Source organism: Ctenocephalides felis, unplaced genomic scaffold (assembly GCF_003426905.1).
Source record: "Ctenocephalides felis isolate EL2017-DRISC unplaced genomic scaffold, ASM342690v1 CF-g0.4_SCAFFOLD_03571, whole genome shotgun sequence".
NCBI lineage: Eukaryota > Metazoa > Arthropoda > Insecta > Siphonaptera > Pulicidae > Ctenocephalides > Ctenocephalides felis.
The window spans coordinates 9,945,244-10,006,191 of record NW_020539725.1 but is presented as its reverse complement, the minus strand read 5'-3'; the positions used below and the strand labels follow the sequence as shown (position 1 = coordinate 10,006,191).

Here is a 60,948-nt window from a genome sequence, read left to right as displayed (position 1 = left end):
CCAATTTTCGCATTACTTTAAACATATAGATATTTCCAAATACGAATGGATTAGAAATCCATTTAAGATTGAAAAACATGATGATTTTGGTCATTCAACACGAGAGCAGTAAATGATAATTGATTTATCTAGTGATAGTACATTGAAGCAGATGTTTCAGGACGAAAAAAATAAAGGACGATTTTCCCAACAAATGATGCTTTAGAAATTTTATTACCGTTTGTGACATCTTACTTATGTGAAACAGGTTTTTCTGCAGAAGCAGTATTAAAAACAAAGTGCCGATCTCGCTTATAGTGATCGAAAAGAAACTGAGAACAGCGATTTTTACAATAATGCCGCGGTTTGAGAAAATTTGTGCTAAAAACAAGCTCAACCATTGCATTAAATTTTTTAATGTTGTGTTAATTATTATTCTATGATTTGTTTTGAAATTCTATGATTTGTTTAAATTTGAAAAAAAAAATCTTATAATTAATAGTTATGTTTATATGTATATTTTTATAATACTGTGTATTATTTGGCATAATTTCAGTTAAGTATATTTAAATTAAAGTGTTAGAAAAATTAGGAGGGGCGAGCGCAATATTTTTTTCTTTTGAAAGGGGGGCGCAAAGAAGAAAAGGTTGGAAACCGCTGAACTAGACTAAAACACTCTGCGATGTCCTAATTAATAATTTCTAACAAAAATGTACTAGGTTTTGAATAACTATGTTTGGTTCCCTGAAATAAATATTGGTTGTGATTTGTGAAGAGACAATGTATGATCATATAAATGTAAAAGAACTGCTTTCGTAAATAATTATTTTGAATTAGTATATTGTCTAGGAGTGATACCTAATATTTTTTCTAGTTTTGTTTCGAATGTTGGCACAAAGGTTTTTTGTCTTTTAATGTTGGTAGATTATTTTTATTCTCGGTTTTGTTTCGTATGTTGGTATGACATCCATCTTTTCATCATGTTCGCTCGGTTGGTGCGGATGCACCTTTAGCAGAAATTAGCTCCGTGTTTATTTTGAGTCGCTCGTTTTTAACAATTTGACAGTAAACGGATTTGGCATTCAATAGTAAAACGTTGTTTAATATAGTTGTCATTCTCTTGAGATACGAATAAACAAAAGAAATTTGGAATCCTAATACTAATTAAGTCCAATATGTCAGAAGAAGAATATGATTACATGTCTGATAATATATTAACCCAATGGTAAGGGTATTTTCATTGCAATGCCGATCTTTCGCTATACAAGTATTTCGCAAATTACAGTGTCGAAGATGTTAAACCAGGTCTTATACAAAGTAGAGCTAAACAGAGACTCATTGAAATCACAAGAAAACAAGCCGAAGAAAAACTAAAAAATAAACCTTTAAAAGTCGTTGAAGCAGAACGCAGAAATGAGGGCCTCAACAATGCTCTGGATTCCGCTAACAAAGGCTTCTCTTTGTTACAAAAGATGGGTTACAAGCCGGGTCAAGGAATTGGCAAAGATAAAACAGGACAAGTAGAACCTGTTGAAATTAATTTAAAATCTAATAGAGAAGGATTGGGGCGTAAAAGTTATAATAGACCTCTAAAGAGTTCATCAGAAGTTACTAAATTGTCTCAAGAATCTGTTTTGGATTATCGGCGACAGAAATCTAAAAATGCTGAGAATAAACGAGATTTGATAGATTTATTGAGATGCCAGAAAGCTTGTCATAGCTTAGATAGCTCAAAAGTAAGTATAATTTATTGTAAAAAAGAAATTGCACAAATATTTAGATAATGAGTTTTTATTAGCAATTATTAATCTTTCTATGCTTCAAAATTTGCTTAGTTTTGTGCCTTTAGTTTAAATCTGCATTAATAGAAATTCAAAAAAATAGTTCGTTTTTCATATTTTCAAAAATCTAGATTATTTTCAGAGATACAACTCTTTCACCATTTTATTCCTCTTCTGTTTTCTTCCTTTTGTGAAACTTTGTATGGGTTTTTCTCAAAACTAGCTTTTTTAAATATGATGCCCACAATTTCTTGAGTTTTACTGGACCGATTTACTTGAAATTTTTGGAGAATGTTCTTTATTGACTTATCTATGGCATATACTGGCCTAATCTCCAAATTTTAATTTATACTATTTAAAAAAAAATGAGAAACTCAAAAATCATCAAGGTCACCATTTTGTTAAAAATATATATTTTAACTGTAGTATATACCATAGCGACATCATTCTATATTAATAATCTTTTATTTTTCTTTTCGGATTACTAGGATAATAATTGTGGGCACAGTCACATGTCAGCTTTTTAGGACCCTTCACTTCAATCACTTCTAATTTTTTAAAATTAACTTTTTTTGTTTTAATTTTTTTCTGTACTCTCACAAAATCTTAATCGCTATTGAATGTTTGTTTTTGTACAAGAAGATATCATTCTCTAATACTATTCTTGTAGGTGATATTTCATTTTCTTTAATTTGAGTATAAATCATTCAATATAAATTTTTGAATACTGGATATTCCAGTTTTATGAAAAAAAAATTATATACTTCCAAAGAATAATTCATTTCGAAATCACATGATTAAAGTTTGTTGTTTTTTTTAAACTTATATCCTTGAACAAAATTTACAACTTAAACCATTTTAACTATTTATTATTAAGATTTTTGAAATATTGATAAAATTATAGGATATAGAAATGCCAAAGGAAAAGTGGTATTGGCCACGGGTTGAAATCAAAAGGCTTGAACTGCCTAAGGAAGAATCAGATGATGAAACATCAGGAAGTGACTCTGAAGAAGAACAAGAAAAATTAGAAGCAGAGGTTAGTATCTGAAGTACTTTAAGAATCCATATAATTATAATACTTTTCACAACTATTATATACATTTTTGCCGACATTTTGATGTTAATCTAATACCATCAATTTGAAATCTAGACACCTAATCCATAAAAAGTCCAAAACATACCCACACCATTTTTTAAACCTAAGTAATAGATGCAGCATTCTTGATGGAAGTTAACATTTGCTTTACTTTTATTTAAATATTATTTTTTATAGACTTATTTATCATCATCATATGTTTCCAAAACAATTACATTATGAAAATCAACTCCGGATCTTATGTTAAAACAATTGTTTCTGTCACCTCATATGACATTCTCTTGAATTATTAAAATTTCATTGATATGGACTTGTATAATATATTTATAGAATATACTAAAAATAAATTGGTTTGAGTTTGTTGTGTCATAAGTTTTAAATTATAGGCATCATTGCGTTTAGAAGAGCTGACCAAATACTTGCGAAATACTCATAACTACTGTCATTGGTGTGGAACTAGTTTTGATGATGAGAAAGATTTAAAAGAGTCTTGTCCTGGAGCAACACGTGATGATCATTAAATTTTGAACTAATTTTGGATTGATTAGTTGTCCACTGATTGCCAATTTAGTTGGTATTGTTTTACTTTACTTTTAACAACTTTTTTATTAGTTTCACTGAATCAAATTATAGTAAACAAAAAACATTGTGATTAAGTTGACAAGATAAAATATGAGGGATGAGTGTATTATTTAACTAATAAATGTAATATTTATCAAAGCTCCTTATTTTTGCAGCATATATGGTTTTTAACAAAAGTGTATTACATATTTACAGATTTGTGCTTTATATTAATAATCATGATGCGTAACAAAAGCTTTTAAAAAATACTTAAGTTATACCATTACGAAAACGATCCCAAAACCTATATTACTGATTGCAGCAGAATTGTCAACTATCGAATAACAAAATGAGTTTTACACTTGAATAACGTATGTAATTCTAAAAATTTAGCTTAAGTCATCTATAAATGATAGATGCGCTTATATAGTTTCCAACCTATTTAATGCACGGTAATAAATATTAATGATCAAAGTGCAATAATTTATTTCGATTTTTTACTTTTTCTTTAGTGACTAATTTAAAAAATGCTTTTTACTAAGGTAATTGGCCAATATTAGAACATGTAGAGAAAATTGCTTCGGATGTATTGAAAAGTTACCAAAAAATATTGAATAACAAACAATAAAACACTATTCCATAACAATAAAAACATTAAGTTAATATTCTTCGATTTTTGTAATGAAAATTTGCTTCACCAATTCGATATTGGTGTGATTATCTAAAAAATATAATAAAGCATTGCTTTCAAATTGTTATGGAATATTTTAAGATTGCTGCAAATATCAAACAAGACTATGTTAGAGTGTTATTTTTTAAATGATGTAAAATTATATTTTTTTTTTTATTGATATTTACTGTTTTTGTTACTTAGTAGTCCGGACACCAAGTCAGTAAAATTCAAATTGAAATATAATTTTGATTAAATTAAGTTTTTAATTATTGTCTACTTTTCAAAATGATTATGGGGATTGGGGTATAATATGAAAGACTCTAAAATTTTATTTTTTGCCTCTTAGTAACTTATACAAAACTACTTTGGGGTAATTATTAAAAACAGTTTCCGACAGTTCATATACGTATTATCGTATGTAAAATGCATACATAGATGATTCATGTAAATATATTAACTGATTTTTTTATATGATGCCACCCACGTATATAATTAATTCATAAAACTTTACTCTATTTTAGTCTTAATTTGAATTAATAATATATAACAAATATCACTACTTTAATATTTGTGATCTTAAAAAAAAGTTCAAATGGCGCGCTTTGTGCAGTTTGTTCGTTCTTTAAGTACAAGTAAATTAAATTTTTCGTTTATATATTTTTACAAATTAAGTCGCTTTGTTTTTAAATGCAATGTTTGCATCTATTTCATTTACTTTCATATATTTGGCTGCTGAATAATAAAAAAGGCTAAAATTTGCAATTATATATAAAGATTTAGTGTGGATCAAAACTGGTCGGAAATATAGTTTTATAGAGTCCAAAATTTAAAGCATATATTTTTATGAATCGTTTATTAAATAAAAACATGGCAACACAAATATTTGTCGGAAATATAAATTAATGTAAAGAGATTACTTAAATCAATTTGTTTAAGACATGCTTTTTATGCCTAATACACTTAATTTCCAACATTTAGGAAACGCCAGGCTGTTGCATAAAGCCGCTTTTCCAAAATTACTATTTTGGAATACAAACAAAAAATATGGAAACAGTATCGGGAAAATATTGATTTTTTTGTATGTTTTACCCATTTTTGTATATTATCTTGTAACTCTTTAAAAACATTATATTATCATTTGAGTAATATTTTTTTTCATAAAACAAGGAGCCCCAGTTCGGTGAGGTTGGAAGCCACTGGTTCAGGACACACTTAACGAACAGTTTTAGAATCCTTACGACGAGAGAGGCAAAAAGGATAAAACAGGACGAAAAACGCCGGCTGTATGAAAGTCCCTGTGAGTGTACTGTGGCCTTTATTAGTCGAGCGATTTAAGCGTATGTATAAAACATATTTATTTAATCTTCAAAATATTTCTTGATTGTTCATCAGAACTATTTTTCTATATGATTTAAAACAATGCATCTAATACTTACAAAAATATTTTCTAAGTTTTTATCTTAACTTTTTGGGAATATAATAACACTTGTAAATTTATACTAGAATTTATGTTATATAATTCCAGAAAGTGTTTTGAACAATATATAATTTTGAATTTTTGAATAATCTCTGACATATTATTCTAATATTCAATTACTTTTTATATTTAAACCACTTGTCATAAATTCATAATATTGTAGGATTGTCGTTTATACCATGCACTCCATCACCATACAAAGTTTCATTAATATTGTAAACAAAAAAAATACAGTTAATTACAAAGAAAGGGATTGGCCGATCTTTACTAAAAATTAATCAGAATTATTCCAACAGATTTTTCCGAGGCAGTTTTTAAATTTTCAATATCTGTTCAGGATTTTTGGCTATTAGATTTTTTTTTCGCAAAAAACTAATCGGCGCGAGTACTTATTTAGCTTTATGAATGACTCTTAAAATAAGCACACATACAAAGTGTTTCCAATGTTGGTGGCAAACGATTTTGAATGTTTTGACATATCAAAAAAAATAATAATTAGCAAACCGGATTTTCTGCCCAAATATAAACTGTTAAAAAGGGATATAAAATGTTATAAAAATTTCGTTATAACCATTTAACTCGAATTGACGAAAATACTCGTCATGGAGAAATGGCAGAATTTTGTGTATTGACGAGCATACTCGTATACGATTAGATTGTATTTAAAAAAAAGAAAAACAAAACATATTCTAAAATTTCAAGATATTAAGAGTATTTTCAAGGCATGTCGGTATAAAATAAAACGTTAAAGGCAAAGTGGCATTTTACTTTAAAACAAAATTTTAGCTTGTGTCCGGCGACACAACGCTGTGCGCACCATGGATAAATATACTTTAGAGACCAGTAATTCCAACATTAATTACCTTGCGAGTTGTGTAATTTAATATAATTTCATAATAGTTTATAATATTTATTGACTTTCAAATAAATATATATTTCGTAACAATAATCTAAAACTAAAGTATATTCTTTCAAAAAATGAAATTAAGATGTTTATTTGTTGTTATGAAAAATCAATGATAGTTTTCTAGATCGAGTGGCGAATTTTTTAAACTTCTACAATAACAGCTTTTACAGAAAAAAATCGTCAGGGTGCCAATGATTTCTGGTGATCATAGAAATATTTTGGCTTTTTTATGATAGTAAATTATTTTATGGTTAGTCATTTCAATTATATATGATAGCGCTAATATATCGAAAATTGTTTTAAGGTTCGAAATTTTAACTTTTAAGTGATTGTACAGTTTTCTTTGTTGAGTTCGCGTTTTTCGCTTTTTGTACATTTCCAAAATATTATTTAATTTTATAGCTATAGGTCCAAAGCAAATGCTATGTCTCTTGATTTGAAGCATAAAATTATTGAAAAATATGGGGATGGCGACGGCAAGGATGTTCGATCTTAAAAAACATAGGTCTGTAGTGATGTTTAAATAGAAGAAGTTGATAAAAGGTATAACTTCAGCTAACGACCTTACAATAATTTTTAAATAGTTTTCTGAGATCTAAAAGTTTATGGATAAAAATCACCCCAAAAAAGTTGCCACAGTTCGAGGATCGGAGTTGTTCAACGAAACATGTCTATTCCGCAATATCAAGAATGGACGGGAAAAAACAATAGTTAAATTAACAAATAGTAAATTCATTTTCAATATTCGAAAAACTCAACAAAAACCACAGTGCTGGAACGAATTAATGGCATTTCAATGTATTTACATGGAAAAAATTGCTTTGAGATACGAGCGTAGTTACGAAACAAATTAAGATGTTAGGGGTACTTGGATTTTTAAAAAATCGATTTTTATTTTTTTGCATTTTTATTAAGTGTAATATCTTGACAATGTTGTCTGAAAATTTGAAGTTGATCCGAGTTATTGGACTCTTACCAGCGCGTTGACGTAAGTGAAGAGCTCGATACTTATACTCAAGATTATTCTCCCTCACCTCCTTTTTAACCGATTTAAAGCTTTTAAACCGATTTACGACGATCTCAGCAATTATAATTTATTTTCAAGATGTGTAGTTCAAGATTGAATCCATAATCAGAAGAAATTAAAAGCTTCAACCAACTAGTGTAAAAAATATGCCTAAAAACCGTGAATACTAGTTCTACAATCGTACAAATTGCTGAATACATATACATAATCATTATTATTTATTATGTATACCCTAGGATCTAATTGTTGGGTATAATTCTCATTGGTATGCTGAAAAATTGGATTCTGCACGTGTGAAAGTGGCAGATCAGCGCGCCAACGAAAACACTTCGTAGGCAACAGCAAATGGAAATTTTGGAAACTTGCACAATGACTGATGAACTATTACATGGTCCAGAAATAGATGACTCGGTTTAAGTTATTCAATAATTAGAATTTCTGTACGTAAATCCAATGTGAAACTTTAAACGCGTTTTTCTCAAAACTATGTTTTTTGAACCGGTGACCACTGTAACTCAAAAACCGCTTAGTAAATTTTAATGAAATTTATACAGCTTTTAGAATACATAATAAACTCGGGCCTGATCGAAAGATTTTTATTTTTTCAAAAATTTCAATTTTTTAGGATCAATTAACTGTTGATTTTTTACCCAAAAATCTAGATTTTTTTCTGATGCTGCCATTTTGTTAATTTTTGCAAAAAAAAACCTTCAATCAGGCCCAGGATTATCTATTTATAAAACTATTTTTTTTGTATTTGATTGATTTTAAATGAATCTCTAAGGAGTTATGACGGTCACCGCCAGGACCGTTTTTGAAACAGGGTCAACAAAAACAGCTATAACTTTGGGAATATTAATTTTTTTTTCTGAATTTTTTGTTACTTTAAGTCAAAACATTGTATAATAATGCCGTAATAATATTTTTGTAAAAAAACAAAAAAAAACTAGTTGGTTTGGTATTTAGCCTTGAGGCAAGTTACATGAACTTCCCGATATGTGTAAATAATCGACTTAATCAATAAAAAATAAATTCATTTATGATTGATTAGAAGTATTCCGAGTGGATTTATTACACATAATTGAAAACGAACGAACACTTTGACTCGAATTTTCTGAAAGCAAATTTTCACAAATCAATTATTTCTATAATTGAACCAGTTTCCGTAAGACTTCATGGCTAAGTATGTTCATTAAGACCAAGTACCTACTCTATCGTTATACCAAGTAAATCGTCTAATTTTGATTTTAACATACGTCAGAAAACTACTCATTTTCTCAAACTTTGATTAATTTTTAAAATTAAACTACTTGTCATAAGGCCGTGATATTTCAGTAAGTTTTATAAGACCATGATATATATCACCAAAAAAAGTTCCATAAAAAACCGTATGAATTTTTTTTTCAACAGTTAATTACAAGAGAACGGCTCGGTAGATTTTCACCTAAAACTAATCAGCATTATTCTCAACTAATATTTTTCGAACAGTTTTTGATTTTTTAAAATCGATTCGGTAGTTTGAGCTTAAATGTGGACGTAAAGTTTAACACTTTTTTTCAAATTACAAATAAACGGCTCGGCAGATCGTCTCACAAAACTGACAAATTATAGTCCTCATTGAGATACATTAAATGGCTTTTAAATTTGTGAAATCGGTTCAGGCGTTTTTGAGAAAACGTCGATCAAAGGTTTAATTTTGTTAAATGCCAAAAAAACGATACCATTTTTTTCAAACTTTGACGAATTTTCAAAGTTAGACCAATTGTCGTGGAGCCATAATATTTTAGTATGATCTAGAAGACTATGGTATCTTCCGTCAAAAAAATAATAATAAAAATCGTCGAAAAAATTTTTTTTAACACTTTATTACAAGAAAACGGCCCGGCCGATCACTACCAACAATTCATCAGCACGATTCTCAATCAATATCTTTCGAACGGTTTTTGAATTTTCAAGATCGATTCAGAACTGCGGGCTAAAACGTGGACGAAAATTTTTTCACTTTTTTGCTATTTACAAAGAAACGGCTTGGCTGATCGTCGCGCAAAATTGATAAACGCTAGTCCTCATCGAATGGCTTTTAAATTTTTGAAATCGGTTCAGCTATTTTTGAGAAAACGTCGATTTACGGCAAAAAAAACTGTTCACACACACACACACACACATACTTTTTCCAAATTCGGTCTCATTCGATTCAGAATGGCTTGAAACGTCGAGAAAACATAAAATTAGCGAATCGGATTTTTGATGAAAACATAAACTTCTCCTTCGGGAAGTTAATAATACTGAAAATTCTCATTTGTTTGTGCCTCCAAGTACCCCTAACCCCTTAATCATATATCGGGGGGTACCACTTAATTGAGAAAGTATTTTAACGGAATAAAATAATGCACCCAATATTTTAAAATAAATATGCCATTTCGTTAAATTTCATCCCATAGACAAAAGAAGAGTATATGTTTCATTCATTTTCATCATTCATCGTTAATAAAGTTCCTGAATCGACCCTTTGCGCGACCAGGTCAACAATAGTCGGAGCGGGACGACGCTACAATACCATACAAGACCTTGGGTGCAGCCATAGCGGTTAAAACCGAAAACATAACTATATTCGTTATATATACTTGTGAGAGCGCGCAGCAGTACTTAAAACTATCTTAAAAATACTCGCATTTGGCATTTTAGTTTACTTTAGTTTGCTGGTTAGTGTAGGGTAGTGTCCTGAAAGTGTGTGATTAAAATTCATGTAAACAAAGGATTACGATCAATTCGCTTGTTAAAGGTTAGTGTACACTTTTGTATAGAAAATGGTGGATAATATAGTGTAGAGTAATTACGGGAAGAGCTTTTTTGTTTATGCCATAAGCTCGGCGCGTCTATTACACGATTCTCGTTTCAATCGGGTTAACGATAATGGTAATATTATTTTTGTTACTGAATATTTCTGAAAATTGTTTAAAAATTACTTATTATGTATTAATTTTATTATTTTTAAGTAAACTATCAATATTATTACCTTCTATAAGTGAGCAGCCCTTAAAAATATGATAAATTCATTTTTATTAACTTCTCGTAGGGTAGGTTATTGTAATGGACCGAAAATCGAAATTGAAAATTTTTACATTTCTCGACGTTTTGAAGGTTTCTGAACGTTTTGGCATACCTCAGAAAAAAATTGATGTGCGTGTGTCGGTGTGTATGTATGTATGGATACAAATTTCCAGTCACGTTTTCGGGCGCACGGATCGACCGATTTGAATGATTCAAAAAACATTCGATTCCTATTGATAGGGAGAAGAGCTGATTAATTTTTGGCAAAGGCAGGTCCAGCCGTTTTGAAGATACGGAGCAAAGAGTGCAGAAAATAGAAATCGAGTTTTTGAGAGAACGGAGTATCCGATTTGAATGATCTAAAAAACATTCAATTAGTAATGATTGGGAGAAGTGTTTATTAGTTTTGGCAACGGCAGGCCCAGCCATTTCGAAGATACGGAGCTAAATATGTAAAATTGGCAGTTTTTGAGAGAACTAAGCGTCCGATTTAAATGATTCAAAGAACTTTCTGCTTGTCTTAACAAAATAATTGATTTTGGAAAAAAAATTGTCTCAACATTTTTTTTTCAAAAAAAAAATTTTTTGTATATCGAAAATAATTCAGATTTTATTTTTAATTCTGACTATAGTTCTAATATACTGTAAGCAAATAATTTCAACTTTGCTATTCAGTTTAATATAATACTTATAAATATTAGACAATGTTACAATATTTATAATAATCTATTTGAAAACATTCAGTATTCCTCGAACATTTCGTTACGGTATGGGAAGTTCCAGCAATTTGCCTTAAGGCACGATGCCATACACCCCACTAGTTAGTTTATATAATAAGTTTCGGTTTGAATTATATTTTTCGAACAAGAAACACTATATATTTACAGATAAAAACAAAAAAGTTTTTTAACAGATGCATCCAGTTTTTAAGAGAAAAAACTAAATGTATGTATCTAAAAACAATTTTTTAATGAACATGCATATCTTTGGTTTCTTTGATTCTTCTTCAGTGCAACTAGTAGTGCATGGTATCGTGCCTTAAGGCATTTCGCTGGAACTTCCAGTACCGAAAATTATTTTTTTTTTAAAAAAAAGTTTAACTTTTTGTAAAATCTTTAAAAATCTAGACGATAAACATTGGTACGGAACCCATAGATATATATGTAAGCAAAATTTGTGATTATTATTAAAATCTCTATAAAATATCTGATAATTTGATTTGCATATGTCTAATGATCATTTTTGACCGCCAAATGGCTTTTTTCATTTGATTTCTGAAACCGCTATATCTGCCTTCCCAATCATTTATTAAGTTCTTCATTTCGTCAGTACAAATAAAATGTTTTTTGAATCATTCAAATCAGACGCTCCGTTATCTCAAAACAGAATTACCAATTTTAGCACTTCGAAACGCGAATTGAATGCTTTATGAATTTTTCAAATCGGTTGAACCGTGTTCCTGAAATCGTCGACGAAAATTGGTATCCGCATACACATACATACTTACACTTTTTCTAATTATAAGGTATGCTAAAGTGTTCAGAAACCTCTGAAATATAAATTATATAAAAATTTTCATTATAGATTTTCTTGGGATTACAATAACTTACCCTTCGTTAATTATTTAAAAAAGAAGCATAGAAATCATGAAAAAATAGAAGAACACGCCACATACACTTCCATAACAGTCATATTATTGTAAAAGAATTATATATTTAATTTAAGAAAATTGAATTGAGAATAAAATATAATTAATAACCCTTTTTAGGAAGACAAACGAGAATTTTAAATATTATTTAGAAACATGTTTTTTCCGAATAATCCATCCTTCTGGAACGTCTGTTAAAAAAGTTTTTTTTAAATATATATACCTTTCACCATTCTGAATATATAATATACATATAATAATTTAATAAGTGGAACATATTTTATTATTACTGAATAGCTAACACTGATCATGTATGGAATGATATTTTTCAAAAATTATGAAATTGTAATAATAAAATGAAGAATTGTTTTCAACGGTGAATAACGGTGAATATACTTTATTCCCTTGGTTTTCAAAGTGTGGGGCGCGATGTTATTGCATGCGGGGCGTACCGCTGTTTCCGAAATGATATTTTCAAACATCGACCGAAATGTTGAAAAAAAATTAATGAACTAGTAGCATGATATCGTGCCTTAAGGAAAATTGCTGAAACTTCCCGTACCAAAAATTAAAATTTTCAAAAAACCTTTAAAATTTTTTGAAAACTTTGAAAAAAAAATGATTTTTGGGAATTTTGAAATTTTTGAAACAATTTGACTTCTTTGAAAAATTTGATTTTTTTTATATTTCACAAAATGTTTTACACTTTGAATTTTTCTGAAAACTTTGAATTTTTTATAGCAATAATGCTGCCTGGCTGTTTCAGAAAAGAAATATAGAAGCGCGTTAGCGCCGCATTGCAGTAAAATGAATGGCATTTTTTTTACTTTTTCCATTCGATCTCTGAAACCGCTAGACCTGCCTTTGCAAAATTCAAACGGTACTTCATTTTTTCTACATAAATATAATGTTTTTTGAATTATTCAAATCGGTTACTCCGTTCTCTCAAAAACTGAAATATCATTTTTGGCTCTTTTTGCCCCGTATCTTCGAAGCGGCTATTAGCACATCTCCTCACAAATAGGAATCGAATGTTTTTTGAATCATTCAAATCGGTTGAACGCTATTTCCGAAAAAGTCGAAGAAAATTTATATCCGAACACAAACACGCGCACGCACATACACACATACCTCAATTTTTTTCTAAGGTATGCCAGAATGTTCAGAAACCCCTGAAACGTAAAGATATATGAACATTTTCATTTTCGATTTTTTTGCGATTACTATAACTTACCCTGCGGGAGTTAATAAATAATTAATTTTCATGTATATTCTTACATTGTATGTTAATTTATAGTTTGATAAAGTATAATATCAATTGATTTTGAAACAAGATTTCTAGAAAAATTAAAGTGGGCGCTACAATTTTTTTAACAAGGGAGGCCCGGCACGAAAAGTTTGGAAACCGCTGCTTTATACAGTATTTAAATGAAGAGCTAAAAATAACTGATAATAATAATGAAATTATTAACTAATTATTTTTAGGTAGTAAAAGTTGCTTAAAATACTATATTAATAGTAAAGTAAATGTAGTTTCTAATGTTATTTTGAATGCACCTTTTAGAATAGAAAATACTCAATATATATTTTTTCTGATACCGGATCCCAACTATAGTATATCATTCGTTATTAATAATATATAGTTCAGAGCCTGCATTAAATTATAGTCTGAAATAAAGTCTCAGTGCACGAGTTTGTTTCACTTTTGTCTAGTTTTCTTTTTTCACATTTATGGTTTGCTTTATTTTATTTCTTTTGTTTATTTATTTGCCTCTTAAAAGCTCTTAATGGATTTAAAACTTTTGTTTACTTTATTTACTCTTGAAAGCTCTAAGGCAAACACTCAAATTAGTTAGACAAATATCAGATATTGTCAAAGCAAATACTGATACTGAAGATCATTATAACTAATTTAACTTATATAATAAAACTAATATAATACAATAAACTAATAGCCGTGATAATTATTGATTATTCAAAATATTTAAAGCATGAATATGAACATGTGGGGTTTTGAAACCTCTTGAAACAAAGCTATGATTCACATGAAAATACTATGAATATATCACAATTAATATTACTCTTATGAGAAGCATTTCAGCATTATTAACGGTTCTATCTATCCTGAAACTAATTCAAATTGAATTTTTCATTAAATAAAAGATCTTTAAGATCTCATTTTTGTTTTTTTATTCAAACCGGTTCGAATAATGTAGAAATATAGAGAGCAAGAACATACATCTCATATTTATTTTGGAAGATTTATTACGTATCATCATACATCCATAAAATTCTGTTCTGTATCTGTATGAATATAAATATTGTTTTGTTTATATGAATTGATGACTTCGGAGAAAGTGAATGCACTTTTATCTTGTAGCAAAAGTTATCTTCTTTGTGCGAGATGTGTTTGCGAATTTATAGTTTGATATCATTAAAAACATATTTTAATCTTCGATGAAGCAATAATCGTGCCTAACAATAATATTTAAATTTTTATTATAATTTGATTTTAATATTTTATTTAATATAAATAATATAGTATGATTATATTTAAAATAAACGTTTTTGTGTAAACAAGACATAATAAGTATACTAGAAAGTTTCTCCCAATTATTAATTTACCCATAGGGTAAGTTATAGTATTGGACCGAAAATCGAAAATGAAATTTTTTGCATATCTTCACGTTTCACAGGTTTCTGAACATTTTGGCATACCTCAGAAAAAATGGATTTTTTTTCGGTCGCACAGATCATTCGATTTGAACGGTTCAAAAAACATTCGATTCCTATTGATAGGAAGATGTGCTGATTAGTTTTTGGCAAAGGCAGGTCCAGCCGTTGCAGAGATATGGAGCAAATAAAATGCAGAAAATAGAATACTAGTTTTTGAGAGAACGGAGTATCCGATTTTGACGATCCAAAAAACAATTTGTAATGATAATGAGAAGTGGTGATTAGTTTTTGGCAAAGGCAGGTCCAGCCATTTAAAAAAATGGCAGTTTTTGAGAGAACTAAGCATCCGGTTTAAATGTTTCATAAAACTTTATGCTTGTTTTGACAAAATAATTGCTTTAAAAAATTTTTTTTCTCAAAGGAATTTTTTTTTGTACATTGAAAATAATTCAGATTTTAATTTTAATTCTGGCTAAAGTTTTAAAGCTTACTTATATACTTTAAATAAATAATTTTAACTTTATAATTCAGTTTATATAACTGATAAATATTAGACAATATTATAATAATCTATATGAAAATATTTAATATTTCTCGATCATATTTCGTTACGTACGGGAAGTTCCAACAATTTGTCTTAAGGCACGATGCCATACACAACTAGTTTCTATTATTATGGTATATCCTGATATTTTATTATCGATCCATATCATTCCATTGTTCTCAATTCATATATTAAAATGATTGACAATTTGCCAACGCATTTGGCAACTTTTTCAGATATTTGGCGTTTCCTTTTATATAAACTAGCAAAACATGCAGAACATAATAAATGTTTTGTATGTTAAAAATATTTTATTTTTAAGTTTTTATTAAGACTTCATTTACATTTCTAAAAATGATAGAAATTATAAATTTAAATACATAAATGTATCTATTAAAAAGTATTTTTGTCCATTATGGGTTAAAACAAGAATTATTATAACTATTATCACTAGGGCATGATAAATAAATATTGCTATAACTATTATCATTATATAATTTTCAGGACATAATAAACTTATGGTGCATTGCATTGTGCCTTCAGGCAAATTGCTGGCACTTAATTTTTAATTGATAAAGTACGGTAATCTAAAGCTTATATTATAATATTCCACAAAGTATGTTTTTTTAAATATTGAGAAACAGACTCTTCTTGTAAAATTTGCCGTTTAAAAAAAATCTGTTAAACAGTGTCGAAAATGTCGAGGAAATTTGTTGGAACTATATAAGTTTTGTAGTTCTGAGTCTGTAATAAAGAGAGAAAAGTCTGTAATAAAGTGAAATTCAAACATTATAAATTTTGGCATATAACCCAAAGAATTGGATACAAAATTTGTATTTATTATTGATATCTTTATAAAATAACTGATAATTTGATGGGCGCAGGATGTCTAATCATCATTTTTGATCGGTAAATGAGGTTTTATCTCCGAAATCGTGGACGTATGCCAAAATGTTCAGAAACCTTTGAAACGTAAAATGTTTAGAAACCCCTGAAACGTGAAGATATGAAAAAAATTTCATTTTCGATTTTTGATCGATTACAATAACTTATCCTACGGGAAGTTAAAAATTCCCAAAAGTAATTGTTTCGTCAACACAAGCAAAAAGTTTTTTGAATCATTCAAATCGCATGCTTATTTCTTTCAAAAACTGCCATTCTTAGCACATTTAACTCCGTATCTCCGAAATAGCTGGACTTACCTTTAACTAAAACTAATCTACATTATCCCCTTCCTTATGAATTGATATTTTTTGGATCATTCAAATCGGATGCTCCGATCTCTCAAAAACTCGAGCTCTATTCGCTGCTTTTTTTGCTCCGTATCAGCGTAACGGCTGGACCTGCCTTTGCCAAAAAGTAATCAGCACGTCTCCTTATGAATAGGAGTGGAATGTTTTTTGAACCAGTCAAATCGGTTGATCCGTGCTCCCGAAAACTTGGGCTAAAAATTGTATCCATACATATACACACACACATCCATTTTTTCTAAGGTATGCCAAAATGTTCAGATACGTGAAGATATGCAAAAATTTACAATTCGATTACAATTCGATTACCCCACGGGAAGTTAATAGGAATGCAACTCTAATCAATATTTTATAAAAAGTGTTCTTGACTAATTGGGGCTAAAACAACTTCTTCCACAACTATCAGTACGTTTGCGTTGAATTTGTGGTGAATAAAATATTTAACGGCCTTCTTTAATTAATGCGAGGTAGTTGCCCTACAATATGTTATATGTGATTGTTATGGTCATGTTCGTCGTGGCATGACGATTTGTTGCATATAGAGTTTCTGTTAAAGTACGTACACAATAATCAATTTAACGCACGTCGACTCATATCCTGTTCTCATCTTCTCTCATATAATGCATCAACATTCGAAGCCGATAGTTTTAATTTGTACATACATTACACTAATTTATGAATTTTTATTGAAGTAGATATTGTCTGTGAAAATTAAAAAAATACCTATTATTCGAGGTATCTGAGCAGATTTATGAGATTATATAGGAGATTTGCTATAAGTTGCAACTAGGCAAGATTATATAGGATGTTCCAGAACTCAACGTCAAGCGATACTGGGTGACAGTATTGACTGTTTGATTTTTAACTTTCCGTAGGGTAAGTTATAGTAATCGCAAATAAATCCACTAGTAGGATGCATCGTGCCTTAAGGCAAATTGCTTCCCGTACCGTAATTAAAAATTTTGGTATGGAACCCAAAAAAATTTACACAAAATGTGTTCACATTATTAAAATATCTGATAATTTGATGTACGTATGTCCAATAAACATTTTTAACTTCCCATAGGGCAAGTTATAGTAATCGCAAAAAAATCGAAAATGAAAATTTTTATATATCTTTACGTTTCAGAGGTTTCTGAATATTTTGGCATACCTTAGAAAAAATGGATGTGTGTGTGTGGGTTTGTGTGTGCAGATACAAATTTTCGTCGACGGTTTCGGGAACACGGATGAAGCGATTTGAATAATTCAAAAAACATTCGATTCGTATTGATAAGGAGACGTGCTGATTAGTTTTTGGCAAAGGCAGGTCTAGCCGTTCCGAAGATATGGGGCAAAAAGTGCCAAAAACGGCAAATCAGGTTTTAAGAGAACGGAGCGTCCGATTTGAATAATTTAAAAAAAAACATTTTACTTGTATTAACAAGATGAAGAACTGATCAAATTTTCATGAAGGCAGGTCTAGCGGTTTCGGAGATCTAGTAAAAAAAGTAAAAAAAAAATGACATTTGGCGGTCATAAATGATCATTAGACATCAAATTATCAGATATTTTAACAATAAGTATAAATTTTGTTTACATTCCTATGAGTTCCGCACCAATGTTTATTCGTGAGACGGCGATACGGCGCTTACGCGCTTCGATATTTTGTCTCTATGCAGTTAAAGCAGTACGATCGCTTTGAAAAAAAGTTCAGAATTTCCAAAATATTTCAAAATAAATTTTTCTTCAAAAAGTCTTTTTTTCTTCAAAAAAAGTAAATTTTTGTCAAATTTAGTTTCTCAAAAATCTAATTTTTTCAGAGTAATTTTTTTTCAAAAATGTTAATTTTAATAAAAAAAATGGTACGGTAAGTTCCAGCAATTTGCCTTAAGGCACGATGCCATGTGCCCTACTAGTTACTGAAATTTTTCAAAACCTGATTTTAGAACAACCTGATATCATGCAGTGGTGATTTCAATATACTCTGATCATAAAATCTTGTGCCTCGATTTTCTGAAATTTCTGAAATACATATATTTAGAAATAAATTATATATAAAATAATAAATTTAATTAGTAGTGCGTGGCATCGTTCCTCAAAGCAAATTGCTGAAACTTCCAGATTTAAAATTTTTAATGCTTAGATTTTTTTTTTAAATTTTAATTTTTTTTTCAAAGCAATCGCGCTGCATATCTTTTTAGAGACGGAATATTAAAGCCCGTAAATGCCGCATAAACATTACAAATTTTGGTATGAAAATCATAGAAATGTAAACAAAATTTGTACTTCTTATTAATATATCTATAAAATATCTGATCATTTTTACCCCCCAACGGCATTTTCTAACTTTTTTTATTTGGTGTCCAAAACTGCTGGACCAGTCTTACCAAAAATTTAACCAATTCTTTATTAAAACAATACGAATCATATGTTTTTTTAATTATTCAAATCGGTTGACCCGTGCTCTCGAAATCGTGGACAAAAAATTGTGTCTAAACATATATATTACATACACAAACGCGCGCGCGTATACATTTTTTTTTTCTAAGAGGTATGCGAAAATGTTTAGAAGGGTCTGAATCGTAAAGATAAATAAAAAAAATTAATTTTCGATTTTTTGCTGTGTCATCAGTATTGATAAAGAACATAAATTAGAACATCAATTAGAAATTGAAAATATAATTCTCGTCCCTATATTTTATTGCAGCAGTAATTTTCATCCCTCTATTTCTAGTATTTACAACAAAAAATTGTGTTCAAATATTTGAATAACTGGTTTTCTATAATCTATATTCAATTTATGCAGGTAACTTATACCAACAATAAATTTGAGATATGTATATTATTACAGGTATTTTTCATCCTAAGCAATAACAGCTTAAGGTGTGAAACATATTAAAACAGATTAACCGGTAATATTATACCCGGTAATAACTTTTACCTGTGCACAAATCCATTGAAGATCAAGGGTAAAGATCATGAAAGTTATTCAAATATCTTAATACACAATTTTTCAAATTATTTAATATATAATTAAGGAGTAAAATTGAGTTTATATAATGGAATTTAAACCATTATTTTGTCCACCAATGCTAAAAAATATTGGCTTATTATAGAAAATATATAAAAAAATTAGAATTAGAATAATATACATATTTCCAAAATTTTTTGAACGAGAATTTTGTTCGCCAAAAAATACGATTTGTTATTTTCATGTTTTTTTTGACGTTTCAAGTATTTTGAATCATTTGAGACCAAAATTGGAAAAAGTATAAGTGAGTGTATGCGAGCCAAAATTTTACCTTTTATTGACGTTTTCTCAAAAAAAGGCTGCACCGATTTGAAAAATTTATAAGCCATAGAACTTGAATATTACCAGCATTGATTAGTTTGATCATTTATTTTTTTATCATTAACAGAAATTCGAAAATGCGAATTTTTATATATCTTTACGAGTCAGGGTCAGGACCCTCTGAACATTTTGGAACACATTACAAAAAATGGTGCTAACTTTTTCTTCCGCGTTGGAAAAAAAATCCTGAACTGATTTTAAAAATTCAAATTGTACTTTGCTTTTTGCTTTGGGGCGTCCATTAATCATGTGAGACTTAAAAGAGAGGGGGGGGGGTGAAAAAAAATCACAAAATTTACGTGAGGGGATGAGGTTCTAGTAAGGTGTAAAATTTTTTTTACCTGAATTAAAAAAAATCAAAATTTAACGTTTTTTCTAGGTACTAAAAATACACGTGATGTTGGTGATAATTTTAAATATTATCACGTATTACCAAGTGGGGAGAAGGTGTCCAAAAATCCTTAAAAATCAGTCGCCGTTAATTGTTTGAAAAAAAATCGTAAGGCGATTTGAATACAACTTTGTATGATGATTAAATTCACATTATTAACGAATTTTCCAAAATATTACAGATCTACGAAAAGTGTTGTTTGTTTATACAGGGTGTCCCAGAACTTGAAGTCAAACCGAAACGTGGGTGATAGTTTTGACCTTAACTTTCTTGTTTGGTAAATTGTGAGTTTTTAAGTACGATCTAGAGCTTTCCTAAAATTATGACAATTTTTCGGTTATTTGTGATTAATTTTAATTTAATTAATTAAATCAAGATTAATTTTGTTTATTCAAACTTTCGAACGGTAATCGTGAATAACATTTTCGCAGTCAAAAATAATAACACAATTGTTACAAGATTTCAAAAAGAAAGACTTTTTGTTGAACTATAATTTTATTAATTAATAAAATCGGTCGACTTGGATAGGTCCTAAAAAGACTTTAAAAATGTGCCAAAGTGTGTTGGCATATTTCATTAAAAGTTGGTGCATTTAATCAGGATTATATTTTTTTTTTCTGTTACAATTTATTTTTGTTAATCAAGACTTAGGATTATATTATGATAAAATACTTGATAATTTTATTATTGAAAAATTTAGAGCAAAAAAATGAAAACGTTTCGGTTCGACGTTTTAAGTTCTGGGACAACACCCTATATATTTATTTTATGTATATGGTAGAAAAACAGATTAATATAGAGTTTATATTATTATTAATCTTTTACAATAGTGTTAGAGCTACCAATAATACTGAAAAATTTAGTATTACCATAAAAAAATACCAATAAAACAATGGAACTGAGAAAAGAAGTTTAGCACAAATTAATTATATTACACGATTTCATAATTATAAATATTGCTTTCAACACATCAATACATTTTATTGGTATATATCCAATCTAATTTTAAATAAAATTAGATTTTATGAATATTAAGTTAGTATTTGTCATCAATCCCACTTATGTGTCGTAAACGCTTCAATAGGTATTTTACAGATTTTTTAATTTATTTCTCAGCAAAACTACGATAACTTACAAGGTTTATTTGAACAACTGTTAAATATTTGATATACATTTTGGCGCCCAAATTTAATGCTGGTATTAGCGAATAGTTTTTTTTTAAATGGTTTTATTGCCGATACATGATCTGTTGTTAACAAAAGAAGAGATCGTTTTGTACTGGAAACTGACAGATGTTAAAAGACAGGGGTAATAAACATTTTTGTACTATAACCAAGTTGTCCTGATGCTAATCGTGTATAATAATAGACTATTGTGGAATTATTTCACTATATTTTGTCATGAACTATTGTTTGTATTTTTAGGCACTGTAAATAGTTATATTTTTGGCACTTTTCAGGGAGGACTTTATTATTGTAAGTTACAATAAGTTACAATTTGCCACTTTGGAATTTATTCAAGATATTATTTTTAATCAAATCTATTATAATATCAAATTAAAATTAAAATAAAATATTAATCAATATTATTAACTTCACATAGGGTTAGTTATAGTTATCATCAAAAAGTCGAAAATGATTTAATAAATTTTCGCAGATTTTTACGTTTCAAAGGTTTCTGAACATTTTGGCATACCTTACGAAAATTGATGTGTATGTGAGTCTGTTTTGTGTGGGTACAATTTTCCGTCCACTATTTTGAGCGCGCGGAGCAACCGATTTCAATTTTTAAAAAAACATTCGATTTCTATTGTTGGGCAGACATGCTGTTTAGTTTTTGGCAAAGAAATGTCCAGCCTTTTCGGCAATTGAGTTTTTGAGAGAACGGAGCATCCGATTTGAATGATACAAAAAACATTTCACTTACACTTGTATTGACGTAATGATGAATTGAATAATTTTATGCAAAGGCGGGTCTAGCGGTTTTGAAGATCGAGTAAAAATGTTTTTAAAAACATGCCATTTGGCGGTCAAAATTCGGAAGTTTTCGACAGCATGGATAAACCGACGTGAAAGGGAATAAAAAACTTTCAAAAAATTTCAAAATTTTCAAAATGTTACCAGTATTTTTTTAAAAATATTCTTGATTTTCAAAAGGCATACTTTCAATATTCAAATTTTTCAAATGTTTTCCAAAAGTGTTAGAAAAAATTCAAAAGTCTCAAAAAAATCTTTAAAAAATCTTTAAAAAATTTTAAATTACGGTAGGGAAAGTTCCAGCAATAGTCCTAGACACGATGCCACACACGGCTAGTTTAATAATTTTTCTATCTGATGTATAATTACTACTCTTTTGTTAACAGTGTTGATATTCGATTTTCCAATTTTCTATTAAGGAACTATAGAGCTTATATCAAAAATATGATGGGAAATTCTAAGGCACATGTTTTACTTTTTACAAAAAAAATTCACTCACTAAGGTGTTCCAGCCCTGCTGCCGGTCTAAGCAAAGACACATTATTTATGCCATATGATCCAGGCATTTACAGTCGTTATTTCAAAATGAATGTTGGAACCCCCAACAGTTACACGCGTTCCAATTCTATTTTAAAGAATCCACTTGAAAATGATTTAGATTTAAATAAGAGCAATCACACGTGCTTGCAGTTAAATCGTCTTGCTGAGGTCGTTAAAAATATTATTTTGTTGTTTTAACTATTCGCTTTAGAATTGTTACCACACGTGGTCTCTAATCGTTGTTTTCAGAGCCTCTGAAAATGAATTCGAATTTTTCAGAAACAGCTTTAAGATTTTTTTTAAATACTTTCATTAGTTTGAATTTGTGAAAGAAAGATGTTTTTTATATCTTCAATTTTTTATATCAACGATTGTCGGACAATTTAATGCTAAGTTCTTCAAATACTAATGAATAAATACTGATAATCTGACCATTGCCAGTGATTGCCAGAAACTGGAAATATGATTCCAAAGAGCGCGTTCCAATATATTTTAATTACAAAATCTCTAATACCTGCAGAAAAATGTGACAAAACAATTTAATGTATTTTGTTTGGAACTAGTCTTTTACAGTCTTTATAGCTAAAATTGACGTTAATGCACATAATTCATTAGGCATGGTATTAAGGAATGGTAAAGAATTTGATACAAACCAGTATAGTAGGGCGGGGCTAGTTAAGTAAATTTTTACTTATACGGATGTAGCTCCTTAATGATAATTCTCAATAAATTGTTATGCGGCTTGATGGATTTGTTGTTTATCGCTTGACAAAAGTGTCAATAATATTTTTTGGTAATAAGTAAAATTTAAGAGCTACAGCCGTTTTAATGCAAAAAGTCAAGTATGCTCAATGTACCCCATAGGTGAGGCAAGTTGAGCATTAAGAAAGTATAATGAAACCATAGGTTCTATGTCGATTAGTGATGAAATAAAATAAGTTTTTAATAATCAGTTCTATATTTATAGCCTTTATTGACGGAGAAAACAAAACTTATAGCAATTTTCTTTGAATAATTAACCAAAAGTAGAATCAACAAAGCAATACCGTATTTTAGGAATAATTTTATCATTATATTCATAGACCTAGCTTAAATCTTAAAAATAATAATTAATTTTTGGAACTTAATGGTAATTGTGTTAGTGACATAACTAGTTTAGCAACTATGCTCAACTAACCCCAACTCGGAATTTCAAAATCAAAATGAGTTTATGTGCATATTAAAAGTACAATAATTATGTGGAAGATTAACATTTACTTGATTAAAAACAAATTACATTTGACTAAACCAAACGAAAACTCGTGATGAATGACTTTTTCAGTTTTTGGTCTCAAAATAAATAAAACGCCCGTGAGCCTCACTCATTTGTCCAGCGGCCACTTGCGATCGCGGGATGTTTACTTCTCCCAAACCTCTATTTTTCCGCCATATTATGCCTAAATGGACGGTCAATAGCTTTTGAGATATTTCTCGAAATTGCTCAATTTGCCCTCATGCTCAACAAGCCCCGCTCTACCCTACTAATTATGACCAATTGCATTGTAAGCTCCTAACATGAGTATGAATTGATTATTTGGTGTCCTCATCTTAGCGACAGAGAAGTTTATCGAAATTGTATGAAAAATCTATATTTGAGAACACCCAAAAATTATTCTAAACGTGAAATTCTGTAAAACAACTAATTACTATCAGTACAAGTTCTTTTTCTCATCTTCTTTTATACGTTTTTCTTGTATTTCATTTAATTTAGTGTGTATTATTACCAAGCACTCTTGCTAGAATCTACGTAATAATTTTTTATTTTGTGTGAAAAATTTAGATCAAATATATATCTAAGTCCTTCCAGGCACTCCCGTGCAAAGAACGTTGGCTCGTGATAAAATATTTAAATTTAAAAAGAAACCAATATAATTCAAATAGTACTTTTCTGCAATTAATGTACATTTTACAGTTATAGTTGTCCAAAACAAAGAAAGACACAAAAGAATCTGGATTTTAGCTGATATTGCTTATATTTAAAATATGCACAACTAGTTCTAACTAAAATAAATAGATCGAAAAATTTTATTATAATTTTATTTGACAAAGATGAAAGATTTAAATTGATCGATTTTTTTGCAGGAGCCTGAGCTATCAATATGAGCTCAACATTGGTCGCAGAAGATAAAGACCTCAGCAGTGATAACAAAAGCACCGACAAGAAAGAAATAGAGAACGAAGAACTAGAAAACATGATGAACGCAGAAAACAAAACTCAAGATGCAGGAAACGAAGCCAAAACTGATAAGGCAGAAGATGAGACGCCGGTAACAGTAGCTGCAAAAGCAGCCGCTTTAGTCGAAGAAGGACGTGAAGTTAAACCTAAGAAAATACCAATTGGTGGCATCAAAATGCCTGGATTTTTCACTAGAAGCAAATCCAAGGAGAAATGTAACAAGGTCAGTCGAATAAAAGATATTATAAGTGAAATTGGAATTTTTTGAGAATTACCTTAAGTCAGCGGTTTCTTCCAACCTTTTCTTTCTTGCGCCCCCCTTTCGAATAAAAAAATATTGCGCCCCCCTTCCCTTCTTATTTTTCTAACAATTGAATTTAAATATCCTTAATATAACTGAAATTATGCCAAATAATAAACAGTATTATAAAAAATATACATACAAATATAACTATTTATTATAAGAATTTTCTGTTTCACATAAGTAAGATCTTACAAATGGTAATAAAATTTCTAAAGCATTATTTGCCAAAGTAGGAAAATCGTTCTTTACTGGTAACCAAAACTTAACAATATATTTTCGTCCTGAAACATCTGCTTCAATGTGCTATCACTAGATAATCAATTATCATTTTCTGCTCTGCTGTTGAATGACCAAAATCATCATGTTTCTCAATGACAAATGGATTTCTAGTCAATACATTCGTATTTGGACGTTAATTAGATAAAGTAATCCGAAAATTGGTTTTGTAGACTAGTCATATGACTGGTATAATAATAAGATCTTTACTTACTTCTATTTCATACAAGTAATTTTAAAAGTGGGAAACATGTTATAGTTATAAAGTTATTTGATGCTAGCTAATACACAGTTCTAATTTTTTCATTAAAGCCGTAATTTTCTTTCTGAACAAAAGCACGAATTTGAGATCCTTGCATTGATTTAATTAAATCGCTAAGTCTTTGAAAAATATCAACTAAATACGCAAATTTTGCGAGGAACTTTGTGTCCTAAAACAAGATTGCTCCGTCTTTTTGTTATCAGCAAGAAATATAGCAATTTCTTTTTTGAGCTCAAACACTCTTAGAAGTACTTTAAGTATTTTGCTGATTTGTTTTTGACACTTACTCAGCATTTAAAAATAATATTTTTGAAACAGCTTCGCGCCCCCCCCTGGAACGGTATGGCGCCCCCCAGGTTGGAAATCACTGCCTTAAGTATTATTCAATTTTTGTATTTGCAAATATGTATTATTATTTCACAGGATTCCGAAAACGATGGAGCCGATAATGAATTATTAGAGGTCGTACCGCAAGTCGATGCCAGTTGCACTGAAAAGAATCCTAAAGCTGAGGAAGCACGTAAATCTAACAACAGATTATCATTAAAGATGACCAATCCCTTCACGAAACGGCGATCCCAACCACCAGCTGCTACTGAAGGTGAAGAGCCAAAAGCTCCAACTTCTAATGAAGGTAAAGATGGACAGCCTTCGAAAGGCCGGATATTATTGGCGGCTATTCGTGGTCCTTTAGAAAATGTACTGAAGCGTGGACCAAGGCCATTAGATGCTGAAAAAGGAGCAGCCAGAGCCGGTTTGGCTTCCATGGAGACACTTGATGATTCTAAGGATGGACAGCAACCACTAAGTGATAATAAAGAAGACAATATGGAGACTGTAAAGTTGGATAAGGTATATTTTCATCATTTTATATTGCAATATATCATTTTCCTTTAAATATTTGCAACCTTTTTAACCCAATAGTTAAGACTTGTGTTAATATTATCAAATATATTTAAATTTTAATAATTTTGATAAATTTATTAGTTGTTATGGTTTTTATTATTTTCATTCCTGGTATAAAAAAGATAAAAGATATTGGTTTTTATTTAGAACTTAACATTTTTATTAATGATTTGTAATATAAAAATTGTTTTTCTGAAAATATATAAATGATGATATAATTTTTTTACATTAGATATGGATCAGTGTATTATTTGACTGTTTCCAGGAGAAAGCTGATGAACCAGATTTTGTTCAGTTAACATGGAGAGAGACATTATTAAAATTCAAGTACCCAATTGCTGTAACTCTTTTATTTTTGTTGGTTTTGATAATTATATTATGTTGCTTGCTTGCTGGTGGTCCTGCACCTCCCAGCTCGGCACCAGTGCGCGAAGGAAAATATGTTGAGGCGGTTACTTCTTGTGGAATGGTTGAAGGGTAAGTTATCATATTTTTAATTAGCTTATTTATTGTTTTTGAATCGTATTTTCTTAAAAAAAACTATTTTGTATTCAACCGAATTCGTTATTTTTTACTTTATTAAACTTTATTATTATATTCTTTACTCTTTACGATGCAAAACGTTATGTGACTCCAAACTGATCTACTTTAATTTTGTGTTGTACAATTTGTATAATAATCATATAATTTGTATAAATAAGCATAGTAATAGTAACAATATATAAAAACAATGACAATAGAATTTGTTTCAAACTTGAATTGCATTTAGAATTTACATTTTTATTTCTTTTATTTCATAACTGCATATAATGATACCTAATTTAACTACAAATTTTTAACTATGAACCACTTATCAGAAAATTGTTTTCACTCATAAAATGTTTTTCTGATTTATATATAAATAATTTTTATAAAAAAATCACTATCATTGGCATGTGATTATTTTTAAAATTGTTGCTACGTAATATATTTTGATTGATAATGAAAAGATGCATTGAAAGATTTAAATAATAATTTATTTATTCAGGTTACTTGAAGATAGTGCTTTTGCTTTTCGTGGAATTCCTTATGCAGAGCCACCGGTCGGTCCACTACGTTGGGCTGCTGCTAGTCCTCTGAACTCTTTGGATAAATGTTGGAATGGAACTTTCGAAGCTCATAATGCTACCAGGCCATGCTGGCAGAGTTATGCTAATGGAACTATTGACGGAGATGAAGATTGTTTGACATTGGACGTTGTTACACCGCATGTTAGATATGATAATCCGTTACCAGTCGTTGTTTTAATAGGTACGTATCTGGCTATTAACTCGATATGAAGAACTTATATTATTATATGATTTATGTTAAATTTATGTGACGTTTATTTTAAATTATAAAGCCCATTTTATTTATCTTATCATTTAACATTTCCGTAACCACGCTCGTGTTTGGAATCGCTCGTATCTCGAAACCATTTTTTCCATATAAATGCATTGCAATGCCATTAATTCTGTTGTATTCTTGTTTCAGAATACTAGAAATAAATTATTATTTACTGATTTAATTTCTGTTTTTTCCTGTCCATTCATGGAAACTATCGTTCGTACATACTTGCCATCAACAAATACAACTGTACAATCACTATTAATATTTATTCGAAATTTCAAACATTATAATAATCTTTGATATATTGGCGTAGGTAAATCGTTTTCTACATAATTAATCTTAATATACAATTGAAATGGCTTACTATAAAATAATTTGCTGTCATAAAACAGTCAAAATATTTCTTTGGTTGAACAATCATTGTTACTACTGACGAAATGGGTTATATTTTCATTTTTTCTAAAAAACTCTTACTTTATCAAAACTAGTATCTCGAATTTTGCTCAAGATTCGAGGCGCCAACTAAATCGCTTCTTTGGTGTCTCATATCTCGAAACACTCGCATATCGGGTCAATCGTAAGTCGGGGTACTATTATAATTGTAATATGCATAATTATTATCATTGTTTAGTGATTATGATAGTGTTCTATTTCAATCTATTAAAATAAATGCTTATTTTGATTAGGTGCTGAGTCCATGAGTGGAGGTTCTACTGATAAACTCAGGCCATCTGCGCGCTATGCTAGATCTCGGGACGTAGTTTTTGTTAGACCAAATTTTAGAGTTGGTGTTTTAGGTTTCTTGGCCGCAGAAATTTTAACCAAATCCGTTCATCCACCAACATCTGGTAACTATGGTCTTTCGGACATTTTGGCTGCTTTGGATTGGGTGCAAATGAACATCAGACATTTCGGTGGTGATCCAGAACAAGTAACATTGCTTGGACATAAATCTGGAGCTACTTTGGTCACATTACTAGCTACTTCCAAATTAGGTAATTTTGTAAAATATGTTGCAATAATAATAAGAAAGTTATATGTATTATTAATTTATATTTATTATTAAGGTTTGGTTTATTAAAATATTATTTACTATTGAATACTTAAAAAACGAAATAAACTAATGGTTATTAGTTGTGATGATGGTTAATAAACAATATTAACCATCATCACAACTTTCCTAAAATAATTGTTTTAGAATAATATAATTGATAATAAAACTTAATGTTTTTTATATAACTGGTAAAAAGCTTTTTATATAATTTATTTTAACAAACTTTTTTTATTCTCAGCTAAGAAAAAGTTTTCACGCGTCTGGGTAGCTTCAGGCTCAGCTATTTTTCCGGGTCAGCCATTACGCGATACCGAGTTGGCCAATGAACGTTATCTTCAACAAATAAAGTGTAGTGATGTTGAATGTCTTCGAAATGCTGAAGCTGAGGATCTGCTTGAAGCAGTTCCTGACACTTGGAGAAAATCTTCTCCTGATCTACCAGGTGTGCTGGAAGAACCTGATAAGAGACACCAATGGCTTGCTTTAGATGGGAATATCTTGAAGGAACATCCTGCAGATGTTTGGGCTAAAGAAAATAATAATAATGAACAAGGAGCTAATGGTGAAGTCAACATGGTTATTGGTAAGCATTCATATTACTTCATAAATCAAAATCAAACTTATTTTGGTTATTTCTTTTTCATCTAATTAGTATCTTATATATTCTGAGAAGTATTATTGTAAATTTATTCGGTTTAATTTTTTTAGGTACTACTGTTCATGCATCTATTACTGAAAAATTACGTTTAAGCATGCTGATTGGACACCTGATCTAGTTGCCAAACATGTGAGAGACAGTCGATTAGGGAAACTAGGATTGGCTGAAGAAGCCCTTAGAATGTACAATACAACATTTGCAGGTTTAGTGGCAATGATATCTGATATACGAACAGTTTGTCCCTTGTTGACCATCACTTTGCAAAGGCCAGGAATACCTTTTTATGTTGTGACTCAGACTAGACCTGATGGTTTTGCAGATGGTGACTCAGACGTCGAAGCTATTTTAGGTGAGTTTTTGGATGATATGGGATTTTGATATTATTAAATTGTTATTTTGATTATGTCCAGCAATTTAAAGATTTATAAATCATGTATGAAGATTACTACTATTGTTTATTAAATTGCATTTTATTTTGCTAAATGTTTATACAGAAATTTTATTCAACCGGTTCAACTTTGAAGGTTTTCCATTTTGATTGTCGTTTTTAATAATTTTAAAGCTCTTAGATGTAACTCTATAAGGACCAGCGCTCAGTTTTTTAAGCTAAGCCCTTTTTTTAATAATTGGCAGAAAAGTGTAAAATTTTTGTCCTTTAAAAGTTCAAAAACGTTTTTTAACACAAAATCGTTGAAATGTATTAAACAAATTAATTTAGCTTATACGATTACAAATATTATAAGTGTTTGAAAAACATCAATAGGAAATCGTATCAATTATTTTTAAGTGAAAATGTTATGTTCGGAATAAGCAGTTGAACATTTTACCTAAATTGCTGAATCTCTATTCTTATTAATTAAGTTACACACAACTTGTCTTAAGGCAAAATACAACTAGTGTTTTTATAAAAACTCTTTAATCTTAATTATTTTACAGGCCGATATGAATCTGGAACCCCAGAACAAAGACGTTATGTTTCGGCCATGCAACAGTTATTCTACTACTATGTATGGCATGGTAAAATTCCTCAACTTGAAGAAGGATTAGGACGCGTGTTAGACATTGGACAGGATGTTATACCAAAAACAAATTACCCACATTGTGATTTTTGGATAAGTAAAGATGTTGTGCCACGGTACGCACACTTAGATTAATTTGTGAAACGTTAATATTTAATGTGTTAATTGTAATATTTAACCTCTATTAACAAGTTTAAAATTTTCATATTTAACTATCACAATTATATAAAGCCACAATCACAGATCAATATTTTTGTTGATTATATTTGAATAGAATTATAAAACATTCAAAACAAGAAGAAAGTGATGTCAGAATACTTTGTTTATTATATATGTATGAGACTGATATTTTAATTTTTTTTAATGATGCACAAGTATTAAAGTGATGGAATGAAAAGTTCCAATCTCATTTTCAAATAACTTTAGCATTAATCTTTATAAGACAAATGCAATTCACTATTAAATTTAGTATAATATCTGATGCCAATCCCTTCACAATATTAATATTTATATTTACTTATAATAGTATTTTTTATATTTAAAGTCCATAATAACAGACTGATTTTTAGTTTTATATAAACATACCTTTTATACTATATAGTATTATACCCTAATAATATCAATTAATCAGAAACAAGTAGCTTTTTTAAATATAGCATGGAAATTACATGGCAAATATTAGAAATTTTAATTTTATACGTACCATTATATGAACTCGAATCGAATCCTGATGGAAATTCTAAAAGATAATGATCAATGAGAGAGTATATATATTTATCATTAAATATTCCTTATTATATTTTGATTTGGATTAAATGTTAAAAACATTTTTGCTTTACTGATATTTGAATAAATAATACCTTATTAGAAAAGATTACATTTTCAAAACTAATTGATTAAACATGATTATTCAAACTCTTTTTTGTTTTTATAGAAATATCCTTTAATATCAATCTATCTTTAAATATCATTTGTTATTGTAAATTTATAAAACAATGATTAAACTTATGTAAATAACTGCATACAATGATTATAATAATACTGCCATTTTTTATTATAGATATTTGATACTTATGTATATTTGCTATAAATTTAGTTCATAAAAATGTATTGATAGGTTTATATATATGCATATATCATTGTCGATATTAAATATTTATTAATTTATTTTTATATATTTAATCTATAGAGCACTGAAATTGTAATGATTGTATTATTTATGCATAAGAGTTTTAAATTTGTATATGTATATTTTAACATACCGATAATATGTATTTTGTAAAAATATACTCTTTGCTAATTTAATATAATTGTTTCTTAACATTTGTTAATGTACATTTTGTTCAACGATGTCAGACTGATTGAATATATCAATAATTAGAATATACTCTTCTTTTATCTATGGAATATATCATCTTATTCACATCAATAAGCACTTAGTCCTGGTCACACCCTCTATGTCATCATTTCCACATGCTTAAATTATGAGAGACTATAATTTTTTTAAGATTTTGATGCGAACAAATAATAATTTAGATCCGAAATCTACTTTCTTAAATAATTTAATGAAGGAGTAATACAATTGTTTATTTATCATAACTATATTTATGCTTTTTGATATCAGAAAGACATCATTTATAATTTTATTACATAATTGGGATATAAGCCCTTGATCTCTTTTTCATATTATTTTCATTCTAACAATTGTACTTCATACTCATATATAACGCATAAAATGAAACAACAGTACTCGAATGCATGTAATTTCAAATTGCGCGCCAAATTCATTTAAATTATTACTATATTTAAACATATCTGGCAATACTAATATTATGACATTTAAACAAATTTATTTGGTATTTGTTTAAATTTTAAATTGCATAATTTATCTTTTCTAAAAACTTAATATTGTATTAAAAACGATTACCTATGATAATAGGTTATATGATTTTTCATTACTTTGGAGATAAGATAATATATCAAGACTATACCAGTTTTTCATATTTAGCCGCCATGTTCAGTTTAGTTCGCGGTGTTGTGGTTGCAAAAATGTTGTATATATTTATAATAATGACAAGTTAGTGAGCCACCAAGATAATAATTAAGATTCTTATTAACCATAATGCTAATTCCGAAGAATACATCAAATGTAATACAATGTGTAACATGCGGTGCTGAAAATCATAAAAATATATCTATGCAGGACTGTGTCAAAATTAATAATTTGTTTACAAAGTTTGTTCCTGATTTTACCTTTCAACAAATTAAAGATTGTGAAAATGTTTGTATTGAATTCTATTTCTATTATATTATAACTATAAAAGTTTGATTCTGTAGTTTTAAGGAAACATCACATAACCTAACTATTTTATAATTAGTTACAATTATTATTCTAAAGCTAAATTTAATGTTTTGTGTGGCTTATTGCCTTTAGGAAATCGTATGAAATATAATATCGTGTAAATGTATTATCTTGGCGATTATTTTAATTGCCAATTCTTCTGGTATCAAATTGATATTTGATATTTTTGTCATAACATCTATATGCATATGCAAATACATACAGGCATACATACATTTATTATATTCTTATATGAATACCAGCATGGCCTTTGAGCAAGAAGCTTTATTAAGATAAAAATCACTTAAAATAAGTCAAGTTAACTCCTATTTCTGTGAGCTTTTCTGACATATATTCACCTGTTTTACGAAAAACACAATTAAAAAATAACATTTCTGCAAAAAGAAAGAAAGAAATTGAATAGTTTGTTGTGCATTTATTTACATTTCTTTGTAATTATTTCATTCCTAGTATCTCTTTCCTTCAAGTATGGCCGTGTAGTTCTTGAATTGCTATCACTAAACAGTTTGTTAATTTTATTGCACACATTATGTTTGCATTGATACAACTTTCATAGAATATTCTTTTTGAAGTATTTGACTAGCCCCGACACCATATATTGGTCATGTATACAATTTTCTGTATGTATATATATATATATGTATGTATATATATTTTCACCTTTGTGATTAATGATTATGTACATTGTTTGTATTTTAAATAGAACATTATTGTCTTCAGGGGTTCTGGATATTATTTGTAAACTTAAAGCTGATTGTCTTTTTATATTTCTGATTATATGCATAGTATGTATTCACTATTTGTTTGTTTGAAGAATATTTTCTTTTAAATCAGTATTCAATATGAAAGTTTTATTATTATAATAAATTGTTAATAATTTATTTATCAAATATATTACAGTGGTTGTTAGTGATCATTTGAAATATTTTTTTTTGTCATAAGCCATGCTGGAATAAATAAATTTATAGTTTTGCTTAATGTTAATGATGGTACTTCTATTCCAAATATTATTAGATATAATCAAACATTTAAGGATAAATCATTTTATAAGGAACCCCATGTTGCATGTTTATTTTGTTTTTATTTCACTATTCTTTTAACTTTCAATTTTATTTGTGAAAAGACATGTTATTTTATAAACTCATATTTTTTAATGTATTTTTAGTTATTTCAAAAAAGTTTACTGAGCTTGAGTTGTGCTCAGTGTTGGAAATTGACACGTGCCATATGTGATTTTCGTATGAGGTCTCTGATAAGCTCTAACAAGCTTCGGATGAGATACGTACAGGGAGAAAGCGAGCGGCAGACGCAATCATCTGCTGAGGAGAATTGGTTGAAAATTATTGATGTCATATCTCAGAGTGGCAGGTTTGGCAATACTTTTTTATTTACTTTATATATATATAGATCTTGAATATTGATTTTCAACCGTTTGTCGAAATAAAAAAAAACAATAAACAAAAATATTTATTAACTTCCCGTAGGGTGTTATTGTAATGGGCCAAAAATCGGAATTGAAAATTTTTACATTTCTCGACGTTTTGAAGGTTTCTGAACGTTTTGGCATACCTCAGAAAAAATGGATGTGTGTGTGTGTGTGTGTGTGTGTGTGTATGTATGTATGTATGGATACAAATTTCCAGTCACGTTTCAGGGCGCACGGATCAACCGATTTGAATGGTTCAAAAAACATTCGATTCCTATTAATAGGGAAAAGAGCTGATTAGTTTTTGGCAAAGGCAGGTCCAGCCGTTTCGGAGATACGGAGCAAAGAGTGCAGAAAATAGAAATCGAATTTTTGAGAGAACGGAGTATCCGATTTGAATGATCTAAAAAACATTCAATTAGTAATGATTGGGAGAAGTGTTGATTAGTTTTTGGCAAAGGCAGGCCCAGCCATTTCGAAGATACGGAGCTAAATATGTAAAAAATGGCAGTTTTTGAGAGAACTAAGCGTCCGATTTGAATGATTCAAAGAACTTTCTGCTTGTCTCAACAAAATAATTGATTTTGGAAATTTTTTTTTAATTTTTTGTAAATCGAAAATAATTCAGATTTTATTTTTAATTCTGACTATAGTTCTAATATACTTTTCAAATAATTTCAACTATGCAATTCAGTTTATATAATTTTTATAAATATTAGACAATGTTACAATATTTATAATAATCTATTTGAAAACATTCAGTATTCCTCGAACATTTCGTTACGGTACGGGAAGTTCCAGCAATTTGCCTTAAGGCACGATGCCACCCACCCCACTAGTTTATAATATTTGTTTTGACACCGATTATGTGTCATCATTCAGCAGTTTTTGTTAATCAATATCTAAAAGAATATTCACAAAGTTTAAAAAATAAATTTAATGTTTTATTTGAAATAATTAAAAAATAAAAGATATACATACGACACCAGAAAAAAACATTTTTTTGATATTACGTATAGAAAATAAACCATACATACATTACATATAAAATAAATATAGAAAATAAACATATTAAGTGAACTTGTTTTGTTTTTAATTTTAAAACTGAAAATTTGTGTAATGTAAGTTCTGAGCAAATCGAATGCATACGATGTAAAGTCACGTGACACCCGAAGATTGTTTAGGATAAAACATAAAATCAAATAGACTATGATAACACAAAAGTCAAAGATTAAATCAAAAATTAAATCAATCAAAAATTATTTTTGAAAAAGTTGATAATATTATGATAAGAGTCTTGTACTAGAAAAAATCTAATTATTATATATATTTATATATATATATATATATATATATATATATTTATATATATATATAAATATATATATATATATATATATATATATATATATATATATATATATATATATAAATATATATATACAGGGTGGCTGATATGTATTGCAACCAATTTCAGACCGCTATCATTTCTAAACCGCTCATCAGACAGATGACAGATTTATTCCAGTGATTGTTCATTTAGTTGTTTACAAGCGTACAAAAGCCTTTTGTTCTATTGCATTCAGAAAAAAAGTTATTTGTGGTGGAAGTCAAGCGTGATAGTGCGATTGCTTCATATTTGGCTGGAAAACCTTGAGTGGCTATCTTTAGAGACCTCCAGCATTTAAATGCGAACAAATATTTTGTTTCTCGTATCATATCTCGTAACCGTGATGCACTCAGTATTGCACCGCATCTAAAAAGTGGACGAAAAAAAACACTAACAACCCCAGAAATGATTCAAAAAGTATAGGCAAAAATCGATAGAAATTCGTGTCGCAATGGTAAAAAAATGGCACGTGAGCTGAACGTATCGTAAAAACGGATGCAACACATATTCAAAAATGAGCTTGGACTAAAGCCATTGAAGTTCCAAAAAGTGCAAGGGCTAATCGATGCACAAAAAAAGGTTAGACGGGAAGGAACCAAGGGGTTGCTTCGCTTGCACGAAAGTGGCTAGTTACCGAATTTGGTTTTCTCAGATGGGAAGTCATTCCAAATCGAGCAGTTTATGATCAAACACAATGATAGGGTTTACTTGCCAAAAAGGTCAGCTAAAAATTTACACCTTCGATTGGCCACCAGAACTCAAGCGCTGCCGACGGTAATGGTGTGAACCACCGTAACGGCTGATGGTGACATTCCGCTCTTATTCATCGACCGTGGGATCAAAATAATTGCCGAAATTATCGGGAAAATGTCTTAAAGGCAGTATTGAAGTCCTGGGTAGATAAAAATTTCGGCCGCAGACCATGGACATTCCAACAGGACTCAGCACCATCAAACTCAGCACGCGTCTACCGAAAATGACTTAAAAAAGAGGTTTTTCGCTTCATTTCTATCACACAATAGCCACCAAAATCTCTGGATCTAAATTCGTTGAACTTTTGCGCCTTGGACATTTTGAAGAATAAGGTTCGCACTAAAAAATACCAAAATATCGATCATCTCAAGAAGGCGCCTCGCCGGGAATGGGCCAAAATACCCCAGAGCCACTTTCGTGCAGCGTGTTATGGTTTTTCTGCCGTTGGAAGGCCATAATTCGTGCCAAAGGTGGCCAATTAGAACAAATCTAAACTGATTCTAAAATTTGATGTTATTTCCGACATTTTTGCTTTTAAACAATGAAATTTAAAATGAAAACGACAAAGTTATTGCACTTTACTTTGTTGCATTACATATCAGCCACCCTGTATATATATATATATATATATATATATATTTATATATAAATATATATATATATATATATATATATATATATCCTAGCTGACCCGGCAAACGTTGTTTTGCTAAGTAAGGTATATTCCAAACAATTTCTTGAAAATCAAAATATTAATACTTCAAGTGTATAAGGATGTGTTGTTTGAATGCTATATATAAAGTATAATTATAAAAACAATAAACCCAATTAGTTTGTCTGTATTTTGTCAGTACAATCAAACTGGAAGATTTATACACTTTCTATAGAAAACATAGTATAATCCATCCAAGTCTTTTTTGGTCTTTCGACTTATTGATTACGTTTCAAGTTTTTTAGATTTTTTTTGTATTCTGGATTCTGTGTATAATTATAAATAATACTACTGAGCTTATAAAAAAAATTCAGATTTCAGTGAGGAGAGATAGAAAATGAATTAAGTATTTCTTCTTTGACCTGCTTTTTGAGAAGTTTCAAGTAACATTCGATGAATTAAAGTAAATTTAATAAAAACTATATATGTAGAGCAGGGCGAGGCACAAAGGTCCAATTTGACTTTGAGCAAATATTAATGATATTATATAAATCTTGACTACGTTCAGTAAAACTGTCAGCTACTTCATCATTGTAGAAAGGTGTTTTTTTGCTGTCTTTCAAAAATTTGTTATCTAGACTTTTTTACGCTATAGGCGTAGTAACTTGGAACGGCCAGGTGGCAAACAGGTTTAATGTCTTATTCTAATTTTAAAGGTATTTTACAAAACAATTACATTTTTAACTAATGCTAAAAAAACTACCAACGGAAGAAAATACTTCTATTATGGATTTTCAAAGATTACCGTTCATCTCCCGAGTCATAAGCATCAAGGTTATAGCTGGTTATACATCTTTTTCCCTCTACCTTCAAATATTGTTGTTAAACAATTCTTAACTTTAGTGGTTTTTGACACATCAGTGGTGGACTTTTTTAACCCCGGACTTTCATATATTTCTATCTATTCTTCGTTAAATTCAGGGAAATTATAACTGGGAAAATGTTATTTGACAAAAAGTCCCTTTGATCGATACGAAATTTAGGTTCTGAATTTAAATAATATGAATAAAAAATAATATAACCTAGAAAATGGTTTATAAATACCATATATATAATTATACAAATGAGATCTTTCAGAGCACCGTTTTTGAGAAAAATATGCCAAAAAGTGCATTTTCATATTAACATTGCAAAAAAGTTGATATTTTGAGTCTCTAGTAATACTTCCGGCCCGTTTAATAACGTTTTTGTGTAAAAAAAAACTTTCAAACAGAACTACTTACTACAATTTAATCATAATTAAATAATATTCATGTAAAACATCATATTAAACGTAATTGAACATCATCTGTCAAAAACTTTGACATTTCACGCATTAGCCACCGTCCATTGTTTTATTCTAATTACACTTCTACAAAAATTTTCAAATAAAAAATGTAAAGTTTCAACGCAATTTTGAAATAATATCTCACCTTTCCGACAACCTACTGATTAGAACGAATTTTTCAAGACAAAGACTGGCCAAATCCGTTTAGCCGTTTTCGAGTTTTACTGAATCATTTGATCGATTTTTATATATAAGATATTGAATGTTAGAGTCTTGGATTTGTGTATATTCTGTAGAGCTTCGAACAAAGAATCCAAAAAGTAATAAAAAACAAAAAAGTTTTTTAAATAGACTTTAATGCATATATTTATTCATTTTTTATTTATTTATTTATTTATTCAACGCCCAAGGCATATATATATATATATATATATATATATATATATATATATATATATACTGTCGAACTTCGAACAAAGAATCCAAAAAGTTATAAAAAACAAAAAAGATTTTTTAAAAAAAACATTTCTTTATTTACTGTCGACGTTTCGGAACTAGGTACGTTCCATGTTCAGGACATCTGTCAAGAAACATGATCTTGATAAGATTTAAGCAAACAATATGTTTAAGAAAAGCAGAAGATGGTGGATTTTTTTATGTAAAATGAATGAAATTGTGTAAAAAATAATGTACAGAAATATGACAATATAATTAAAATAAAAATGATAAAAATAAATGAGTGGATTATATAACAAAATATTAAAAATGTAAGAAAATTAGAATGCTTTAGAAAGTTTTAAGAAAAAGGTTACTGAAAAAACAGAATTAATTACCTGTATGATTGATTATACATTAACACTTTTTTACTAAGAAATTTTTTATCAGAGAAGTGATTTTATAAATTTCTATTCAGACAAAGAAAGAAATTTCGTAATTCAGAATTTCTTTAAATTACGTCTTTTTTGAGATTGCTATGTGAGACAAAAAGAATTATTCCCTTGATGTTATGGGATGACTATTGGTAACAAACTGATTATTGAACGGATAATATTTTTAAGAAGAAAACACTGAATTAAAATCTGTGTGTATATGTGAGCGTGTTGTTTTTATATATCAGGATGTAAATACTTTAATTATTGCTCTTAAATGGATGTCAAAAAGTGTAAACAATTTAAATAAAAATCATGTAACAGGTTGTGATCTGATCTAATGTTAATACTATTAGAAGCGTTCATGAGTATAAGCAGGGCCGGATTTAGAAATTTGGCGCCCCGGGGCACTGACAAAAATGCCGCCCCATCCCTGAAATTTTACGAACTTTCGAACTTTTTTTAAAGCAATCGTGCTGCTTTAGCTGCGTGGGACAAAATATAGAAGCGCGTAAGCGCCGCGTCGCTGTCTAACTGATAAACAATGTTACAGAACTTATATAAATGTAAACAAAATTTATACTTATTATTATAATATCTTTAAAATATCTGATAATTTAATGTGCATATGTCTTATGATCACTTTTGTCCGTCAAATGTTTCTTTTTCAAATTTTTTTATTGGATAATCGAAACCGCTAAACCTGCCCCCCACAAATTTAAGCAGTTATTTATTCTGTAAATTGTTTTGAATGTTATTTGACGCTTTTTTCTCAAAAACTGAATTATCATTTTTGGCATTTTGGCCCGTGTTCTTGAAATCGACTTGAATAATTAAAAAATATTAGATTTGTATTGATGGGGAGACGTGCTGATTAGTTTTTTGTACAGACAATTACGAAAAATGGTAATTTGGTTTCAATATTTCTTCTTTGAAACAGCTACGTAGCGCGTTTGCTTTGCAAAAAGTTCATAATTTTCGAAAAATTTCAAAATACTAAAATGTGTTTTAGAAGTCTTTTTTTTTTCATTTTTCAATAAAATTTAAAGCTCTTTATAAAATGTAATTTTCAGTACGGGATGTTTCAGTAATTTGTCTTAAGGCACAATCCATGAGTCACTAGTTTAAATTTTTTTTCGATGCTATAAGCTTGGAAGTGCACAAATACGTCATTTTAAGAGGGCTCGAGAACTGAAGAACATATTTTTCTTAAACTCTCAGCTTGTTTACAGATCTTTATATTAGCCAAATTGCCTAATTTGATAACTTATTAACCAATTTGATAATTTACGTTCGGAGAGGGAGACAAGGCAAAATAATAAATTTTAGTTATCGTTTATTTCAACCAAAATTTTGCATTGCAATCGTATTATGTTTTGTTACTTATATTTTTTAAACAAAAAATGTTGTTAAAAAAAGTTGATTATATTGTATAGAATTTTTTTCTCACTATCCAAATTTTGCCGCCCCCCAAAATTTGCCGCCCTGGGCAGTAGCCCCGATTGCCCCTACTGTAAATCCAGCACTGAGTATAAGACAACTTTCTGCAAATAACCTCTTAAAGATGCAATATATATATATATATATATATATATATATATATATATATATATATTTGCATTTTTATGTTAAGTTCATTAAAGAAATAAAAGAAAATAAAGGTTTTTCTTTATTTTCAGTGATGTCAGCAAAGTCAGCCGGCGAACAACACGAAAATCCGAGCGAGATAAATTTCATACTAATAATGGAACATCTCAATCAGATCATAATTCAGTTATGGGAAGCAGTAATGGTGCCACTGATCATAAAAAACTGTTTCCTAAGACTGTCGGAAATCCAAAGGTTCTTGGTATGATGACACGTGGCAAGAAATTCGGTCAATCTTCGGATGGTAGTAATAAACGAAAGAAAAAATTAGATCTTGATTCCAGTTTGGATGAGATTGAGATTTCATCAAAATCTTCAAGGGTCTCCAGTTTGAACCAGAATATTGCAATGGGAAAATATTATTCTCCAAATGGCTCATGTATCTCAGAAAATATTGAAATTGATAACATTTTAGAACATAATGATGTAAGTTAAATTTCTATCTGTACTAAAAAAAATTATCATAGTCATAATTATAAAAATGATTTTTTTTACATCTCTTATATTTACTATAAATGTTAATTTATATATATCTATATCTATATATATATATATATATATATATATATATATATTAATTTGATTATAACTAAATACTATTTAGATGCTTGAAGTGCATGAAAATGAAATTCTTCAAATCAATTTTAATCACATCAACGCTAACACAAGAGGACCAACTTATCATAGCTCTCCAATTGACAAAGGTAGTTCATTTGATGTAGGTCATAAATCATCCAGAAATAACATAGCCATAGATGATGAGAAAGATGTATTGCCAATGATGCCTGAAAATCATCCTCCATTACTTGAAGTTCTATATACAACACCAGTCGAATCTGCATTAGAAACAGAATCAGGCGGTCGTGTTGATAAGCAGAATGATGAAATTACTATTGCGGCCAGAAGAAAATCAAGTACATGTGCATTCTGCAAAAAGTACTTTAGAACACAGTTATTATTGAATAGGCATCTTGTCAATACTCATATTCATGATAAGAGGAGGGCTTTGAAGGAACAAAGAGAACAGAAGGCTGCAGATAAATCGCATGTATGCAAAATTTGCCATAATAGTTTCCGAACAAATTATATGTTGAAAAAACATGAGAAATCTCATAAAAGATATAATTGCCAGGTATGTTTTTTATTAGAATCATTTGAAATAAATTTATTATAGAAATGACTCTTATAATAATTACACACACATACACACATACACACACACACACACATATATATATATATACATACATATATTTATATATATATATATATATATATATATATATATATATATATATATAATAAACCGATGAGAAAATTTTATTTACTGAAAGCGGGATGAAAAATTATTTAAATGACTTTAAAGGGTTTGTTGTAGAAGAGTGAAATTTTGGGATGTATGTGTTATTTAATTATGAATTGTAAAAAAATTAAATTAAAGAAACAGGTCCAAAAAATTTAAAAAAATCTTAAGGGTGGTCAACCACCCTTATTTAGGGGTATGAAAAGTAGTTGTTGCCCTATTCTCAATTATACTAAATTTGAATAAAAATTGGTCAAACTGGAGGAGAATTGCTGCATATATAATAATAAATTCTTAATATTTATTATTATTATCTAAAAATTATGTATCAAAGTATGCATGCATACTTTCTTATGCCAAAGTGTTTTGTCAATGTGAAAAATAGTGAAAACACTAACTTTTTCTTTGACTATTCATTTATTTATACCATAAACGGCTGTATGAAAACATTATACTTGACTTGTTTTTATGAAATTAGAATTTACAATTTTTTGGATCTTTTTTTGAAGCAGAATGAGTAGTTTTTAAAACTAAAACTTTATCTTATGCATAATATAACATGCTTTTAGGTGTGTAATGCTGAATATGCAAATCCAATGGACTTTACATGGCATGTGGCAAAATGTTCAGGAGCAAACCGATCAATGAATGCTAATGATAATGGCGCTTGGACTAGATCTAGAAGTAGGCAAAGCTCAACACCTGGTCCTTCAAGTATTATTAATGAGGTTGATGTTGATTACAATGATAATGTTTCTGTCATGGGCACTGAACAATCAACATCTCTGGTTAGTAATGTTTTTAACTTTATATTGAAACTTGTAGTGCATGGCATTATGCCTTAAGGCAAATTGCTGGGACTTTTCATACTATAATTTAGCATTCGAGGAATAAAAATCAATAACAAATAAATAAATTGATCAATGATTATAACAATTATTTTACATATGTGCTTTGAAACTGATTATTATCAGTACCATAAATTTATTGAATTAGACAATGAGCGAATTCTACTAATAATTTGTGTGTATCTTTACAAGAAATGAAAACATACATGAAATCTCATAAAAAAATTATGAGATAAAACATTTGAATATTTTAAATATATTCTAAATTTTTGGAAAACAACTATTTGTTCAAAAATGCTGAACCTGCTGTCCCCAAAAACTAATCATTTCTTTGCACCGTCAACACAATCAAAATGTTTTTTGGATCATTCTAATGAGATGATCGTTTCTTTCAAAACACATCCATTTTTTCTGAAGTATGCCAAAATCTTAATTTAAGAATGATTTAAGTAATCCATTATGTTTATGGAATAGGTTTAACTGCTTACTAATTATAATAATCTCTTCCATATTATTACTCTTTTACTTTATTTATTTATTTGTTTTTTGTATTGATGAAGTATTACCATAAAGCTCATTATTCAAATGTAATAATACTAATAAAGTTTATTTCATTTAGGTAAGAGCAAATGAGCTGTCAGAAATCAGTAAACAAGAATTAGAAAAGTGGATTGAAGAATCAGCAAAAGTTCAAACTAGTAAGAAACAAAAAAGAAAAAATATTACAAGAAGAAGGAGAAGTTCTGCTAGGAGCCATAAACAATACAAAAGTGATGAATGTGACGATGAAGTGGCTAACCTCAATTTGTCCAGTGGTAAATATTTGCAATTGATTGCATTGTATTAATTATGTTTGCATGTTTATGAAGTTTTTGTTGGTTGAGAAGAAAGTATAAGTTTAAGTATTTGTTTTTGAAATAATATTTCATAGTTTTTGATATAAGTTATCACTAAACTATAAATTAAAATCATATATCATCCATAATATTTTTACATTTTATATAATTAACCGTGGATTTGAAATTACGACAAGTAATGCTCCTTCTTCATTCATTCAGAATGAAGAAAGAATTCATTCAGCATACAGTCTTACAACAACGATGCACAGAAATCTAGTTTTTTTAACTCAAATTCATAATTAGTTTTAAATGTTTGAATGATTGATAGCTTGGTGTTACAATTGTGTTAGTTTGTATAGTGTAGTTAGTTTTTGTCTTTTTCCACTGAATGACAATTTTGATGAAGATTAAAACGTATGGATTAATAAAGCTGATTTCCTAATTGCTTTAGATTTTTATTTAGTGCTATTGCCCATTATATATGGACCAACCTTATATATATATACAGTACAACCTCGATTATCCGGACTAATTGTCGTCAATGGGCATCCGGATAATCGAAAATCTGGATAATCCCAATTATGAAGAATAATGTTTTGTTTATCAAAAATAACAAATGCATACATAGATATCAACAAAAATCAATCCACTACCTGCCACAAACGATTCATCGCCGCCTAATTTTTCATTTAACTGTAATGCCTTTTCACATAGCAAAGGTCCAGATATCGGTTGTCCTGTTGATCGTTTTGAAAAAACCAACAATATAGAGCTTCTTCTAAAAGTTCATTTTTCGGTCTCTTCATCATTTTAACTTTTTCACTCCCCTCTTCACTAACTAACTTGCAAGTGTATGACAAAATTGAATCGTCATTCTTTTAATAGTATTGCTTATAGTGGATGTACCTACTGTATTTACACCATACCTATCAGCTAACTTACGGCCGATTTCGCCTTTTTCAATGATTCTATAATATTTATTTTATCTTTAAGGAATAACACCACCCTCTTACGCTTTGGCATGTTTAAAAATGTATATATTAATGTATATATGCACGTCAGAACTTACTAGCGCGGGCGGAATATGCATGTTTCGATGCGATTATGTCCGGATAATCGCGAATCCGTATAACCGAGGTCCGGATAATCGAGGTTCTACTGTATATATATTAGGGTACCCTATTAGGACGGGTCAATTTGTATGGGTAAAAAAAAGTCGCATAGACGCATTTTCGTATACTAGGGATCAAAATAAGATACTTTGCCAAAGAAACCATATCTCTAAAATGAGCTCTGATGTTTCTTTAGTCGGTCATAAGCAAGCCGGACTAAAGGACTTCTACTGTATATATATCGCCTTGATTACGCAAACTAATATCAGATTATATAACAAATAAATTTAATTTTACATAATTAATGTTGTAGCAAGCAGAACTACTCGATCATCAACGCCGTTTCCTGGCCGAAATTCATCAATGTCAGCTGCAGAAAGCTTTATATCGAATCGAGCAACTACACCTTATTCTCAAAATCTGGCAATAATATGGAGAACTGGGATAGGTTAACATCTGATTTTGAAGATTTTGATGATGCTGGTTCTGTTGTTTCTGGATTTACTGCTGTTTCTGGGTTTACTGCTGGTTCTAGAAGTATTCATAAGATTTATATACTTTTTTGCTGTTTTAATAAAAATATTTTAGCACTTTTCTTTTTTTAGATTCCACTGATCTGGAAGCTAAATGCAATTTTAATTCTTCTGAATATTCATATGAAGGTAATAAAAGTAAAGAAACTATTTTGACTAACATATCAACTTTATCATCAAGACCACGTACTAGGAATGTTACTAGAGCTCTTAAACAGTTGGAACAAGATTTAAAATCCGAAAATTGTTGGAATTCCAATTGTAGCAGAACTACTGTAAGTCAAAATCGAGCAGATTTTAGTCAGAGAAGAAATCACTTAAGTCATAGAAGAAATAGTTATGCAAAGAGAAGGAACAGTGTTAGTCGAATGGGTACACCAAACTCTTATAGTCAAATGAGTACCAGTCGCAGCACAAGCCGAAGTAGCAATAATTATAGAAAACTATATAGAAGATCAGTAAGGTCACAAAATGATGGTGAGTGTGAAAGAATGCATTTAGTTTGTAATTGCAATATTTTATATAAATTATATTTTGCTTTGACAACCAAATGATGCACAAGGAATAAGTAATGCAATTAATGAATTAAATTTTGTAGGATTTAATGCCCTAATATATGAGTGTATGGAAATTAGCTGCTCTGGTAAATTTAATAACTTAGATGATCTCATGGAGCATGAAGAGAAAGAACATTTATTACTAAAACTGTTTTATTGTGAGGAATGCTCAATGAGATTTACTTGCAAGTATGTTTCAAGTTTCTTTATTAATATATAATTAAAATTAATTATACTAGACATACTTTATTTTAAATGAAATATTTATCTTTGCCCTTATCCATTCAAATTTGAGGGCTTTATATCTTATTGTTGACTATTTTTTTATATTGAACATTTTTAATGAATATTGTTTTTGTTATTTTTCTGATTCTCCGATTTCATTACCCTTTACAAATAGAAAAGTCAAAATTTGTTTATAATCAATTTATAATTTTTACTACAATAATTGATGATTAACAGTTGTCTGTAAAATATATGATTGTGATTTAGGTATTGATGTAATAAAAACACGTTTTTTTTTTTTAGAAAATATTTAGATTGTCACTTGATGACTCACATTTCTAGTCCAGTTATGTGCATTTGTTGTGACAATAATATAGCTATGTTTGATGATCAAAAGCACATTTTGAGCTGCACTGCAGAATATCAACACCTTGCAGAAGGGAAAATTGTTGGAAAAGGTTTATAGTACCACTAGATTTCATGAAGCGTAGAAATGATTTACATCAACGTCACATCACTAATGAAGAAGAGAAAGCTTTTGTCAGGCATTGCATGAAACAGAGAGCCGTGGAAGAAGGTTTAGAATATATGAATAATAAAATTGCAAAGCGTAAGTAAGAAGAACATCTTCTGAATCAAGTGTTGACATGGAATGCTACAGAACATTCACACAACTTCTGAAGGATATGCATGATGCAGGGAACACATTTGAATTTGACAAAGGTATGATTATGATTATATATAGCATTATAAGTATCGTAATTAAAATTAACTATATATATAGATGGGTAGATAGATACCTTATTTAAATTCAATATTTACAATTAAAAGTCAATACACCTTTTATTTTTATCTCAATATTATAATATAACTAAAAGAATATCAATGGTATTCATGAAAAATAAAGTGATATATATACAACATACAGCGTAATGCGAAACAGCTCTAAATTGGTCAGATATTAAATTCAAAATGTATGTTTTTTTTAAATAAAAATAAAAACTAATTATTTCTCAAAGCCAAATCAATACCACATCATTTTTTGCAAAATAAAAAAAAATATAAATAACAACACAAAATTTAATTCTATCTCGGACTGAAATTAAACTTGCCTCGGATGAGCTACATCTTGTTGATTTAATTCCTAAAAATATTTTATGTGCCGTTAATATGTATAAGTTAATCTAAGAATTTCATATATATATATATATATATATATATATATATATATATATATATATATATATATTATTAGAGATACAACTCTCCTTTGGAGTAAATCCGAGTGGAGTTGTTTCACAGGATTTGTCATATCCGACTTCCTTAAACTGGTATTAAATCTGTTAACTCGTACAGGCATTTAGTGTTTTTGTCGTATTTGCTTTAGGAAGGAAGCGGTCACTTTCTTGTCTCGCAGGCAGTTTTATGACCTTTTTTAGGTGTATTCTCCAGAAAATACAAAAATGTTACTTTAAAGATACAGAACAATGAAATTGTATTCAAGTGTGAATAGCTCAAATGTATAATTTATTGAATAGTAAGGGGTGATATTTCTAACTACGACAATCTTTGGCCGTAAATGACGGCAATCCAGAATATACATACCGAAAAATATACGAAACGAAATACTTTTATTTAATCTGTTTTGCCATAGCCTAAAATAACAACACTTTTGAGTACAAAATTTATCAGTGATATCATTAGTATTTAAGCAGTAAAAAAAATATTCAGTATTATATTATTACTTTTACACAATTATGTAATTGTGTAAAAGTAATAATATGCTAATCGAACTACGCGATATAATATTAATTCTCAAATGAAAATAGCAGAAGAAAAATTTTGAAAGCAGAAGTATTATGTTTTGCTTTTATTACAAAGTTTACTACATAATTTTTATATAAAATTAATCCAAAAAATCAATTATTTTCTCATCAAAAGGAAATCATTAAATTGAATTTGATTCTCAAGTTTTGCATTTTTACTTTGGTCAACACTGCTAAAAATACGAGTCACTGAGTCGATCATCTGGTCGACCGAAAAATTTTACAATCCGTCATTTATTCGTGAATTTTTTAGAAAAATTATTTTATTGATAGTTTTTCATAAATTTTAATTTCAAATAATTAATGGGATTTGACAAATCCTTAGATACATGAACAGCGTACTATAGAACACATTTGTTTCGAGTATTTCGGTTTCAAAATTGTCGGAGTCGTGGAGTTGTTTAGCGGATATAACTCCACCATGAAGCGGAGTCAAATCCGAGTCGATCCGGCTTCGGATATAATAAGCCCATCTCTAATATATATATATATATATATATATATATATAATATGTAATATAATAAAATAATAACATAAATAATCTTAATGCGTGTGAATTGTTGTCCAGCACCACATTTCAAAACTCTCGAGGTAGTTCTTATCCGCCTTTCTTAGAGTCGACGTTTCAGATCCGTACGAAGCTATGCTCCAGACTCTCGATTTCCTACCGTTATCCTCGGGGATTATTTCTTTTTGTGATTCTCATTCCGTATCTTCTACCCACTTCGACGATTCTGCTCATCATCTTTTGCAGTTTGATTTGGTTTTTCGATATCACTACTAGATCATCAGCGTACTTTATGATGGTAATTCTTCTACCACCAATCGAAAAATCTCCTGCGCCTTCAATTGCCTCGTTCGGTGACATACAGCATCCTTGCTATTATTTTTTTATTTGCTGTCGACGTTTCGGAACTATTTACATTCCATCTTTAGGACATGTGTCAAGAAAGGTGATCTTGAAAAAAAAAACGAAACGTATGGATATAAATAAATTTCTAAAAACTCTCATAATATTCATATTGATGTAACGTTCTTTAAGTTCAAATATATATATATATATATATATATATATATATATATATATAATATATATGTATATATATATATATATATATATATATATATATATATATATATATACGCCCTTTTTTCACTTACTTAATGATGATGTTACAAGTAACAAATGTATTTAGTTCATGTCAATTAACTAGATTATTATTAACTTCCGAAACAAGAAATGTTGTTTGGCGAGAGTGCCAGGTTCTGATGAATGTACTAAAATATCATCATAGTCCTAAGAAAAATGATTTAATTTTAGAAATTAAATAAAATTCGGATTAATCAGCGCTTATAGAATAATAATGCGTGTATGTATTAGACATGTGCTTGTTTTTCAATAATATGTAATTAATAAATTCGTTCAAAATTGAATAATCTGCAATAGATTCTCTCAGATATACTTATAAATGACGCATAAATCAATATTTTGATATCTGATTGATTAAGTTGATAATTTAAAATATTGCTAGGTTAATTAATGGTAAAGTGCCACTTCAACTGGTTTTATTATTTTTATTAAACAATACATTTTACAACTGTCTGAAACGTATAAGAAATAATACTTTTGTTATAAAAGTAAAGGTTGTAAAAAAGCCGACGGTCTTACCCCTTGATTAAAGATTAACATACTATGTACATGCTATTCAATGTAAATATATAAAATTAAGTAAATACCATTCAAACATTTTACAAAAAAGTAGTTTGATAATAAATGGCCCAAGATCAATTGACTCAATTGTGAATTTTTTTTCACAAATGTTGACACCATTCAAGAGACAAACAGTATTTAATAGTATCAAGCATTCATATTTACATAATTAATATTTGTTCTGCTTGCAATATAATAATACAATAATTATGTATAAGTTATTATATCATTTGCAGTTAATGCAAAACTATTTGGTATTGGTATTTTGCCTTGAGGCAAGTTACATGAACTTCCCGATATGTGTAAGTAATCGATTTAATCAATAAAAAAAATAATAATCATTAAAAAATAAAGAAATAATAAATGAATTAATTAATGAATGAATAAAGTATTCCGAGTGGACTTATTATACATAATTGAAAACGAACGAACACGATTTCTAAAAGCAAATTTTCAATAATCAACTATTTTTATAATTGAACTAGTTTCCGTTGGACTTCAATGATTTAGTATGTTCATTAAGACCAAGTACTCTATTGTTGTACCAAGTAAATCGTCTAACAAACGTACAAAATTACTCTTTTCTCAAACTTTGATGAATTTTAAATATTAAACTACTTGTCGTAAGGCCGTAACATTTCATTAAGTTCTATAAGACCATGATATATAATAGCGCCAAAAAAGTTCCATAAAAATTGGTTTAATTTTTTTTTCATAAGTTAATAACAAGAAAACGGTTTGGTAGATTTTTACCAAAAACTAATCAGTGTCATATCCAACTAATATCATTTGAAGGGTTTTTGATTTCGGTAGTATGAGTTTAAATGTGGACGAAAAGTTTAACGCTTTTTTCCAAATTACAAAGAAACGGCTTGGCAGATCGACGCACAAAACTGGCAAACGATAGTCCTCATTAAGATACATTAAATAGCTTTTAAATTTCTGAAATCTGTTCGGGCGTTTTTGAACAAACGTCGATGAAAAGTCTAATTTTGACAAATGCCATAAAAACGAAGATAATTTTTGCAAATTTTGTCGATTACGGCAAAAAAGCTGTTCACATATAAACACACGCATTTCCAAATTTGATGTCATTCGATTCAGAATGGTTTGAAACGTCGAGAAAACATAAAATTAGCGAATCGAATTTTTTGATGAAAACATAAACTTCTTCTTCGGTAAGTTAATGATTAAGAATAAAAATTAATTACTTTTCATATTTTTACAGACACTACGTTCTGATTATTATCCAGATGTCACAAATAAAACTATGACAATGCCAATATCTTCTCAAGAATTAACTGGAGATAACACTCAAGGCAGTATAAATGATCTAGGACTAGGTGGAGTTTGTGATACTATCATGAACGGTGATTTGGATGTTTATCATTTAAAAGTCATACCAACGCCTAGCGAGGCATCAGGGAATGAAGTCTCGAGTTCAGCTGGTGAACCAACGGAATCAGAAGTGGATCAGATGTCTTCAATAACTTCACCACATAGGAGAAAAAAAAGAAAAATTAAAATCAATTTATCAGCTAAAAGGAGTCGTAGTAAACATGTGGTTCATTTAGAATATCATGAAAGAGACTTATCACATTTTAGATTACCTAGCTATTCAGATATAAAGAGTTCTGATTCGGAAATAAATGACAATTTAACAAATGATGATCAAGCTAAGCCCTGGAGAATTTGTTTGTAAGTACTACTCTCTTTTGTGTAATTAATATTATGTGTGCAATTTTATTAACTCATTTGTTCGGTTAGATTTGTGAGTGAATTTTAGTATTACATAATATACTAAACAACAATACTTGTTCACTGCATATACAATTTTAATTCAAATTTACTTAATTTTTATATATTGAAGGGTTATGCTTTATATGATATTATTTATATCAGACACAAATCATTTTAGGCGTTTTTTTTTTAAATAAATTGGCCATCTTCATATTTTTTTTATCTTAAGTTATGTCAATCAGTTTCATATTTTAGACAATGTTAGTCGTTTTAACTTATAATAGGTTTTTGTACTTGCATTTACAAGAATCTAAATAACTATGAACTAATTGATAGCATAAATTGTATATTCGTGGTGAATATACAATTTTAAATTGATTCAGAAGGTAATTGGGAATTATATTGAAATGATGCAATTATTATTTAAATTATTTAGGTAAATTATTCCTTTTTATAAGATTTTACTTTTCTACTACATATATCAACTGTGGAGTTGATGGGCTTAGATCTGTGATAATTAGTAGTACTATGAGAGTTGAAAAAAATATTTCAATTGCTATATATAGCGATTGGCAATATGACTTCTTTCTTATAACATGCTCATTTACCACTGTTGATTGTATTCAGTTATAGTCTTATGGAATTAAGAAATTTTATTAGTAATGATAATTTAAGTACATTTGTTTTAAATTTATTTTAAGTTTCAATAAATTATTATATTGTCGCTTTAGTTCTATTTTATAAGTGTTTTATTATTTAACATTGAATTAGATTATTTGCTAAATGTTTTGAAATTACAAAATTCTAACTTGATGAGATAAGATTATAGAATAAACGAAATTTATATTTTAAGAAATTACTTTAAATTATAATTTTTTAAATAAATATTAATATAGTAATTAATGTATATGTTTGTGTTTGAACTTGAAATTATTAATAAATATCAGAACTTTACGATGATTCAAATTTGTCAACAGTACTTTGATTTATGCTTTAAAATTTTAGTTTTCATTAACAGTTCTAGACCTAGACCTATTTCTTGTATGACCTTTGTATGAGATACTTCAACTCAATAACTAAAGTTTACTTTTACAGCCAAATTTGAACCTTTTTTGAAAATGTTTTAATAATCAAAATATGTACTTTGGTTGAAGGGTATATTTAGCAACTGGAGTAAAATTATGTGGTAGTAGAAAAATGTGTAAATTAATTAATGAGTATTAATCTGTTTTGTTTGAAAATTATCAATTTTAAATTATGTTAAGGTGGGCCACACCTAACGAACGAACACGAACGAACATGAATGTACGTACCAGAACGAACGGCAACAGCATAATGTGGACGCCACAACGATCACGAACAAACATAAACAAACATGGCGAGCAATGTTCCGCAACTTGTCGGTTTATCAAAGTGAATTGTTCGTTCATGTTGGTACTCGTATTTTCAGTGTGGACGTCTCAACGAACGCAAACAAACATTTTTGTTTTAATCTTCACTTGTGATTGTTGTGTACAGTTTGAAAATTTTGAATAAATTATGGAATTATCAAATGACGTAATTTTATCATTCATAAATGAAATAGAAAATTTTCCTATATTATGGGATACTAAAGACCGTTTTTATAAAATTATTAGAAAAAAAACATGCTTGGGAAAGTGTAGGCAAAACGTTTGGGACGTCAGAAGCTGCAGTAAAGAAGAAATGGCAGTCTTTACAAGTAAATATTAAACTGTACCGGCTTCTACTTTTAAATAAAGATGTTATCCACCAACGTCGCTTTCTTGCTTGTTTCATATTTTTTAGCAATGAATTTAATATAAAAAAAGCACTTCCTACGATAACATTATACTTTCTCAAGTCTGTTTGTACATGTCGATCACTTTTTTCACCTTCCCTCACTTGAAAACTGACATTCAAGCCCTCACTGCGTTTAAGCGCTTGTTCAAGTTCGTTTGGAATTTTTCGCGTTCGTTCGTGTTCCTGTTCGTTCTTCTTTGTATTTTCTTGTTCGACGTGTTCGTTCGTGTTCGTTCGTTGGGTGTGGCCCATCTTTATACTTATGTATTTTAAGTTGAAGCACAATTATATATATATATATATATATATATATATATATATTTTGTATATTTGAATAGTCTTCAATTTGATGTTGATGTAATACATTTTATTTGATTTTAAAAGTCGGACGTTACATCAATAAACATTGTAGTGGTTCCTAAGTAGCGTGTCAAAATTTCTTAAAAAATGACAAGATTCCATCTCTTTTTGAATTTCTTGTGAAATTTTAACATATGTGAAGAACTGCTTTAAGAAAAACGTGACATTTCTATCTTACAATTAGACTACGAATAGTCAATATATAGTTTCAACAACTTATTAAAAGTTATTCATGCTAATTTGTGTGTTTTGCCATTTGTGGTGTTAACAAATATGCCATGGAGTAATAATGTTTTCATCTGTTATATTAGGATAAAAAATTGTAAGTGTTTTTTATTATTATTATTGTTTTTCTATGAAATTTCTTACATATTATTCTTTTGTTTTAATTTTCATAGTTATATTGATTGCCACTGAAGCTAAGATACTAGCCGAAATGTACGGATTTTAAATACATTTCTACAAACTCTCATACTATTTTTATTGATGGTACGCCCGACTTTTAAACTCAAATAATTTATATATATATATATATATATATATATATATATATAAACAATTTGTGGAATGATTTTATGCACACAAGTGCATAGAAGTATGTTTTTATTAATGTTTTATATACTTCCAATACTTTTCTTTTATTGAAAATAGAAGTTAATCAATCAAAGTCAAAAGATGCATGATTTTTATGCTACCTTTGCCATATGATTATGCATTAGGTTAATCTCATCAATAAGATTATGTACAAATGTTGAATAGAATAAATATTTAATATTGAATTAATATTAAATTAATTAATATTCCCTTTATATATATATATATATATATATATATATAAATAAAGATAAATTGTGTGCACTTTTCGTTTTTGTGATCCGATGGACTATAAGTTGTCTATGTCGGTCTCCTTACAACCTCGTCTACTCGAAAATTAAGAAATTCCAAACTATTTTGAGAAAGACTTTTTGTCCTTTTTACAGATTTAATAAACATGCTGTCTTACATACAAATGATGTGTTAAATTAATAAATTGCTTGGGAATTCGAACTCAAAACCCAACATAATAACCATTTTTACAATTTTCTCGTTTTTTCATGAAAATTTTTAACAAACACATTTTGCAAATGCATCGATCGACGATCATAAGTATATGTGAAGTCAAGTGAAACATAAAGTCAAAACTTGGACTGCTATTTTTATGATCATTAGACATATCTCAATATTGCGTCTCTATGCAGCTAAGGCAGTGCGATTGCTTTAAAAAAAAATTCAAATTTCAAAATTATACACCATATTTCAAAATTATTCCAAACTAAAAAAAACATTTTTTTCCCAAAATTTGTTTTTCCAAAAAAAGTAATTTTATTTTCCAAAATTTAAAATTTCTCAAAAATCTAATTTCTTCAAAATTTAAAACATATTTAATTTTTTTTTTAATTTAATTTTCGTATGGTAAGTTCCAGCAATTTGCCTTAATGCACGACGCCATACACCACTAGTTTGTTTTAATTTCAGTTTCAAAATCTAGGACTATTGTCCATGATTTTTTCTAAAACCAACTCGACGTGCACGCCGATGACTTCGACGAGAAGGCAAAGGCTAAAATAGCGATTGCAGAAGGGTACCCAAAGTCCTCAGCAACGAATAAAGGACTCAAGTTGGGCTCCTCGGAGGACGACGACGTTTATGGGCCCCATTCCATCGAGCAAATGCAGGAGTGGGTCAGTAACGGATATTTCAAGATGATCATCTGGGTCAGAAAGGTCGGCAGCTAGGGAGAGTTTCATACTTCGAATAAGATCGATTCGAATTTTTATATTAGATTGTGAAAAATTAATATAATAATTAGTAATTATTTAAAAATGTTTGTAATAAATAAGAAATATTAATAGAGTTACAGAAGTTTAGTTTGTTAAAAATTAATATAACAATTAGTAGCTATTTAAAAAAAATCCAAAAATTTTTTCCCCAATTTTTTTTTCCACAATTTTTCCCTAATTTTTTTCTTCCAAAAATTTTCTTTTCCTCAATTTTTTTCTAAATTTTTTTTCCCAATTTTTTTTCCAGTTTTTTCCCTAATTTTTTTCCGCAATTTTTTTTCCAAAATTTTTTTTCCCAAAAAGTCAAAAACTCAACTAGTCCATGGTTTTCCCCAAATTTTGTTCCCCAAAAACTCTATGGTTTTTTTCCAAAAAATTTTTCCCCATTTTTCTCTGATTTTGTGCTGAACCCAATGACATGGTCGCGATCATTTTTATATAAATCTCAATGGCGACGTGGTATATGAAATAGTTCAATATAAGTAGTACAAATAGAAAAGATGAACCTGATTAATTTGAATAAATTAAATGAGGCCTAAAAAATATAAAATGAAAAAATGAAGCGCGCAAGGCACGCACGTACTTGCGGGCCGGGACTACGACTATAATTAAAGAAACCTTATGCCAAATCAAACGCTCAATTTGAAGCACAATACCGCCATCTGTGATATGCTAAACACATCAATTTTTTGTGACCAAAATATTTTGACCAAAAATTTTTTTTTCAAAAATTTTTTTGTCCGAAATTTTTTGTTGGTGTTTCTTATATATAAATACTAGTCATTCTGCCAGTTATTATTAAACATAACGAGATGGCCCGTTTTGTGCAAATGAGCTTGAAAATGATCAATTGCTTCTGCCAGAACTCCCGTTCGCAACCATGCATCGAGATCTATTGGAGCAGAATCTGATTGGGTCGTCTCGTCTGGACTTTTTTTGGATCCGACTTTGGTCGATCGGGTGACCAGTCGATTAACGATCGCGACAGATTTCAAAGTCTTCGACGATCTCAGAGTTGCCCAAAATTTTTTTCACCAATAATTTTTTTGCCCAAAACTTTTTTCACCATTTTCAGTGAAATTTATTAGAAACACACCGTACGGGTACAGGTATTATTATTAACTGTATTTATTACATCAAGTATATTAATATTCCTATTATCTTCACGCTACTATCTCTTTCCTTACTTTACACTACCTTACCTAATGCGTATCTACGTTACCAACTGATACTCTTACCTTGCTTACCTTACCATGTCTCGAACCTGCTACCCTGTTCTCTCCATCGACTTCCACCCCCAAACGCGCGACGCCACGACGATACATTAGCAAACCGTTAAGAAGTAGGTGATATTGTATATTTTAAACGAACAAAAACTCACAGGTCATGTGGCCAAAAAAAAGTTGGTTTGGTACGGCCTGTGTTGGCGTAATTGGTAAAGTGATGGCTTCGTAACAAAAGGGTACCGAGTTCGAGTCATACCTCCAGCAATAAAATGGAATTCAGCAGTACGACTAACTTTGTGGTATTCATTTATTGTTCAATAACACAAAGTTGTTAATATTCAGATATAACAAACTAACAAGTCATGAGGCCGAAAAGAAGCAGAATCCATGTGGCATGTGCTGGCTTAATTGGTAGCGTGTTGGCCTCATACCCAATGGGTACCGAGTTCGATACATACCTCCGGACACAAAACGGAAAACAGCGGGTATATTGTTGAGGAGAGATACACGCGAGAATCCCGTATCATCCAATTATAATAAACACCAAATCATCTACGAACAGGGGAGAGGGTGGGTTATACGGGGGTGTGGGGTTTGCAAACCCGTGCTAAAAAGGGTGTGAAGGTTGCGCGTGTCGAACATCCCAGAATCGCCCACAGTTGAAAAACTGGGTGCATCACATAGAGATCTCCCTGTGCGAGTGTTCCTCCCTCTTCCACCCCGCAGCCAGGGTAAACAAATATGGTGTCACTGCACGTCCTAGCAACCGTTGCTATGGTAACCGTTGCCATACAGCTAGGACGTGCAACTCTGGAAAAAATTCCAAACCGTTGCTATGGTAACCATTGCCATGGTAACCGTCGACATACAGCTAGGAGTGCAATTTTGGAAAAAATTCCAAACCGTTGCTATGGTAACCGTTGCCATGGTAACCGTTGCCATACAGCTAGGACGTGCTATTTTGGAAAAAATTTCAAACCGTTGCTATGGTAACCGTTGCCATGGTAACCGTTGCCATACAGCTAGGACGTGCAATTTGGAAAAAAATTCCAAACCGTTGCTATGGTAACCGTTGCCATACAGCTAGGACGTGCAATTTTGGAAAAAATTCCAAACCGTTGCTATGGTAACCGTTGCCATGGTAACCGTCGACATACAGCTAGGAGTGCAATTTTGGAAAAAAATCCAAACCGTTGCTATGGTAACCGTTGCCATACAGGTAGGACGTGCAATTTTGGAAAAAAATTCCAAACCGTTGCTATAGTAACCGTTGCCATGGTAACCGTTGCCATACAGCTAGGACGTGCTATTTGGAAAAAAATTCCAAACCGTTGCTATGGTAACCGTTGCCATGGTAACCGTTGCCATACAGCTAGGACGTGCAACTCTGGAAAAAAATTCCAAACCGTTGCTATGGTAACCGTTGCCATGGTAACCGTTGCCATACAGCTAGGACGTGCAATTTTGGAAAAAATTCCAAAACGTTGCTATGGTAACCGTTGCCACGGTAACCATACGTGCAATTTTGGAAAAAAAATTCAAACCGTTGCTATGGTAACCGTTACCATACCAGCTAGGACGTGCAGCAGTTAGACGCCTCTATTCCTCCCTCTTCCACCCCGTCTTTCTTCCACCCCTTCACCCGAAGCATCCAACATTTTTCATCCAGTTTTAACATTCAACATCCAGTTTTTTTTCAACTGGGGGCGATCCTGGGATGTTCGACACGCAGAACCTTCACACCCTTCAGCACGGGTTTGCAAACCTCACACCCCCGTATAACCCAACCTGTTCGTGGATCATCCAATATGGATTGGATCATATTGGATGATACGGGATTCTCTCGCGTATCTCTCCTCAACAATATACCCGCTGTTTTCCGTTTTGTGTCCGGAGGTATGTATCGAACTCGGTACCCATTGGGTATGAGGCCAACACGCTACCAATTAAGCCAGCACATGCCACATGGATTCTGCTTCTTTTCGGCCTCATGACTTGTTAGTTTGTTATATCTGAATATTAACAACTTTGTGTTATTGAACAATAAATGAATACCACAAAGTTAGTCGTACTGCTGAATTCCATTTTATTGCTGGAGGTATGACTCGAACTCGGTACCCTTTTGTTACGAAGCCATCACTTTACCAATTACGCCAACACAGGCCGTACCAAACCAACTTTTTTTTGGCCACATGACCTGTGAGTTTTTGTTCGTTTAAAATATACAATATCACCTACTTCTTAACGGTTTGCTAATGTATCGTCGTGGCGTCGCGCGTTTGGGGGTGGAAGTCGATGGGAGAGAACAGGGTAGCAGGTTCGAGACATGGTAAGGTAAGCAAGGTAAGAGTATCAGTTGGTAACGTAGATACGCATTAGGTAAGGTAGTGTAAAGTAAGGAAAGAGATAGTAGCGTGAAGATAATAGGAATATTAATATACTTGATGTAATAAATACAGTTAATAATAATACCTGTACCCGTACGGTGTGTTTCTAATAAATTTCACTGAAAATGGTGAAAAAAGTTTTGGGCAAAAAAATTATTGGTGAAAAAAATTTTGGGCAACTCTGAGATCGTCGAAGACTTTGAAATCTGTCGCGATCGTTAATCGACTGGTCACCCGATCGACCAAAGTCGGATCCAAAAAAAGTCCAGACGAGACGACCCAATCAGATTCTGCTCCAATAGATCTCGATGCATGGTTGCGAACGGGAGTTCTGGCAGAAGCAATTGATCATTTTCAAGCTCATTTGCACAAAACGGGCCATCTCGTTATGTTTAATAATAACTGGCAGAATGACTAGTATTTATATATAAGAAACACCAACAAAAAATTTCGGACAAAAAAATTTTTGAAAAAAAAATTTTTGGTCAAAATATTTTGGTCACAAAAAAATTGATGTGTTTAGCATATCACAGATGGCGGTATTGTGCTTCAAATTGAGCGTTTGATTTGGCATAAGGTTTCTTTAATTATAGTCGTAGTCCCGGCCCGCAAGTACGTGCGTGCCTTGCGCGCTTCATTTTTTCATTTTATATTTTTAGGCCTCATTTAATTTATTCAAATTAATCAGGTTCATCTTTTCTATTTGTACTACTTATATTGAACTATTTCATATACCACGTCGCCATTGAGATTTATAAAAATGATCGCGACCATGTCATGGGGTTCAGCACAAAATCAGAGAAAAATGGGGAAAAATTTTTTGGAAAAAAAAACCATAGAGTTTTTGGGGAACAAAATGGGGGGGAAAACCATGGACTAGTTGAGTTTTTGACTTTTGGGAAAAAAATTTTGGAAAAAAATTGCGGAAAAAAATTAGGGAAAAAAATGGAAAAAAAATGGGGAAAAAAAAATTTAGAAAAAAATTGAGGAAAAGAAAATTTTTGGAAGAAAAAAATTAGGGAAAAAATTGTGGAAAAAAAATTGGGGAAAAATTTTTGGATTTTTTTTAAATAGCTACTAATTGTGATATTAATTGTTAACAAACTAAACTTCTGTAACTCTATTAATATTTCTTATTTATTACAAACATTTTTAAATAATTACTAATTATTATATTAATTTTTCACAATCTAATATAAAAATTCGAATCGATCTATTCGAAGTATGAAACTCTCCCTAGCTGCCGACCTTTCTGACC

The 60,948-nt window shown here is 29.7% G+C and overlaps 4 protein-coding genes across 4 annotated transcripts; all 4 read left to right on the top strand.

The window, feature by feature from the left end:
* Positions 1–1,014: 1,014 nt before the first annotated feature.
* LOC113384976 (G patch domain-containing protein 11-like) lies at positions 1,015–3,424 on the top strand. The gene is made up of 4 exons (XM_026622760.1): positions 1,015–1,204; positions 1,265–1,715; positions 2,665–2,799; positions 3,246–3,424. The coding sequence occupies exons 1-4, from the start codon at positions 1,155–1,157 to the stop codon at positions 3,378–3,380; spliced, it is 771 nt and encodes a 256-aa protein (XP_026478545.1). The 5' UTR covers positions 1,015–1,154; the 3' UTR covers positions 3,381–3,424.
* A 1,880-nt stretch (positions 3,425–5,304) lies between these two features.
* LOC113384975 (neurotactin-like) lies at positions 5,305–31,205 on the top strand. Its single transcript, XM_026622759.1, is given in 10 exon segments — positions 5,305–5,430; positions 25,036–25,352; positions 26,395–26,823; positions 27,143–27,354; positions 27,905–28,167; positions 28,932–29,240; positions 29,538–29,882; positions 30,008–30,043; positions 30,046–30,306; positions 30,894–31,205. Coding segments are annotated over 9 exon segments (2,373 nt in total). The 5' UTR covers positions 5,305–5,430; positions 25,036–25,052; the 3' UTR covers positions 31,112–31,205.
* A 1,741-nt stretch (positions 31,206–32,946) lies between these two features.
* Positions 32,947–47,437, top strand: LOC113385598. The gene is made up of 10 exons (XM_026623447.1): positions 32,947–33,257; positions 34,504–34,706; positions 41,435–41,828; positions 42,007–42,534; positions 43,275–43,493; positions 44,173–44,368; positions 45,818–45,952; positions 46,110–46,514; positions 46,636–46,783; positions 47,239–47,437. Exons 1-10 carry the CDS (start codon positions 33,099–33,101, stop codon positions 47,435–47,437), a joined length of 2,586 nt encoding a protein of 861 aa, XP_026479232.1. The 5' UTR covers positions 32,947–33,098.
* A 75-nt stretch (positions 47,438–47,512) lies between these two features.
* On the top strand, positions 47,513–52,160 carry LOC113385597. The gene is made up of 2 exons (XM_026623446.1): positions 47,513–47,542; positions 51,586–52,160. The coding sequence occupies exons 1-2, from the start codon at positions 47,513–47,515 to the stop codon at positions 52,057–52,059; spliced, it is 504 nt and encodes a 167-aa protein (XP_026479231.1). The 3' UTR covers positions 52,060–52,160.
* Positions 52,161–60,948: the final 8,788 nt, after the last annotated feature.

Coding starts and splice junctions, on each gene's coding strand:
- LOC113384976 (XM_026622760.1), top strand. CDS start 1,155: ATGTCAGAAGAAGAATATGATTACATGTCTGATAATATATTAACCCAA. Junction 1,716..2,664: donor ATAGCTTAGATAGCTCAAAA/GTAAGTATAATT, acceptor ATAAAATTATAG/GATATAGAAATGCCAAAGGA. Junction 2,800..3,245: donor AAGAAAAATTAGAAGCAGAG/GTTAGTATCTGA, acceptor TTTAAATTATAG/GCATCATTGCGTTTAGAAGA.
- LOC113385598 (XM_026623447.1), top strand. CDS start 33,099: ATGCTAATTCCGAAGAATACATCAAATGTAATACAATGTGTAACATGC. Junction 44,369..45,817: donor TAACCTCAATTTGTCCAGTG/GTAAATATTTGC, acceptor TTAATGTTGTAG/CAAGCAGAACTACTCGATCA. Junction 46,784..47,238: donor TCAATGAGATTTACTTGCAA/GTATGTTTCAAG, acceptor GCTGCACTGCAG/AATATCAACACCTTGCAGAA.
- LOC113385597 (XM_026623446.1), top strand. CDS start 47,513: ATGCAGGGAACACATTTGAATTTGACAAAG. Junction 47,543..51,585: donor CACATTTGAATTTGACAAAG/GTATGATTATGA, acceptor ATATTTTTACAG/ACACTACGTTCTGATTATTA.